Source organism: Rhinolophus sinicus, chromosome 17 (genome assembly GCF_057876585.1).
Source record: "Rhinolophus sinicus isolate RSI-liver-muscle chromosome 17, RSI-T2T, whole genome shotgun sequence".
NCBI lineage: Eukaryota > Metazoa > Chordata > Mammalia > Chiroptera > Rhinolophidae > Rhinolophus > Rhinolophus sinicus.
The window spans coordinates 195,341,525-195,411,329 of NC_142517.1; the positions used below are offsets into that span (position 1 = coordinate 195,341,525).

The 69,805-nt window shown below is 50.0% G+C and overlaps 2 protein-coding genes across 3 annotated transcripts; one reads left to right on the plus strand and one right to left on the minus strand.

Annotated features, from left to right (window-relative positions):
• The first annotated feature begins 2,566 nt into the window (after nucleotides 1–2,566).
• IGFBP2 (insulin like growth factor binding protein 2) lies at nucleotides 2,567–33,168 on the plus strand. 2 transcript variants are annotated; one of them, XM_019727057.3, is made up of 6 exons: nucleotides 2,567–2,698; nucleotides 5,041–5,123; nucleotides 5,534–5,595; nucleotides 29,526–29,755; nucleotides 30,503–30,643; nucleotides 32,634–33,168. In XM_019727057.3, exons 1-6 carry the CDS (start codon nucleotides 2,582–2,584, stop codon nucleotides 32,796–32,798), a joined length of 798 nt encoding a protein of 265 aa, XP_019582616.3. In that variant the 5' UTR covers nucleotides 2,567–2,581; the 3' UTR covers nucleotides 32,799–33,168. The 2 variants fall into 2 exon arrangements, with proteins under 2 accessions (XP_019582616.3, XP_019582617.3); XM_019727058.3 differs by lacking the exons at nucleotides 2,567–2,698; nucleotides 5,041–5,123; nucleotides 5,534–5,595 and adding an exon at nucleotides 8,417–8,905.
• Nucleotides 33,169–39,166: 5,998 nt separating this feature from the next.
• On the minus strand, nucleotides 39,167–61,109 carry IGFBP5 (insulin like growth factor binding protein 5). The gene is made up of 4 exons (XM_019727060.3): nucleotides 60,000–61,109; nucleotides 45,891–46,120; nucleotides 45,123–45,242; nucleotides 39,167–43,884 (listed from the first exon to the last, which is right to left on the minus strand). The coding sequence occupies exons 1-4, from the start codon at nucleotides 60,331–60,333 to the stop codon at nucleotides 43,753–43,755; spliced, it is 816 nt and encodes a 271-aa protein (XP_019582619.1). The 5' UTR covers nucleotides 60,334–61,109; the 3' UTR covers nucleotides 39,167–43,752.
• Between the last annotated feature and the right edge of the window lie 8,696 nt (nucleotides 61,110–69,805).

Here is a 69,805-nt window from a genome sequence, read left to right on the forward strand (position 1 = left end):
TGTCAGGGCCTTGCAAAAGCTGGCTGGGTCCCTTCCTATTCTTTATTTGTTTGTCTTTGCCTGCTTCTCTGTGGCCTCAAAGGGGTGCGGGGGTGGGGGGATGGGGAGATGAGATAATTGTAGAGGCCTGGACAAGTTTGCTCAGACAGTATTGTGTGGCTGAGACCCATTGAGCAAGCGAGAGAAAGAGAGACCCCCTGGGACGAGAGGGGGGAGGGAGGAAAACCAACTACAACAATTCTAAAAGTGAATTAAAAGTTACTAAAAGTAAACGTGAAGACTCAAAACCCAGACGCTGTTAGCCTTGAGAGGGGTGCGAGGTGGCAAGGGTGAGCCGTCTTTCCCCCAGTGAAGGCCAGGGAGTGGGGGCGGCAGGGATTTCCTGGGAGGGGAGGGGTGCCTGCAGACAGATTTGGGATTAAGAAATCCACCGTGTTTCGGGAGCTTCCCCCACCGGTATAAGATGGACGGCTGTTTGCCAGAGCCTGAAAGGTTTATTGAACAATTCCAGATAGAGGATCGCCAAACAGACGTAGTCTTGTTCCTAGAAAGAAAAGCTGCAGCAGGAAGGGGGGGATGGGGGCAGGCCCACCTAATGGAGGCAGCGCCCCACTCACGTTGTCCACAGATGCTGGACCCTGCGTGACACCTCTCCAGGGCCGCCAGTTCTGTCCCGCTCTAATCAGTGGCATCTGCCTGGCTCCCTTGTGCTGTTGCGTGTGCCGCGCTCCTTCCCCATCAAGTCTGGGGAGCACCTGGTCCGGTTCTGTGTCTTGTCCTAGCCGACCAGGAGGCTCTGCTGGGATCTGGCCACATGCCCGATGGAGACCCTCGGATCTGCACTCCTCATGGTGGGGTTCTGGGAGGGAGTGGGGACCGAGAGGGGTGCTGTGGGAACTGGGACACTGGTAAAGAACCTGACATTTGTGGAGCTGGCCTTTCCAACAGGCGTCCTATTGCTCCCTGGAGGCTCAGCACAGGGACCAACACACACTGCTGACCTCGGGCCCCTGCTGGCCTCCATCTGTTCTCATAAGTCGTTACTGGATCCGAGCCAGGCTCCTTGGTTTGACTGTCGTCCTTGGCTGCTTTGGGGCTGTCCTGGCAGAGTTGAGTAGTTGTGACAGAGACCATATGAAGCTTACAACACCTAAAATATTTGTCGTAGGGTCTGATCTAGAGAATTCCAGTGGAGGGGTGTTTTGTTTAACACACCTCCTTGAGATGCCGTGGGTCCCAAGGTTTTGAAGACAGGAAGGATGGCGACAACACCTTGACCTCAACAACCTTTCAATAGGGGAGGAACAAAATGTGCTATGTTTAATGAGTTGCACCTCTACCCAAGGCTTGGAGCTCTGCAGGGGTCTTTGTAAAACTGAGCCTTGGAGGCTGGGAGGAGTGGGTGATGCAGGGGAGGGAACAGCATTGATCCATTTCATTCCTACCAGCCTCGCTGCCCCCTCCCCCCCAGAGCAGCAGTTGCCCATCAGTGAGGAGGGGTGGAGGCTGTGCCCAGTGTCCTTTCTAGAAATGGCCTCCCCCGTATGTCCTGTGCCACTTGCCACTGCCCCATCCCCTTGAAGACGAGCTGGTCTGGTGACAGTTTCACCGGCAGGATACAGGGGAAGCGATGCTGTGGGGCTTCTGGTTGCCAAGAAGCCTTGCAACTTCCACCTGGCCTCCTGGTGGGACACTCACTCTTGGGGTACTCCCTCTCGAAATGCACCACCATGGTCTGAGAAGCCCAGGCCATATGGAGGAGCCATAGGTAGGTGCTACTGTTGACCAGCCAGCTCAGCTGCTGGCCAGTGAGTGGGCAACGCTCTTGGATGTCAAGCTCTGGCACGCTCAGGGGACCCGCGTCCCTCTCTATTATGATGACATGTAAGAGCCCACGTGCAAATGACCCAGCTGAGCCCCGTCCATCCACAGAAGCACGGGACATGATACAGATGGTTGTTTAGGACTGAAGCTTTGGGATGGTTTGTTACCCATTGAGAGGTGACCAGAAGAAAGGCGATGGCAGTGTGGGCTGTGAGGGACACGGGGGACAACTGTGGCCACACACCTGGAAGTTAACAGCAGATCTGGACGAGAGTTCTGCTTTCTTGGCTCCCCTGTGGTAGTGGCAAGGTGAGCGTTCTATACCTGGCTCGATTATATACTAGTGAGTGACTGTGGACAGGTCACTTGACCTTTCTGGCCTCATGTGACACTTAGGAGAATTAAATGAAATAACATGTGGGAAAGTGTTTGCACAGACTTACTGCTCTTAGTTTTGTTCCATTTTCCCTCTTGTTATTTGCCTGCCTCTGGTTATGGCCATCAGGTCAGCTGGACCCCCTGCCACACCAGGGAGAGTTTCTGGGCCCCCATGGCTGGTTCCACGCCTTTTCCAGGCCCCTGAGGGCCGCTGTGCTCTGCTGGCTTCTCCTGTATCTTTCTTCTTACCTTTCAGGGTACTTCCTGGAGGCTCTGTGCACCCAGTTATCCCTTCCTGCCGCACTGCATGCCTGGGAGCCACTCCCACCCCTTCCCACCACGTTTGAGGTCTTCCTCCTGCAAACATGTTCCCAGATTTATGAGAGGAGGGGACGGGCGTAAATGGTGTTTTCCTGACTTCACACTGAGGAACTCAGCCTCAGGCTCGACTTCTGCTTTGTGCCAAAGGACCTGGGCCCCTCCTCATGAGTGCCAGGTAAGACCATCTATTGTAAAGGGGTGCATGGCGGGCAGAGTGCTAAGGACTTCACCTCGATTGTTTCATTTAAGCTTTGCAGCAAAAATAGGTACCATTATTATCATCTCCTTATTACAAATAGGAAACTGAGGCTCAGAAAGGTGAAGTAACTTGCCCCAAAGGACATGGCCAGTGAATGGAGGTGTTGGGCATGAATCCAGACAGCTAGCCGCTGTCAGCCTCCAGTACTCACATGCCTCATTCCGATTCTTTTGTGTCCTTTCCATTTGGTCACTTTAGAGTCATTCAACCAAATTCAGTAACTTCTAGAGGGCAGGGCCATACGAAAGGCTAAGCCAGTGTCTGCCAAGAGGCATTTGGTGAAGATGACTGATCGAGTTGCTGGTCTGACATGTGAGGCTTTTTCAGGAAATCACCACAAAACATGTAGCTCTTAGTTACTTCCCCCAGAGCACAGTTTTTCACCTTTTCCACAGTGATTCTCCTCAGATTTTCATGATGGGGTTTCCAACCAAGGAATTGCATGAGAAAAGCCAGAGGTCCTCACACCTGTGAGGTTTGCTTCAGGATTCACCAAGAAGGAGACGGCAGTGGCCTGGGGCGATCCCAGGGTTATGGGCTAGAGAGTAGGGGACACTTCCTCTGCTCGAGCGACACCGACACTCTTACTCTTTGCTGCTTCTTCCTGAAACATCAACAAAAGTAAAACAAAAACCTCCACAACAAATTGTAGGTGTTTAACCATGATACATGGGCATGACATTATATGACATGATTCCCTTTTAAAATTCCTCCTCTTCTGTCATTAAAAAGGTGCTCACTTCCATGAACCATAAGGGTCCTAAAAAATATAACCACAATAAGATACAACTACATATCCACCAAAGCGGGTATATTGAAAAAGGATGGAAAGTGTGTTGGCAAGGATGGGAAGGAAGTGGAATCCTCTTGGGGGTTCAGAATTAGTTGCCCCAAGATGTGCCTTTGTGGTATATGGATTATTTTGAGTTAAATCTTTGGGCTCAAGAGAAACTTCTGCCACCCCCCCCACCCCCTGCCGTGGCTTAACTACCTAGAAGAATTTAAATTAGGGGCCTTGTCCATAATAAGAGTTATTACCAGAAATAACTTTTTACGAACTATCTATAGGGCAGGGCAAACATCTAATTACTGAACATCTGCTCTTTTTATCATTCTGTGAATTACCTCATTTTAATTATTCAACCAGCTAAAAGGACCAGAGGAGGGAAGGGAGACATTTCCCCCTCCCCTTACACCTCATATATTGTGATAAGAGCATAGATTTATACATTTACTTGGCAAACTTTCTGGCTGTATCTACTAAAGCTGAACACTTAATCTACTCCATGACCTAGAAATTCCAGATCCAGGTATAGACTGAACAGAAACGTGTGCGCATGCTCCACAAACAACTTGTTCTGGGAAGTTCATAGCAGCTGTGTTGTAAGAGTCAAAAACTGGAAACTATCCAAATGTCCATCAACAGGAGAATGGATAGAATCTGGTGACGTCCTACCATGGAACACTACCGAACAGTGAGAAAGAACCAATAACTACATGCAAGAAGAATGTTGAACAAAAGAAGCCAGAGAGAAAAAGACTGCGTATTGTATGTTTTCGTTTATATGAAATGCAAAAACAGGCAAAAAAACGTATCCATGGTAGTAGAAGTCAGAATCATGGTTGCCCATGGAGGAGGCAGGTAATAATTGGAAGTGAAGATAAGGTGGGTTCTGAGCAGTTACTATTCTCTTTCTTCATCTGGGAGCTGGTTACATGGGATGGCCAATTGTGAGCACTTATCACGTTTATGATGTGTACTTTTTTGCATGTGTTACATTTAAATAAGATATTTTTTAAAATATTCCTCTCCTGATGACTTAATGGGGAAAATCTCAGCGTGGGTCAGTCTGGCTTGCCCTCCTACTTCTCTTACACTGGATCATATTTTGTTAACCAGAGAGTGTGCCAGGCGCAGAGGCTTTAGTAAGCAACAGTATCCAGCCCGAATTGAATAACATTGTTTTGTTTCATTGTGTTTATTTTTGTGGTTGCTATCTACATATGACCATCCATACAGGTTTTCCATTTATGGTAGGGATATAAAGTTTCTTTTAAAAATAGCTTTCAGTAAAAAGAAAAAAGAAAGTGAATTGACTTCCCTTAAAAAAAAAGTTATGTAAATAATAGTACAGGTGGTACTTAGTTACAGCAAACTTGGAGAGGGTGGAGTTGGTGAAACACTTTTCAAATAGAAAAACGCAAGGATTAGGGGGAGGGAAGAAAACCAGTTTCAGCCTGTCCCCATCTCTCCACAGGAGTCCTCACTGCCTCACACAGACAGGCTCTCAGGCCTAAGGACATATCCTTTACAGAGGACTCATGAGAAATGTAAAGTAAGGTATGCTCCAGGAACAGTGGGCAAAGCAGGGCAGAGCAGAGAACCTGAGTTCACTCAACAAATATTTATCTAGCCTCTGTGTTCCAGGCACTGTTCTAGGCTCTGGGCCTGCAGTAATGAGTAAAATGGAGCCCCCCACCCTTCTCTAAGCTTCAGCTGATGGAGGGTGTTCTGTGATTGAAGGCTCTGTGGAGTGGGCTCTGAACCTCATGGTGGATAGGAAAGGACATCAAAATATGGGGCTGTTGTTGTTGTTGGTGGTGGTGGTGGTGAGGGGGCAAAATTGACTATTAACCAGGGAACTAGGAGAAAAGAATTGGGGGGTGGTCTTCAGACTCATTAGAAAGACAAACCTCATTGAATATTTTGCATTGGTCAAGTTAGCCTCACGGTTACCTGCTTGTCTCCAGGGTTCTTGGCCAAGAGATTAAGAACTTTAAACAAGGGAAGAAGGAGAATGAATCTCAAAAAGGTGAGTAGCTGGATGAATGAAAAACTGCATCTCCTGTCCTCTCTATACATTCATCACGACCTTTCATCCCCAGCAGCTGGGCATTGCAATGGAGACTGAATAAGGGGCCCTGCTGGGAGTATTTTTAGGGAAAGTGCTTTTCATTCATTCATTCATTCATTCATTCATTCAACACATTTACTGAGTGCCTACCAGGTGCCAGGCACTACGTTTTTGACCCATGCCCTCTCTCATTTGGTAGCTACTAGCCACGTGTGGCCATGGAGAATTTGAATTTTGGCTAGTTCAAATTGAAATGTGCTGTCAGCACAAAATACACATCAGAGCGTGAGGATTTAGTATTAAAAAAAGGAATATTAAATCTCTCAGTAATAATTTTTAATATTTATTGCACATTGAAATGATAATTTGAATACATGGGGTTAAAGTATATGATTAAAATGGGTTCCATCTATTTCTTTTTACTATATTTTAATGTGGCTACTAGAAAACTGAAAATTGCACCCATGGCTTTCTGCGGCTTGCATTGGATTTCCATTGGTCAGTGTCAGAGTGGACGCTGTTGTTTCTCTGAAGGGGCTCAGACTCTAGGGGGTGAGACCAACAGAAACAATGTTACCAGGTCGGCACACCCATGAGGAGTAACCAGCCACCTCCCGGGGCCTGTCCTTTTTGACTGCTGTCAGATCTGCACTAGACACAGTTCCAGTGGTTTCCAGAAGACCAGCTCTACCTGTTTCACTCCTCTGCTCAAATGTGGACGCTGTACTCCCCTGCCTGCCAAATAAAGTCAAACAGCCACACAAGTCAGCTGGATTTCCTGCCAGTGTCTCCGCTCCCCCTGCTCCCCTCTTCCAAGCATTCTGCTGGCCACAGTGGACTTCTTTTCTCCAAGCTCACTTTCCCATCTCCGTGTCCTTGCTTTGCCGGGTCCTGGCGTGGGGTGCCCTTGCTACTCTGACATTTCCCCTGGTAGACTTCTAAGCTTTAGTGTCAAGTCTGATTCACTTGTGAAACTCTCTTCACATCTCCACAAGTATTTCTCCTCCTCAAAGCCTCTGACAACCAGTTGTTTGTTCATCTTACTAAACTCTCCGCCATAATATTGTTAGTTTCCTAAGATCAGGAACTTGCCTTCCTGGGCATCTAGCTCATCGTCAGGGCCAGGCCACTGGGAAAGTTGAATCAAAAGGTAGAAAGAAGTGGAGTGGAGGGAACTCTGGTGGAAGGAAGGGTGGAACGGAGGTACAGTAATGCACAGCTTAACGAGGAGGGTACGTTCAGAGAAATGCATCATTCGGTGATTTCTTCACTGAGGGAACATCATAGAGGGCACTTAACCTATTTCTCCTAGGCTACAAGCCTGTATAGCATGTTACTGTATAAAACAACATGAGATCTAATCAAGCACAAGAGTAAATGATGCATTCAAGTCACTCGGTAAGCATGAGATGGATGAGACTGCTGTCAGCGTAACGCTATATACGGTTTTACGGTATACTCTAAAATAATGATAAGTATAGTAATATGTAAGCCAGTAACATAGTTGTGCATCACCATTATCAAGTGTCATGTACTGTACAGAATTGCACGTACTTTACTGGCATCACACAAACATATGAGTGATGTTTGGGCTATGCTGTTACCATGGCTATGAAGTTACCAGGTGCTAGGAACGTTTCAGCTTTAATTCTTTGGGACCACCTTCATACATGCAGTCCCTAGTTCACAGAGACAGACGTCCTTATGTGCTGCATGCCTGTGTGGAGAAATTACACCTGGGCTGAAGACAGCTTAATGGTCCATCCCTCACCAAAAACAATTCTCTGACGAGGGTCTTTGTTAGGGTCACAACCCAGGGAGATGGGTGATAATAAAGGCAAGTCCAGCCTGGAATGCTGAGGGGTTGGGGACAGCTTGGACAGGACTCAGTAAACCAAACAGAACACTGAAGGGAGGCCATCCTTGTCAGTCTGCGTTATTAGAGAGAGCTATAGATGACCTTACCCCAGGATGTTCTCACATACCTGGAAGGCTGATCTGACCTCTCCGAGCCCCCTGAAGCAGGGTGTTCTGGGATCTCTCCTGCAGCAAATGTCTCCAGATCTATGGGTACCGGGGTCCAGGTCCCTAAGTGATTACTTTTTTGGGGGGACAGGGGAGGCAGAGAAGAAGGGAGCAGTTTCTCGGTGTCCAGAAATCGCATTTCTGGTACTTACATGTCACCACCCGATGCTTGCAGGGTTGGGAAACTGCAATGGTCACTAAGGGAGGCTGTTGGGGCTAGGCTGGTCTAGAGGACGTGAACCACCTCCGGACTCACCGTCCCAGGCAACGCGTGTGTCTCTTTGTGTGAGTGTGTGTGTGTGTGTGTGTGTGGGGGGGGGGGTGAAAACCGAGGATGGTAGGAGTCGGTGGCAGTGAAATCTACCTGAAGGTCAAGAGCATGTCTTTTCTCCGTTGCATTCCCCCAGCAGTTAGTCCAGTGCCGGCCACTTGGGAAGCGCGCAAACTAAGTCCTTGCGAATTGAACCGAAAACGGGAGACAAAAAGCACCCATTCTTCGCTCCCCGCCCGTCCTACTCAAGCCCCCAAGCGATTCTTATTCCTCAGGAGTCAGGGATCCCGGGGTAGAAGGTGTGGACAGACAGAGGCAGGACTGGTAGGGGACCTACAGAGCAAGCGACGAAGTGGGGGTGGGCGAGTGGGCGTGCGCGCACGCACAAGCCGGCGCTCCGGAGTGTCGGGGGAAGGGGGTGGTCTCCAAAAGGGGGAGGGGAGAAGGCAGGGGGCGGGGAGAAGCAGGGCTCTTTAGGACCCGGCTGCGGCAGCAGGGGAGGAGAAAGAAGCCCAGGAGGCGGCTCCCGCGCTCTCAGGGCCGTGCCACCTGCCCGCTCGCTCGCTGCAGTCGCGCTCACCGTCGCCAACATGCTGCCGAGACTGGGCGGCCTCGCGCTGCCGCTGCTCCTGCCGCCGCTGCTGCTGCTGCTGGGCGCGGACGTGCGCGCCGAGGTGCTGTTCCGCTGCCCGCCCTGCACGCCCGAGCGCCTGGCCGCCTGCGGGGCCACGCCAGCCGTGTCCGGGGCGCCCTGCGCCGAGCTGGTCCGCGAGCCGGGCTGCGGCTGCTGCTCTGTGTGCGCCCGGCTGGAGGGCGAGGCGTGCGGCGTCTACACCCCGCGCTGCGCCCAGGGGCTGCGCTGCTACCCCCATCCGGACTCCGAGCTGCCTCTGCAGGCGTTGGTCCTGGGCGCCGGTACTTGCGAGAAGCGCCGGGACGCCGAGTATGGCACCAGCCCCGAGCAGGTTGCAGGTAACGCAGGTTGGGACAACTAGTGGCGACAAACTTGGAGGGTAGCCGGGGGTTGGGCTGGCGGCCCTTGAGCAGGTAGGGAGTGTGCAGCGGGCCCTCAGCACGTTGAAGCGGAGGTAGAGCGGAGTCCCTGGCCGGCTCCCGGCGGACTCCTGCGGACTGTTGGGAGGGGAACCCGAAAGTCAGGCCCCGGGAGGGGACTGGAGTTAGAGCGCGCGGAGGAGCCTGGCTACTAATTTGTGCGGATAAATGGCGAAAAGCACCCCTGTGATCATGGTTTCCCCGGGTGGAACGTACCCTGACTTCTATTTTGGAAGGGGTTGGTCAGGTATGTGGGAGTAGGAACCCATGGGTCCTGGAAAGGTCCTGGTGCAGGACGCTGCCGGGGGGGCTGAGGTGGCCGGTGCGGGTGACACTGAGGACCTCTGGTGAGGGGAGGGGCGCTAGGCGAAGGCAGCGGCGCGTTGAGGAACCCTTCCTGCTACTGGGATTGTACGGTGGGAAGAAAGGACGTGTTGGCACTTGGCAGGGTGGGTTGCTTAGGGAAAATTAAAAACGGACGCTGCTGTTTTACATAGAGACCGAGAAAGCTCTTGCTACTATGTTGGATAGAAAAAATAAAAGAGGGGCATTTGGGAGGCGAGGAAGAGACCCTAGCAGCTGAGTCAGTGTAACTTAAGCCGGGTCGCCGGCTGCAATCTAGAGGCGGGGGCAGCGGTGCTGCTCAGTTTAGTATCTGGGCCCAGGGCGGAAGCTGGAGGATGCCCGGGACGGTCGCAGCCACTCTTACTGAAGCGCGGTGCCCCTTCCCCCGCCCCCATCTTCACTTGATAGAACAGGAACCCTAAGATTCTTTGTAAGGGGCCCTCATCCCCCCAAAAAAAAGTTTTTTGAGGGACACAACTGAACTGTAAGGATCTCACTTTTTTTGTTTGTATGTTTTTAAAATTACAAAAGCCTCCTGCCCCAGTGGTCTGGAGGAAGCTGTAATTATTTTCTTTCCTCTTGGAGACAGTGGTAATATGTGTCCACTGCCTACGCTGTTCAAAACATAAAAAGCAGGCGAGTCTGACCAAATTTCTCAAAGTTGGGGGGAAAAAAGAAAGAGAGAGAAAAGGAAGGAATGAAGGAGGGACCGAGAGAGGAAGGAAGGAAGGAAGGAAGGAAGGAAGGAAGGAAAGTAGGAAAGCAGGAAGGGGAAAGGAAAGAAAAATAAAAGTGAAAACATTCTTGCTTGCTTCTCAGCTTCTGCGGTCGTTGTACAACTTGCCCTCTCCCCCAGGGACTCCCCCACCCCCTTTCCTCGAGCCTACTATTGTTTTTTTCCTGTTCCAGAGAATAGAATGAGGGGTAAGAGTTGAAATCTTTTTCTATTTCTCTGGCACATTTTGACGTTGAGTGCAGAGCAAGTTAGGGCTTCCTCGGAGCAGAACCCCTTGGTCTCTTTCTTCTCCCTCCGCTGGCTTCCCTCCCCAGCCTGTCTCGAAGTTAAGCCATCCCTCCTGCTTCTCGTAGAAAGTAGTAATAAAAGGAAAAGGACTCTGCAAAGGTCCTTTCCCCGCGGGCGCCTGTCCCCCGCGTTCCTACATCCTCACTCCCTCGCGTGCCATGGTCCACTATGGTTTCTGAGCTGAACTCTGACAAACCAAACATCGTCCTCAGCGGGATGAACTTTTCAAAGGCCTCCAAGTTCATGGAGTCATTTGGATTTTGACTTTTAAAAAAGTGCGTGGTACACGTCCTTCCTAAACGTCACTGTTCCTCCCCCCCTCACCCCCCCTTTATACTTCTCACTCTCAACCTGAAAACCAGCTCTCCCGTTTCCCACACCCCAGAAGCAGGTTAGGGTCTTCAACAGAGAACAGATGCAGATTCCTCACTCACTCCTCCCTGGAGCCTGAAGGGGGACGTGTGTGTGTGTGTGTGTGTGTGTGTGTGTGTGTGTGTGTGTGAGCCCGGGGACAATGGGGTGAGTTCATGGGCAGAATGTCACTTTGGATTTTCTGCCTAGTTATTATGGGACTCCTTTCCAGCTCCTTGTTAGCCTGCCTTCTCCTCCCAATGCCCAGACAGATGCCTTCCACATTTTTCTCTTGTGCTCCAGATTGTGAAGAGCGGATCCAGGTGGGGCCTGGGGCTGGAAGCTGGATGTGGAAGCCTCGTGGGCACATTGGAAACAAGTGACCATGAGCAGGGAGCCTGAGGCATGAGTCGGGCTGGGGCGAAGGGGGCATTGTGGGGAGAAGCCTGGGCTTGCAGAAGTGCTGGGAAGAAAGAGGGGCAAGTCTTGAGGCTTCTGTGTAGAAGAGGGTCTTGGGCTGAGGCAGGAAGGGGGGCACTCATACAGAGTGTAGGTTCTGAGGGGGGGGCAGGGACTGAGCATGGTGGGGGGCATGGCCCAGAGGAGACCTTAGCACTGAATGCTGCTGCCTCCTCCTCTCCATCTCCCATCCCTTCTCCTCCCCCCTCGGAAGAGTGAGCCTCCCCCCATCCCAGCCTGCATTCCTCTTTGAGCAGGTTGCTTTTGAGAATTTTAAACATACCCACTCATTTCGAGGCAGCAAACCCCAGCAGTTCCGGCTTTGCTGTTAGCTCTTTTGTCTTTGTTCCCAGGACTCAGGGGCTGTGTCGCTGGCTTCCTGGGGATGGCTGGGATGCAGGGGGTGGGGGTGGGCACTTCAGCCGGGGCTGAGCCTGCATCCCCTGGGGGTGATGGGCTGGGGCTGGATTCAAAGAAATCCTGAAGTCAGATTGGGGGATTGGAGTGGGTGGGTCTGGAAGAAAAATGGGAGTGGGACACTGAGATCTGAAGTCTGGACCTTAACAGTACGTGGCTGTGTTTGGTGGTACAGTGGGCAGAAGTGCATAGAAAAGTTGGGGAAGAGGGTTTGGGCCAGGTTGGGTCCTTTCAGAATTCAGGGCCTCCCTCAGCATCTCCCTGCTTCCTTCCCTACCATGCACAATACCAGGGATTATGCGGAGGGGCCGGAGGGGCCGAGCTGCCCAAGTGGCCGTCTGGCCTGCTGTACATATAAAGGTGCTGTGGAAATATGCAGTCATTCAAAGTCTCAGGGCAGGCAGGCTGACAGACAGACAGACAGACAGACAGACAGACAGACGGGCTGGCCAGCCAGCCGGCTGGCGGGCTGGGGAGGTTTTGCATCTGCAATTGCTCCGGGAGGATAAAGGGGGGCAGAGGCAAGCCCTGATTTACAGTGGTTCAGTGCAGTTTCAAAAAAAGGGGGAGAAAAGCAATGGGACTTCTGGCTCAAAGCACTGCTTTGCATCTTGTCTTGCATAAATTTGCATACTGAGTTCAAAGTCGTAAAATAGACTTGGGAAATGAGTGGGACCCACTGTCACTGATGGCTAACACCACTACCTTCTACCCCCCTCCCCGCTTCTGGACAGAATACGCACAGCTCGCTCTGCTAAGCTGCTCTGCTTGAGTCACCACCATTTGGAAGGAGGAGGTGGGGGAGCTGAGGGCTGCTGCTCCTGGCTGCTCCTGGGGACCACGTGGGGTGTGGCCCTGTGCACTCTGACCTTGGCGGGACAGGTCGTACCCCAGCTAGGCAGGCAGTGGCCTCAGCATGCCATTGTGCTGGAGGGCTGGGATTTGAGGAAGTCCCAGAACTCCAGGGTATTTGCCTGCAGTCTTTCTACCCACCTTCCACCTGTGTCAAGTGTTCACCCAAGACAGTTCCCTTTGTGTGGTGAACAACCCCATCCATTCCTTTGACAAGAAACTTGAGGAAGCTTTGAGAAAAAAGCAAATCCTGTATAACAATGTCAAAAGATCTCCCCAAAACAAAACAAAGGCTAAGGACTGAATTAGAAGAGGTGGTAGAGTCTAGGGGGAAAGAACCCGTCTGTTATGAGGGGCGTATCCACGCAGTGGTTCTTGGTCAAATTGGATTACTGAGTTTCCTGGCTGGCAAAGAGAAGAGGGAGGCTTCTATGGTTCTCACTGTACGTTTACCTTAGCATTGAGCTTTAAAACAAAAATTTCAGGCACATCAATCCTTTGGATTAGGGGCTACATAGAAATTAGTCCTATAAAGACACCTGTGGGTTGCCTGAGCGCAGGAGCATATTTCAGTCATCTGTGGTCAGACATTTAAGGGCTTAATTTGAGAGATTCACTGCTCTCTAGCCCAATTATCAGATCAGCTTCTAGTTGGTTCTCAGATTAGCTGTTCTCTGCCATAGAAAAGGGTACAACTGCTAAGGTTTGATATTCTTGGCTCTAATAAAATGCAGAATCAGAGCTTTTTCCTCAACCTGTGTATGTGTGTATGTGGGGGTTGGGGCAGGGAAGGAGCTAAAAGGCAGGAGGGAGGAGCAGAAGGTCAACAGATTATTCCCACATTTGGTTTTGTTGTTTGTTGGCTCTCTTCACATCCTACAACACTACAAAAAGAAAAAGAAAAGGTTGGTTATTATTGTTTTTAAAGAGATTCCATGTCCAGGGAGTGCATTTAGCTTCAGTCTCTTCTCTGTGTGCCCAGCTGCCCCTTTCCTCCCCTGCTTTCTCCAGCCTGTCTTCTCAATGCCCCTTAGACCCTTCCCATGTCCCTTGCCTCTCCCACTGTGACCTGGTCTTGGACGCGTGACCGGACGCAAAGTTAGGTGGACAGGGCTCGAGAAAATGACATGGAAAATATGTTGCCCCCAGCCTTCCTCAGGGATCCACTTAGAGGGAGACCACATAGGTGATGGGTACTGGCATGTTTGAGTCAAATCTAATCCTTAAATGAGGTGGGGGGTAGGCTGCCAGTGTAGGGGCTGGGCTCTGGGGGTGGGGAAATAGCCATTTTCCCCTAGGAGGGTTCATGCTGCAGTTGCTCCTGCTGAAACCAAGGCACAGCGGAGCGAGGTTATACTTTGAATTCACCAGGGAGACTGGTGGTCTGGTTGGCAGATGTTCTAGGCTCCTCTGCTTTTCCTTGCTATCACTGGCCAGCATTTTGCTGAAGTGGCAGGCAGCCTCCAGGAGCTCGGTCGGCCTCCCATCTGTCCTTATCCTGTTAGGAACCGACTTTGCCTGCTTTACGACAGCCCTGCAAGGGACGTTTTTGCCTCCCTGTTGGGGTGTGGACTCTGGGCTTAGTCAAGGGGAACCTTAGCAGCTAAGTAACAGGATGAGAAAATTACCTGGTGACCTTTCCTCTGGGCAAACAAGGGAGTGGGACTGTTAGCAGAACAAGGCTTTGACCCTGTCAGCCTGGAGCTTTGGTCCTGGACACCTGCCATGTGCAGGTGACGTGTGGGTCGCGGTTCATTACTGCCATGTTCAGTGAATCGCATTACTTCGCCGCCTCCGAGTTGTCTCAGTCTTCGAGCTTGAGGACTTCAGAAATGGAAGTGGCCAGCACGCAGCAGTCAGGAGGGGCAGAAGGGTCCCAGGTGGCCGTCTGGAGAAGAAAACTGGTGGGCATGAAGGAACTGAGAAGAGATGACGGTGAAAGCAGCCTGGCCTTTGCTGTCAACTGACCTGGGTTTCGGTGCACACCTGTCTCTGCGAACCTGAGTGGTGGTGGCGAGGGCCTTCCCCGTGTGTGAAATGGGGATGATTTGAGTGTATGTCTTAAGTGGGGTGCGTGTGAGGGCAACTGTGGTAGTGGAAAGTGTCTAGCACATAGTAGGTTAGTTAGCTGCTTTCGTCTCGTCAAGCGACGTCTCATTTCTGATGCTTAGGTAGCCGGCCTTTAAAATGAGGGCCAAACTGGCTGTGTCAGGCAGGCCGCCCATCTCTAAGGTTTTACCACGGTGTGTGAGGGCCTTATCAGAGATATATTCTCTGTGAGCCTCAGTTCCCTTATCTGTACATCAGGAACTGATCGCACCGGCTCTATGAGGCTGTGCCTGTGTGTGTGTGACGGTAGATAATACAAATATAACCTAAGCACTTGGGTTTTTTTTTTTAATGAGTCATTTGATATTTATCTCTTCACCTACAAAATGGAAATATCCATACCTTGACCTACTTTCACAGACAGTAATGAAGCCCTTTGTAGAAATGGTAGTGAAACTATTTTAAATGCGGCATAAACCCAGTTGACAGTAGACAATGGCCTGAGGTCAACAGGCTTGCACTGTTTACGGATGAGTTAGACCATGCTCTTTGGGGCCCATGTCCTGCTGTCTGGGACCGACCATTCTTGGTATGGGAGCTTCACGCTGTAGTGCACAGATTGGGGGTGGGAAGACTGGGGGGGGACAGAGGTGGCCCCAGAGTTTGGACACTGGGTACTTGTGCTGGCCTTGCTGCTATAAACAGGCTGCACAGGGCTGAGTCCTGCCTCCCCCTGGCCTGCCAACCTACAGGACCCAGCCCTCCAGCTACCTATGCTCAGAGGACTATGAAGGCACCGCTTGGGTGCCACGCTCCCTCCTGTATGGAAGGCCCTGATGGAAGCCTGCAAGCATCAGTGGCTCAAGCACGAGCCAACCTGGTCCGGACACGCTTAGGACATAGGTCATGTGTGAGGGGTGCAGTTGTTGAGTTGTCAGAGCCAGTGAAAACCCCCTGGTGCCCATTTCCTGCTGCAGGAAAATGGGCTTTCAGATCCATCCTATTGGAGGGAGCCAAGGGTGCCAGAAAGTTGAACGTGATCCTGGCAAAGAAACTGGATGTTCCAACCAAAAAAGTGACGTTTCCTTACTACCAGTCTCCAGAGTTTACCTCACACCGAGGGGGGACCAGCATCGCATTTAGCAGGGGGCTGAAGCATCTCACTGGGGGATGCTGGGCGCTGGAGTTCTTCCTAATGTCTGATTCCATCTGTGGTCCCAGAAAGTCCTTGGAATGACAGCCTGTCTGGGAACAATGGTGCCTGTTCTCAGGCACCTGATGGAGGTGAGGTCTCAGGAAACAGAAGATGGCTCAGCATATGCTTGTGGTGAGACCCGACAGTAGGGACAAAGCATAGTGTTTGCCACTGGGAATCTGGGGTGGCCGGTCTCCTTAGTCTCTGGGCCTTCCTGGTGTGTGTGGTGGGGAGGGAAAGCCCACTATACAGGCGGGTAGTTGGTCGAGAGAAGTTTCTTAGCTTTCAGGTCCCAGAGTAACTGCCCCCACCCACCCTCACCTCACCCCTGCAATGAGTAGGGTGTATGCGCTATAGGAGATGCTTTTTCAACTGGGAAATGGACCATCCCCCTATGCCTCTCCCCCTACTTGGCTCCTAACCCTGGACCCGGCCCTCCTCCCCCTCCCCCTCACCACTCCTGAGCCTTAACAAAGCCAGGGAAGATCTGGGCTGGCTCAGCTCCTGGGTGTCAGTCAGGACGCAGAGGGAGACCTTGCTCAGAAAGCGGCTCCCCCGGAAAGAAATACAGAGTGGACTGTAGTCAGGAAATGTTTCCCTTCCCCCTTTTTTTGTAAGGGGGGGGCATTTGGCAGCCCTTGGGGCCCCTTCTGGCCGCCAGCCCCACATCTCTTCCTGGCTGTTGGGAGGCAGAGCAGGAGTGAAGATTGGGGAGAAGGGGGCAGGGGCTGGCAGGCCTCCAGCGGCGGGCCAGGAGAATTGGCCCACAGACCCTGGTTAAGTTGGCCTGAACAGAGCCTGGGGAGGTTTCTAATTAGTGGACGGGTGTAGGTGTGTCAGCCTGTGTTCATTCAAGGAACTGAACTCTGGAAGCCTGGAAGCCAGGAAGCTGAGGAGGGGAGGGCACTGAGCCCAGGGCCTTGGTAAGTTGGAGAGGTGGGGTGGGGGCAAGGCGAGAGGAGTGTGCTCAGCGTGTCCCATCCTCATGGGAGTTGAGGAGACGGGGACCTTTCAGCTGGAGGGATCTGAGTTGGATTGTGGAGGTGCAGTGAGGAAAGGGGCAGCCTCAAATGGTAAATGACAAAATAGTGATAATTGGAAATTGTGTTTTTTCTAGGCAATGTCTACTTCTGCCTATAGATTTTTTTTTTCCATCTCTGTTTTAGCCTCAGGCTTCTCTCCCCTTGACAGATAAAGAAATCAAGGCTGCATTCAGGTTCCAATGCCAAGGCAAGCACAGACCAGAATGGACGGACCAGAGGGGAGTCTGGGTCTCCAGGTTCTCATTCCAGGGCTCTCTTCTGTCAGATGCACACATGCAAAGAAACAGTGAATTATATACTGCTGCTTGGAGAAGCTCATTTTCCCTGGGAGGTAGTAATTAAGGCATAACTTCTCAAAAATGTTCCTTTATGCAACTCCCCAGGAAATTTCTCTTAGGTCTATTGTCTTGACATCTGGATGGAGGTGCCAAATTGCCTCTGGATGGTGAGCTTGCTTTCTAAGTGCCTGAGGCCAAGATAAAATGCAAATGGCAATTCCTCTGTGCCCCGACCCTACCCCTGCCACAGCCTGATAAGGCTGGGTAGTTTCTATAGCAACAGTGGCAGGGGCTGTGTCAGGCAGGGTGGGGGTGGGATGGGGGGGTGGGTTTACTGGGTCATAAAGGCTTTTGAGGTTGGGTGGGGCCAGCTGGCATATGACTGATGGCTTCCTTCCCTGGGAAGATGGGGGTCCTATGGAGATGGGAAGGGGGAGAGATGATGAGGAACAGAAGAAATGAAGCACTGGTGTTAAAAGGTTTGGTTGAGAGTCTTCCCTTAGGTGATGCCAAGTGACCATTCTGGATGGTTAAAGAGCTATGATGTTAAAACAACCTGGGTTGGGTTTTGGCTCTGCCATTGCCTACGTGACTTTGTACAGTTGGCCTCAAACCCTTGGCTTTTTTGTCAAGTGTGAGAGGGGATAAGAAATTATCAACCTCGTGCTTGACGATAAAACGAAGTTATGTACACAAACCACTTAGCACAGAAACTCGGTGTTCGAAACTCAGATAATCAGACGTGGTCATGCAGGTTCTGATCCCCTCCGTCCGTCTCCCTCTGAGCTCTGCACACAGAACAGAAGGAGATGGCAAATGCCTGTTTCTGGATGTTTCCCGATTAGCCAAGTTCATTAAGAAGAGACACTTAAGAATCCTGTTAGGAGATGTGGCTTACCTGGACAGCTGCCCTTTGCTTTGGAAAGTCCAGAGTGGAGTCAGTGGTGGAGGGTGTCTCAGTCACGGCCTTCCATGCATCGTCAGCCATCATGACCACCCATAGCTGATGGCTGAGCGTGGCCCATGTATGCCCCAGAGGTGAGGAGTTTCCACTTGGCTCTGCTGGTTGTCTCTGGTGTGGTTTCCTGCCTCTAAACCAAGAGAGCATGAGCGAGGCAGACAACTGATGTGATGCAATAGTATACCAGACAAAAATGAGTGAACTTTTAGTTAAAGAAAAAGAAAAGCATGGTGACCTATTTAAAGACACTTATTTATATGCAGGACACTTCTTGTGCTGGTTTGAGAGTGTGGCCGGCAATCCTGGACATCTTTGCAGGTTTTCAGTTTCTTTCTGCATCCTCTGGGTTCAATTCCTTGGGCCTGGAGGACCTGGGAACAGTCTTATGAGGATGGAGAAGAAGCGAGTGGAAGGGGGGGAGAGGGGAGCAGAGAGGTGAGTAGGACCCAGTCTGTATCCCTCCATGGGCGCTGGTCGGTGGGGTCACAGCATCCAACATGAGTATAGGGACAGTTGTTTGAATGTGGGAAGTGCCCTTCCTCCCCCATCTCCTGCTTCTGTTTGCTCACTGCCTTTCCGTACTCCTAACCACTCTTGCTGCTATGGGGCCTGGATGGTGAGGGAGAAACCAGAAAAGTGCAAAAAAGAAGTACTATCACGTGATACTCTAGGCCAGAGAGTGAGTGGTGAGATGCTCTTTGGATTGTCAGCTTTTCTAATGTTGAAACCATGATTGAGCACATTGTGTGTGCAAGCTATGAGACTGACTACATAAACATGCGCTTGTCACCTGTAGCACGTACTTTTTGATCCTGGAGAAGAGCAAGAAATGCATTTGAAAAATTAAATATTATCTAAGAAGAAACCAAGTCAGTAGAGATGTATATAATCTCTAAATAAACGGCCTGCTCTTTTAGCCATTTGACCAAGAAGGCTCTTCGGAAGATCTTAATATGAAATAATGAGGGTCCTTTCTGGTGAATAAAGTTACAGAAGCCAGAGAATCAAATTGGACAGGTATCTGTCTGCTTCTTCAGTTTTGGAAGAAGAAAGCACAATCTCTTCCTCAAAAGTAAATTGAGCACACAGAATGTCTCCTTTCCTGTCCTTTCATTATGTCTACTTTTATTGCGGGGGTGGGTGGGGGGAGCTCTCTCTGGAAGCGAAGTCCAAGTTTGTGTCTTTAAGAAGCTTCCATCTTTTGGAGGAGGAAGGAAAAGCAAGGACCCGTGTCTTTTTGCCAATGCGCTCAGGTTAGAGAGCTGTGAAGAAAGGTGAGTCAAATTGCAAGAGTGCTTTGCCCAGGAAGGCCCTTCCTCAACTCAGTCAAATGGGCTTTGGACAGTGGAGTTCCTATTGTCCATCTTCCTTCATCCTCAAAAGAGTCTTCTAACCTACACTGGAGGAAGTTGGTGCAATTTGTCATTTTAGTTCTTTCCCATGAAACTCTTGGGTGGCTTCTAACCTGGGTCTCTCCTGTTTCTGTTGAAGGCCGTTTCCTCTCTGGTCTTCAAGGTGTCAGAACAGATGTCTCCCTTCCGTTGGGCAGGACTGGCTCTTGGGCATCGCCACCTCTGGCACCTGTGGGCGCCTCCAGAGCCCTTGGCGCTGTCCCAGGATGAGCCCGTCTTTCGGTTTTCCATTCTCAGGCCTGAGCGTCTTCCCCCTTTGATCCTGTGACTCTCTTCCACTATCTTCTTTTCTCAGACTCCTTTCCCAGTTCCCTGCCACAGATGCCTGACCAGGAGCCTGTGGTCAGTCTCTGACTGGCGGGGCTGGTGACCCTGGGGACACTGCACTAGCCTCTGAGAGAAGCAGTCAAGTTGGCGGGTCACTGTTGTTTGGTCCTCTTCCAGCCAGTGGGGTTCCAAGGGCACCCCCAGTTTACCAAAACCCCTGCTTGAGAAGAAGGATGAGGAGTGGGTGGAGTGAAAGAGGTGACTGCTTGAAAAGAAAATTTTAAAAAATGCAGGAAAGTACGACTAATGTAATGACACTAGTTTACCACCCAGAACTGGGAGTGGTTGATATTTTGTTGTCATATTTGCTTTAAATCTTTTTTTTTTAAAGCTTCCTCCGATGGCCCTCTCTACCAGCCTCCTGTTCCCCACCCCTCCATCCCAGAGGTAACCGTCAGCGTGCAATACATTATTTAATATTTCTCTTACCTAAAGAGATTTGCTAATGGATGACCGTTATCTAGAATAGTTCTCTGAAAATAAATTGAAAACGTACATAAAAAGTTTTATTTTGCATCTTTTCTCCCCTGTCAATCTTAGGTTTCTGAGATCTACTCATGTTGAGTAGATCACATGAGTGATTAGAGGTCAGAGCTATTCTTTTTAACTGCTGTATGTTATTCCGTTGTATTCTACTGATTTACTTATCCATCCACCTATTGAAAGACTTTTGGGTCTGGTTGCCAACAGTGTTTTACAAGTAGAAATAATGCTGTGATGAATGTTGATGTACATGGGCCCTTGGGTACATGGCTCAGAGAAGTAGAATTGCTGGGTCAGGCACATTCTCCCCGTGCCCATAGCTCCTGGTCCAAGTTCACACCAAACACACTCTCTACTCACTTGGGCCTTCGGCAGATAGGTCACCTTGCCAGATTCTCGGGTGGCTCTAGTTGAACCCCACAGAAGAAACGTTCGGGACCCATGGAAAGGAGTGAAAGCTGATAGCGCTGTTTGCCATCTTGGTATCAGTTTCTCTGGCTCTTCAAGGACAGCCTGGCTCGCAGATTCCCAGGGGACCTTGGCTGAATTTGAGCATGTTTTTGTTTTCTCAAACTGTCTGCCTCTGCCCTGACCCTCCCCAGGTCTTTGCGATTCCAGGAATGACCCTGGTGTTTATAAAGCAGCCCTTCGGAGAGTGCATAGGCAGGGAGGCTCTGTAGAGGCTGTGCTGTTTCTGCTCACTCAGGACATGGCAATGTGAGGGCACACTCTAGAAATCTCCAGGATGCCTGGCCAAGAAGGGCTCCTCCGTGTGCATCCAAGCACACATATGTGTCTGTTTAGGAACCCGTGCATCAATGGGTGGAAACCGCTTATACAACTGTGTCTTTGCAAACTGTCGGTATGAAGCCATATCTCTTGAAAAGAAGAGGCATTTTGTTCTCCCATCACCAGGAAGTTCTTTAGGAAACTGAGGCAGGAGAGAGCATCACGAAGGAATGGGGGGCCCTGGAAATGTCAGAATTTGAAGGGGGTTGTTAAAAATAGAGATCCTTTGACCTCTGTCTAGGCTGCTGTCTTTGAACTTCTGGGGCTGGAGACCGGGACCCTATTTTTAGGTAGCTCTTCAGTTGATTTGCGAGGAACAGCTCTGTTTGGGAGCCATTCACCTCGTCTAACTCCCCGAGTTTACAGGTGAGCACACTGAAGCCTACACATCTTAACCACCCTGCTGGCATTACTCAGAGCCCAGGCATGATGGCAACATCGAGGTCAGAGCCTTGGGCCTCCAGGCGAGCGCTGCTCTTCCTTCCGCACTAGAACCAGTTGGCCGAGGCTTTGAGCCCATCGAGACATCTGAGGAGGTTGCTTGCAGCCGTTTCCTCCTACAAGGAGAATTCAGGGGGAGAACCACCTCCTATTGTTCAAAAACCATGCTGAGGAGCTCCTGGTCTGTTCCCAAGGGACTTCTCCCAGAACATGGTGGCATCTGAGAAATGTGGGGTTTGCTTAGTTGGCTCCCTTGCAGGGAGCCGGGGCTCAGAGTGGGAAAGAATGGGAAAGAAGTTTGGAATGAAGCTGGCTGTCACCAGGGGGTGGGTGGACCGAACAGGAGAACATCATTAACTAAACTGGAATGTGTCCTGGGTGCCAGCCTACACCACAGCAGACCTCTATGCATTCACTATTCATCCACTGCCAGCTGCTGCCTCTGACCTTTGAAAAAAAAAGTAGAGGAATACACAGAAACAATGTCACCCACCCAGGGAGACTAGGACCTCAGGTGAAACTTTAGCTGAAAACTAACAAAGAGGCCCCCCGTTTCTACTCCATTTTTAACTTTTGCTTCCTTCTCCACCTCCCAGCATGGCCTGAATTACCCACCCAACTTCTTGGTGAGCTGTGTTAATGAGCATAGTGGCCACGTGCTAGAGGGAGTTAGGTGACCACAGTCAGCCATCCAATGGGACTAGCTTCAAATGCTTTCCAACGAAAGCTGTTTCCCCTGTGTGTTGGTGGTTTACCTATGAGCCCTGCCTCACCTGTGCATGCGTGGCAGTTTGACAGTTTGAGCCACTCACTACCTGTCCCCTTCCTTCCTTCTTTCCTTCCTCCCTTCCTTCCCTTCCTTCCTTCCTTCCCTCCCTCCCCCTTCCTTCCTTCCTTCCTTCCTTCCTTCCTTCCTTCCTTCCTTCCTTCCTCCCTCCCTCCCTCCCTCCCTCCCTCCCTCCCTCCCTCCCTCCCTCCCTTCCTTCCCCTATATTCAATGAGCAAAGTTAAAGTAATTTAAGGAAATTCATACTGACACAAGGACTTTCATCAAATGGCAGAGAGCTTTGATGTGCTGCAACATACAGAACTTATATAACCAACAAGGTCAAGTTTTCGAAGAAATAGGTGAGTAGTATTCCAGAACTCTCTTATAACTCATCCCCCACCCCCTATGCATTTGGCCATTCTACAGATGAGCTGTTATCCATCCACCGTTCCCCTCTCCCTAGCAAATATACCTTTCATTTACTCATTCGAAAAATACATCACCTCTCTGCACATTTCTTCTAAAGCTTGATTCTGCCCACATTGGGAGTTTGAGTAATAATAACACTGTATCCTATTTAAGTAGCAGCCTTCACTTTAGTAGGAGTATCATTCCCATTTTTCAGAGTTGAAAAATTAGAGCTCAGAGAAGTTAAAGCGTTTGGCCAAAATCATGGGTGTATCATAAGTGGCAAAGCCAGGATTAGAATCCAGGGCTCTTGACTCCCAGAGTTCTTTGCCCACTCGGTGTCTTAATGAATTGTCCACTTCCATGGGTGTTAATGGAGAAGTTGTCTGGGAGGGAGGAGGGAGGTGGTAGTTAGTATTTATTCTTTTGCCCAATACATGTCAAGGTGAAGTGCGTTTTGGGAGCAATCAACCAAGAACGAGCCACGTGAGTTCTATGTCCAACTAGGGTGGAACCAGGAAGGCAGCCAGCACCCCCTGGCCTGTTACTCGAAATCCATTCTTGAAGGGCCTGCAGTGCTATTACTTGTTGAAAGGTGAATCCGCTGGGGGGAATGACGGAATCGTGGTTGGATTAGGTCATCTATGTGGTGCTCCAGTGCTTAGATTTCCAAATAATCATGAGATAGACTAAGGAGAAGGTTGGAAAATGACTAGGGTTTCTCCAGAAGCAAGAAAGGACCTATTACCCTGCTACGAAGATGTGTGGTGGTTCTGGAAAAAGGTTTCCTTTTCTTAGTAGGCCTGAATAAGGACAGATGCCTCATCCTTGAAGCAGGAAGGAACAAGAGGTTGCTTTTAGATCCTCTGGGTGTATTTCCCTAAGAGTGCTTTAAGGTCTCCCATAGATCAGGAATCACCCACTGTCCATTGGAGCATTGAGGCCAGATTGTCGCCCTAGGAGAAAATGAGGTTTCATGAGTGCAAGGATATGCTAGACACAAGGGTTTTCATTCACTGAGTAAGGTCGTCACACCAAATGAAATGACATCGCGGGAAAAGGGCTTGCCGAAATGGAGGTTCTAAAACCAGGGTATGACTGCATAGGAGACAAACACAAAGCTCTTTCTCCTGGAGTGTCAGCTTCCAGCTGACCTGCTCCACCAGATTAGAGGCTGCGTCAGAGGTCAATGTGGACCCCATGCCAATTGGGAAGCGCCTCTGATGATGGCAGAGAAGTTGTTGCTCCTGTAGATCCAGATGGTATCCTTCCGGGCCGTGGGTTTGCCGTGTGTAAAATGGGACACTTCATCCATTTCTTCTCATGCCACTGCCTTTCTCATCTCCAGCTCTTCTCCAGGTGTGTACGGTGGAAAGGTGTGGGGATACACCGGAAGTAGGATGGGACTTCTCCCTGCTCTTCCAGCCCTCCCCCAAAGAGATGGGGACTCGCCACGCTCCCTCGATTGTCTCCCTCACTTCCCTTTGGAAAAGCTTTACCTTCTGTAGGTAGTTGGGAAATTCCCTACTTCAGTCTTGACCCATGTCCTGGGTCTCTGTAGAGAAGAATGGCGAATGCTCACTGATCTTCAGGGGGAGAGCTCTTCACGGGCCTGGCGAGTCCCTATCCATCATCTCCAAGCCTGAAGCCTTTTCCAGCTCTGCTTTCTGTGTTGCTAAGAACTGTTTCTTAGAGTGACCTTTGCACTGCAGCCCACGGAGCTGCATACATAAGTGGTTGCTTAATAAATATTATTCTGAACCTAACTCTCTTAGGCAGAAAAAAAAAATGCAACTTGGTATTTTTGTTCTGAGGGCAAATTCCATCTCTAGCTGGAGTTCTGCATCTGGAATGTTTTCCCGCAGACTGTTCCTGTCACCTATAAGAGAATGTATGGGAAGAACTTGGTAATGTGTGGCAATGGCCTTGCTGCCTGAGTGTGGGAAGTGTGTGGGTACTTTTCTCCCTCCGCGGATGGGGTGGGGGTGGGAGAGAGGTGAAAGCAGCTAAAAGCCGCGAGTGCCCAGCACTGTAAATGCAGCACCTCTTGCAATCCTCCTGCTGCCATTGGAGGTGGTTGCTGTTTGTCTGAGTTTTACAGATGTGCAGTGGAGGCACAGAGAGCTGAAGAAACTTATCTAGGGCTGCAGAGTTCCGTGGTAAAGCTGGGACTCGGGCAATTGGATCCGGGAGCCAGAGTTCTTGAACCTCTTTGTCTGGGAATGATAGCAGTCAAGGAATCAAGGCTTTGCCCAGCCTCCAAGCCTTTCTGATCTCCACCCAGTCAACGATTTCATTTCCTTTCCTGGAGCTTCTACTTCAAGATATGGAGGGTCAGCATATGTGGCAGCAAACCAGGCCTGGGGATTTCCTCATCTAATTGGCATGTTTGTTGGCAGTGATGCGATCAATAAAGGCCTGGAACAAAGCATCCCCTTGAATCCAGGAGGCCTTTGTGAGGGCGAACAAACTTGACTTTCACCTCAGAGGGGTCGGGGCCATCTCAGGACAGGAAGCCAACTCTGTCTTCCTGGGAGAAGCCCGCCCAGGTGACCCTCATGTTCTGGGACCTGGAGCGGAGCTTCATCAATGACTTGGGTGGATTTTAGACATTGTCCTAGTGGGCCCCTTCCTCCATCATATTTTATCAAACTGCAAATACAGCAGTATTGTATAGTGAGACGTTTTCCTTGCCCTAAAAGCTGCTTTTCTTTTCTGATACTCAAAGAAATGGAAACATTTTCTAGGCCCCTATACACTGTGCCTGCTATGTCCAGTGAATGAGCCCTGCAAGCCTGGACACACACTCATCTGTGTGTCCCCCTCTGTCATCAAACATGTTCCCAGAGCTCGCGGAGAGTGTTTTTTTCTGAGTGCTGACCTTTAGGACTCGGCCAAGAGATGCATCTGTGGCTCCGTCATAGGTACGAGTGTCCAGGAGAGCTCAGAGGAGAGGAAGCAGCAGGCTGAGCCCGTCAGGATGCCCAGAGAAGACCCCCCCTCCCTCCACTCCAAGAAGCTGGACTAGGAGGCCGGAAGCGTGGCTGGGGATGGAACGGTGGCGTCTTAGCATAGGGTGGGGAATAGTAGTAGAGCTCAGACCGGCTTTATGTGCAGCCGGGGTTCTTCCTCACTGGGCTGGGGAATTTTCCGTCCTCTGGATAAAGCCCAACTCCTGAACAGTGATTTTCAAGTGGGGCAGTTTTACCTCCCAGGGACCATTTGGTAATGCACGAAGACAGTTTGGATTGTCACAACTTGGGGAGGGTGATACTGGCATCTGGTGGGTAGAGGCCCAGGGTGCTGCCCAGCATCCTACAGTGTATAGGACGGCCACTCTGAAGAGCCCTCTGGTCCCCGTGTCAGTAGTGCTGAGGTTGAGAGAACCTGCTCCAGAGGCCGTTCCAGGCATTGGGTTCAGGTGAGTGGGCATTCCCTGCGCCAACCAGAGAACGTGTAATTGTAGCCACAGTGGAGACTGGCTGTCTTAACCGCGCCTAGGGGCGGGCAGGTGATGCTCCTCCCAAAATAGAGGAGCCAGTTGAGCTTCTGAGAGTCACAGGCTTCTGACAGCAGAGTGGATGGTTCCAGAAGTGGTGTCAGTGTGCTGCCCCAGCCCTTGTCTTGTTTAATTCCCATGTGAGTAGAACACAGGGTCTTGAGTGCTGGCAATCACCAGAAATTTATTTCTCCCTGGCCCTGTCGGCAGGAAGCCAGCAGCTGGGCAGGGTGATCTCAGGTACAAGGGTTTGGGCAAAGGCAACTGGGGGCTTCCCAGTGCAGCAGGGGACCAAGCGCTTTTCTAGGCACCTTGCTGTCCTCTTCCTGTGACCCGTGGGCCAGTGCCTGCAGGGGTGGGGACAGGGAGTGAGCCTGAGACTGTCCCACCAGGGCTAGTTAGAGGATCCTGTAGAGATGGAAATGGCAGGAGAACTGAGGTGGTGAGAATGGACGCCCCCACCCCCGCCACACACACACACTTGTGCCATCTGCCTTATGCGTCAAAGGTTATTGTAAAGGAGATGGAGAGGTACTGAATCAGACCATCCTACTAGGTTTTTCTCACTCTCCCAAGCTTCTCCCCTCCAGCCTCCTGCCCTCTACCTCTGTTATCTGAAGAGGGAAAGGGGTTGGTCTTCTTCACGGTTGGTCCCACCTGCCTGCCCAGTCCCAGAGGGCAGCCCTGTGCAGACCTGGTGGGACAGAGACAATCTGTGTAGCTAGGCAGGGCTACTTGGTGTCTCCATGCTGGGGAATCTGGTGGGCAGCTGAACTGAAGTCCCACTGGGGAAGTGGGACTACTTCTCCTGGAGCCTCTGGGTGTCTGCTGTTTGAGCCTCAAAGAGGCAGGGTGGGAGAGGAAAGTTGGGACCAACTGATGGGCCTGGTCGAACAGGATGGAACAGGACTCCCACCCAGCTTGGTGGCAGTTGCTTCAAATCAGCCTTTCCCTGTGGGTGGTGTAGGGGCTTCTGAAACAGGACTTAATCTGCGCTTGGTTTATTTATGATAAAACCCAGGCTACTCAGAGCCCGAGGGACACTAGCCTTTCGAGAGAGAAGAATTTTCCAGGTTTCGGAGGGCTTATTACTCATTTAAATATTTCAATTTTTAATTTTCTAAACAAGTTTAACAATTTTCAATAGAAATCTTATTTTTTTTAATGTTGAATACTTGACATGTTAACCCCCTCCTTATCGACACAGCTCTTGTTTTGGGGTACACAATGAGGAAGTGCTCAGGGTCACTGATGGGTGTAGAGTTGTTTGCCATGACTAAATGTCCCCAGAGCTCTTACTTATTTTTAAAATTTTTAGTGTCCTCTTTCCTCCTGGCCATTTGATACTTCTTGCCTCTGTCCACGTGCCTTCCTTTTTTCCCTTTTAGTTTTGTTGATTTTATTCTGCCGTGGCCTTGGAAACCAGACACCCAGAAATCAGGCTTACAGGCTTCCTGGAGCAGTAATGCCACTGTGAACTGTCAGGGTTCCCCACATGCTGGCTCTCCCCGCATCTTGTGAGGAAGGCACCCAAACTTGACAGTGCACGGACGTGCTGACAGCTCTTCTGATGCTCAGAGGCTTGTCTTCCTCTGCTTCCTGGTTCTTGGGTGGGTTCCACGTTGCCGAGGTAGCAGGTAATTGAGGCATTCGTCGTCCGCCACCATCATCATCAAAGTAATCACTACCACCACCATGACATAGAGTGTCTGTGTTACAGGCGGTAACACACGCTCAACAGTTCTGTGAAGGAGGAACTATGATTATCTTATCCATTGACAGTTAAGGAAATGGAGGCACAGAGACGTTATATGTGCAGGAGACAGGCAGTTGATATAAAAAGCGGTCGAGCCTTAACCGAGTACGCCCTCTTACCCAGTGCTCGCCAGTCTGGGGAGAATGTACCAGGTTCTAAAAGGGATCCTGCTGTAGCTGGTGAGAACTGACTAGGCGTCAGGCCCCGTGGGAAGGGAAGGGAAAGAAGGGAAGGGATGGGAGCAAACCTCTGTGGAACACTTCTGTTTGCTGGGATCGTGCTGGTGCCTTGTCACCTGGAATCTGCTGGAGCACACTCCATGAAAGTAGGTGCCAGCTCCCCCCCCCACCGCCCCATGGCACGGAGGAGTGCCCCATGGCTTAGGTGGCGTGTGTGTGAATGCCCCAGCTCACGACAACCCAGAGCGGGGCCCCCTTTCACAGATAAGGGCCAGCTCTTTGCACCACACAACACAGCCCAGGACAGCAACCATCTGAGCCCACCATGCCATGCCTAAATTCTGAAGGGACTGCCAACTAGTAGTCACTTAGCCTGAGACGTGTGTGTAGAAATATTTTTAAGAGCCCTTCAGTTGCGTTTGGGGCTGTACATTTCTGAAGGCGCATTAAAAGAGAAGAGAAAACGTGCAAGATTCCTTTAGAAACTCTCCCTCCACGCCCCCAGGTCTTGTTGGGACCTGCAGGGGAGCCACTCGGGCCAGCGTCAGCTGAGGCCCTGTTTGCTCTGTTGTGTTGACAAGGGGCTGCTCGCGTTCCAGCCCAGGAGCCACGTCTCCCTCGTTCCCACTCTTCCATACCATTCTGTTCCCCTGGCTGGACATGCCTAAGCCAGCGTGAGACCATGGTAGTTGGTGACTGCTCTCAAGGCCCCCTCCACCTGAGCTGTGCACACAGCAGGAGTCGTTCCCTGTTGTTGACTAACTAGAGGTTTAAGAAAGCCGAAAGACACTTAACAGATGTTCCTTGGACAAACATCTGGATGCGATAAGATGAAACGTCAAAGTTGAGGAGGTCATTGTTCCTGTTCTCGGGGCTCTTGTACTGCGGGACAGCAGTGGCATGCATAGATGGACGTGGGAACAAAGCAGGGCCACCGGGGCACTGCTGCAGCAGCCTTTGGAGCAAGGCACTATGGGAAGGAGAGGAGGGGCAGCCGGGCAGACGAAGAGGCACAGCAGGGGGTGTTGGAAACTGGGTTCTGGGGGTGATGTGGCTGCACCTTCTCACTCTCTCGCCAGATGTGGCGTGGCTGTGTTTTAAAAACTCCCCCGATCCGTGCCCTTTCAGACTATGAATGATGAATCCCTTAAATTGGGGGGTTAATGGCAGGTAATTCAGGGAGGTCTTTCCTAGGGAAGAAGGACGGACTCCAGAAGGGACTTAATCCCATCCCATGGTGAGGGCCCTGAAGCCACGTTCATCCTTCTTTGTTCTGCCCGCCTCCTAGGACGAAGGCAGAACAACAGGCATCCCAGGCATTTAAGGGAGGGTGCTAATATGAAGAGTTGCTGTGAAACCGAAACCGATAACCACGTACATTGCTCAGTGCACTTGCTAAGATGTTAGTTGTCTCCATCCTCGTCATTATCAGGGGTCCCGACAGACAATGGAGGGCCCAAGTCTGGAAACTGGACCTGGAGCTTTTCTTCTCCTTCCTGCAGACAGTGGCGATGACCACTCCGAGGGAGGCCTGGCTGAGAACCACGTGGTCGGGACTACGAACCTGTTGGGAGGTGGAGGCAGCGCTGGCCGGAAGCCGCTCACATCAGGCATGAAGGAGCTGGCGGTGTTACGGGAGAAGGTCACTGAGCAGCACCGCCAACTGGGCAAAGGTGGCAAGCATCACCTCGGCCTGGAGGAGCCCAAGAAGCTTCGCCCGCCACCTGCCAGGGTTAGAAGGGGTTGGGCTGGGTCTGGTTAGGGGGGCGGGAGGATATGCAGGAGTCTCACAGTGGGGGGGGCACCCCAATAAGATCCACGTCCTGTGTTGCCTGCACGTAAAGTCCTTTCCGGTACTGCCCCTAATATTCAGGGGCCTCCAGATGATCAGCCAATCAGTGTCTTTGGGAGCCTCAGTGTCTTTGGCTGTGAAATGGACTGGGCATGTGGTTTCTTGAAGTCCCGTCTAAAACTTCCACATTTTTGCTTGGCTTTGGGACACAGGCGAAGAAAATGGATGTTAGAGATGAAGATGGTTCCACCTGAACTGGCTCACTCTTGTTATGATATCTTCCCCTCACTCAGCTTGCCCCCTTCCTCTTTCCAGCCCAGCTCTGCTGTCTTCGGTCTTGGTTGGGTTTATGGAAAATAGTGGAGCTTGGGCCAGTGGGTTCGGTAGAGATATCTAGAGACAACCACTTGAATTCAGTATTTGCAAGTAGATCCCATCTTGACCTCTGAAAGCCATTGACACAGAACGAGGGGAGGAGTGAAAACTCACAGCCATGCAACTTTCTTGAGGGGTGTGTCAGGCGCAGTGATACGGTAGTGAGCTCAGAGCTGGGGTCACAGATCCCTGTTCCTCCAACACTACCTGTGTGGCCTTGGGGAAGCCCCTTCCCGTGCACGAGCTTTCTGAGCTTGCTCCCAGGGCCAGTGTTTTGTGGACTCATTCTCTAAGAATCCTCTGTGCCCACAGACCCCCTGCCAGCAGGAATTGGACCAGGTCCTGGAGCGAATCTCCACCATGCGCCTTCCAGATGAGCGGGGCCCTCTGGAGCACCTCTATTCCTTGCACATCCCCAACTGTGACAAGCATGGCCTGTACAACCTCAAACAGGTGAGAGAAGATCTCCTCAGCCCTGGGCCCCTGGTGTGCCTTATTTCTGCCCCACCTACCTGTCATCCTCTGAGGTCTGAGAGCCAAGCCCAGGAGAACTAGACTTCTGTAAGGTGATGGGGATGTCACCTGCCAGAGTGAGGGGGGGGGCTTCCCTCCCTGGTCTCAGGCCTGGCGGAGGCTGACTCCACTTACCCAGCTACCCAACGGCAGAGCTTGGTGTCCAGGTTGGGAGTGAGTCTCTTGGAGAAGAGATGTGTGTGGGCTTACACTAATGCATCTCAACCTTTATTATTAGTCACCTGGTGGTCATGCCCAGGCCTGAGTCCCGGAGACTGCCTGCCATTCAGAAGGTTGTGTGTGGACCAAGAGTTTGCATTTCTAACAAGCTCCCAGTGCATGCTGATGGTCCGTGGACCACACTTCCAGAGTCACTGATTTAAAACCATTGACCAAGTAGCCTCTGGTTTTCAAGGATCTCAGGGAATGGAGAATCAGGGATGGAGAAACGTCACTTAAAGTATTTCTAAAAATGGTAGTAGAACAACATTTTAGTGCATTAGAGAAAATTAGGAAAGTGAGTAAACCACCTGGAGCCCTCTCCTCCCGCCCCTTCTATTGTCTGTTCTTCTAATAATCTGCCATCTAATCATCAATGAGCACACACAGTATTTCTCCGTAACATTATCAGTATTTTTCACAGTCGCATAGAGTTTGTAGTGTTGATTGTTAGTTGGCTGTTCAATATTGATCGGTTATCCTTTCACCCGGCCGATCTCTCACCTGCTCCAACTCATCGCCTCTATCGGGAGAACAAGCATGTGTGCCTTCCACTTAAGGTGGAGAGAAGGAATGGGTGGGAGAAAGGAGTGTGGCTCCACCAGCCATCCCATTTCCTGTTTTCAAGTAGCGGTTCTGAGCCCTGGCTGCACACGGGGACCTGCCAGGCAGCTTCAGAAAAGTACAGATGACAGGACTGCATCTCCACAGTGTCAGATTTTGTGAGTCTGGAGTGCTTGCTGGATAATGGAGTTTTCAAAACTCCCCTGGTGATCCTGGCGGGAGTTCAGAGTGACGTGAAGGGTTGATGTGTGGAGCCAGGAGATGGGATGTGGGGCTCTGCTGATCCCTGAGTGGGGGTGTCTCACTTCCCCACTCCTTCACAGTGCAGGCAGCTTGCCTCTCCAAATGTCAGTCTAGTGTTAAAAGCTATTTGTGCACGTGCCCTCTGAATGTAAGCCAGCTACCTCATTTGGAGCTCAAAAGAACTAGCGATCTCTTCTAATAAAAAACAGGCTGTGTGCAGTACCTTACGGGTAACTAAAGGGATTTGCAAGAACCATGCATTTGTGGGTAAAGCAGAGACCCTGGGACAATGCCTACATTTGCATGGCAGCTATGGCTCTTACTAGCTGTGTGACGTCGGGCAAGTTTCCTGACCCACCTGTGCTGCTGTATCATCCTCTGTAAAGTGGTGAAATAACGGTACCTAATTTACAAGGTGGTTGTGAGGATTAAATGAATATCTATGTTAGATGCAAATTGTACACGAGCAGCGCAGATTGCTTACATGGAGTCTGGCACAGAGCAGGACCTGTGCCAGCCTTCACTTTTACCATTATGTGCATTTTTCACCTCACACTATGACTAAACTCCAGTATACCAGGTCCCCCACTGGATGGGACCTCCCTGCAGCTGAGGGGGGAGTCTTTTCATCTTTGGGTGCCCCCCACAGCCTTGCTAATCAGAGTGTGGTCCCAGGGCCCGAAGTACCAATGTCACGGGGGAGCTTGTTAGCCATGCCAACCCCAGACTCACTGAACGGGAACCTGCATTTTAGCAAGATTCCCCAGCACACATTCAAGGTTGAGAAGTCATAGCCTGCACAGCTGGCTCGGTGCCACTGTAGCTGGCACCTCGGGTTGAGTGACCAGAAGAAAGCTGGTGGCTGCAGGGACATGTTCTCCACTGCCTCCTCTTCTCTCCTCAGTGCAAGATGTCTCTGAACGGGCAGCGTGGGGAGTGCTGGTGTGTGAATCCCAACACCGGGAAGCTGATCCAGGGAGCCCCCACCATCCGGGGGGACCCCGAGTGTCATCGCTTCTACAATGAGCAGCAGGAGGCTCGCGGGGTGCACACCCAGCGGATGCAGTAGACCACAGCCAGCCCCACAGCCGCCGGTGCCTGGCACCCCTGCCCCACCCCCTCTCCCAACACCTGCAGAGAGGAGAGTGCTTGGGTGGTGGGTGGGGGAGGATTTCCCAGGAGTTGACACATGTATTTATATTTGGAAAGAGACCGGGCACCGAGCTAGGCACCCCCCCTCCCCCGCCCCTTTCACCCCCCACACACCTTGCCCCTCCCAGCGGGAGAGGCCTGCACCTTCCCTTCTCCAGTCCCTGCTGAGGAGGAAGGGGAGGTTGCAGAGGCAGAGCTGGGGTAAAGGTTTGGGAGGGGGGAAAAGGAATTTTTATTTTTGAATCCCTGTGTCTCTTTTGCTTAAGATTAAATGATGGAAAAATAAAGTGTGTATCTGTCTTTTGCTTTGAGTCTTTACCCCTCCTATCCTCAAGAAGTTCCAAGGCTTGATGACCTCCTTCCACCCCAACTCCAGGGGAAGTGGGAAAAGCACATCTTGGGTTTCCCCATTCATAAGAAGGAGGATGGGGCAAGAAGAAGGGGGTCTCTGAGTGGCCTTGGCCTGTGAAAACTTGAAGTTCTGAATCCATGTGGGACCCTCCTGTGCAGCCTGTCTGGACACCCAACTGAGGCCCCCTGGGCCCCATCCCACCCTTGGGTGAGGAGAGGTGGAGCCCGTGTCTGCCTTCCTCTCACCTACATTCAGATGACACCACAAAGGGAGAGAGGGCACATGGAAACATTGGGATTGGGGGCATCTGGCCCCTGAAATGAGAGCTCCCTTCTGCATGGAATGCGGGCAGGGAGGGGAGATGGCAAATTCAGCCCCCGAGGCAAGCAAGGGAGTGGAGCTGCTGTGGCCCAGCGTGTTCACAAAGGTGCTGCCTCCCAACTCGGGCCCTGCTCTGAGGGCTCAAGTCACTGGCTCCACGACAGCAAATGTTAACAAAAGGACTAGGGAAACAGGCACAGATGTGGACCTTATTTCTGAAGCTCCTCAACCCCTGGTGAGTTCCAGGGGACCCCCCACTTTGCAATGGGAAGGCGTGCTCAGTGTTTTGAGGCCCACTGTACACCCCTCTTCCCTTTCCCAGTGCATGGCACAAAGCCCTACCTTTCTCGTTACCCTGTCTTCTGTGTTGAGGAGGGGACGGGAAGCTCAGGAGAAGCAGAACACCTGGGCCCTTACCCGGGTAAGATGAGCTTGTCTTCTGGGAGAAGAAAACCAGGTCCCCCAAAGCAGAGATCCCCGGCCAGAGTGCACCAGGCCAAAGCCGGCAGGACGTTTGTTTGGTCCCTTATCTAGTGGCTGGCCGTCCCGGAAGTACATTAATAAAGTGAATCCTCATAAATCCACAAATGAAGCACTATTTATTAGCTCCACTTTACAGATGCGGAAAGGGTCCCAGAAGTGCCCAACCTCCACTTCCTGGGGCCCCCTAACTCCACAGGACGTGGATGCTGCTCAACCTTGAGTTATACCGCCCCCTTGTGGGTGGAAGCAAGGCGGGCTGCTTGGAGAGAGCCGGCAGAGCTTTTGCACGGGTAGGATCTGCGCCCTTGAAGTCAGCAGCCCCTACTTGAAGGTCTCATTTTCTTTCCTCCACTGATGGGCGCTCCGCCACCCCTCTCCCGTCCCCTCAGCTGCAGTCAGCAGCTGGTTGCTGTCCCAGGGCAGCCCCTGCTTGCTCTCCTGGGAAGTGCAGTGCTTCTTAACTTTTGGCTAACATTTGAATTGATTGTAGCACTTAAAAAAAACCCCAAACCAAAAAGCTCACGCCAATGCCTCACGATCAACGATTCTGATCTGCTTGATCTGGAATGGAGCCCCAGCAGGAATTTTTAAAAAGGTTTTCCAGGTGATTTTAATGCAAAGCCAGGGAAGAGGCAAGAAGAATGCTGGAGTCGGAACACCTGGGTTTGAATCCAGTCCATTATTCCCCTGCCCTGGAGCTATGCCACTCACTTTCTCCAAGCCTCAGTTTTCCTCATCTGTCTAATGGGGATGATTTCAGCCTCAAATAATGGTAATATTAATAATGTGAGATGGTGGATGTGAATGTGCTTTGAAAATTAGGCATATAAAATAGGGATGTGGGGACAGAGCCAGGAGAGCAGTTTCCAGGCTCTCGCCCTCACATGGAAAAGTGCTGGCTTGGTTATTAGATGGCCATCAGCTGTAATCAGATGGCCATCTGCTGTGGCTGGATGGCCATCAGCTGTAACCAGTGAGCCATTGGCCACTAATATAACTGCCGTGGCTACGCTAGGGGGTCGGTTGGTTGGCAGAGAAGTGGCTGGCTGGTGGATTGCGCATCGTGTGGCTCCTGTTTCCTGTGTCTCCAACCCAGCCGCCAGCGGGAAGATAGTGGTATGACTATATTCCCCTATCTATGGCTCAGTTGGTATTCCTTTTTGGCCTCACCATATCCTGCATTCTTAACGGGGAGTGGGAGTAGAGACCCCTCATGACAAGGGGTTATCATGGGGCCATTGCTGGGGTCAGCCCTCATGTCAGCCCGCATGCCCCAAGGTTGCCAACTTGCTTGGGTCCTTTCTGTAACATTTTTGTTGCGTGCTCCTGAGGGTGCCACGATCTGCCTGAGCAATTCCATGTCACTTGCCGGTAGCCTCTTTGTATGTATTCTAAACCCTCTGAAGAGGTGGGTTTTATGGGTGTGTGAGCAGGGAACTTGAAGATGTCAACCCAGTTGCTCACCCTCTGCCAGTTGGCAGACACTGAGGTTATACTGCCACTGTGTGGCAGCATAGGGGGACTGCAGCTGATCTTACCCTAGGCCAGGGAGTCTATTTTGCTTAAGAGGTGGATGGGTGGTGTCAGGAGTCCAGAATGAGTCAGCTTGGGCCGCTTGTTAAACTTGCGGAATAATGAGACCTACCCCTGAGCTAGAACCTTAGGAAGGGACCTGGCAATCTGCATTAAAACATGCCTTCTGAGTGATTCTCATTTGTAGAATCACCTAATTTCTAGGTAACTTAATTCGTAGGACGCAGGGCAAAATGAAATGACAGAACCCCTTGCTCAGAAAATATTAGGAATTTCAGGACAACAACAGCAGAGCATTAAATCAAGTGCGGGGCCCTGTGTAACCGCACAGATTGCATGCCCATGACGCTTGTCCGGTTGGTCCTTGTGCCCTCTGAATTTGGAGAATCAGTGCTGCAGTGACCGCATCTCTCGGGGTGTCTTGAACACTAGCTACCATGTTTCCCCGAAAATAAGACCTAGCCAGACAATCAGCTCTAATGCATCTTTTGGAGCAAAAATTAATATAAGACTCAGTCTTATTTTACTATAAGACCCGGTATAATATAATATAATATAATTATGATATAATATAAAATATAATATAATTATAATATAATTATAATTATGATATAGACTGGGTCTTATATTAATTTTTGCTCCAAAAGACGCATTAGAGCTGATTGTCCCGCTAGTTCTTATTTTCGGGGAAACACAGTACGTATGTTGTGGTGGTTGAAAGCATGGGCTTGGAGGTGAGGCAGCCTTTGAACAGAATTTGGACCCTACTAACTATGGCTTATGTGGCTTTGGACACATTTCTAACTTCTGAACTTCATTTATTTCATCTTTAAATACTGAGATAATTTCTCCCAAAGAATTGCTTTGCGTATATAAAATAATTTCTGTCATATACGAAATGCTGCGTAAATATACTTAGTATTGTATTCTAGGCTCAGTGTTCGGGTTTTAGGATATGATGCTGAAAAAGATTATGGTCCCTCTCCTGAAGGGCTGACATTCTAGAGGAGGGAAAAAGCCACATAACTCCGTGATGACCAGGGATGTGACAGAGTTATACGCAGGTGCAATTAAGAGGAATAGATATGTCTCAGAAGGGGTGCAAAAAACAGAATTGTAAGGAAGAAGTAGAAATTCAGGGAAAAGGAAGGCTGTGTGTGTGTGTGTGTGTGTGTGTGTGTGGCGGGGTTCAGACAGAGGGAACAGCATGAGCTACACGATGATAGTGGAGACCTACCTGTGGTAAAGGGAGGGTGCAGGTAGATTGGTGCTGGAGAGGAGGCCAGAGGGAAGCTTGTCGGGTAGGACGCTGGGTGTCTTGCTGAGGGATTTCATCTTTGGACTGAAGCTCCCAAGAGCCAAGGGAGGAATTTAATCAGAGGATGGGCATGACTGGATGTATGTTGTAGAAAGTGAACTCCAAATGATATGTCTAGCATGGAGGACAAGACACGGAATGGAAGTGGGTAGAAAGGCCCAGCAGGATCCAGGTGAGAAGTGAGTGTGGTCTGAACTAGGCAGGGGAGGTGGAGAGAAGGGTCAGATGTAAGCGTTGTCAGCGAGGTAGTTTATTCCTGGGGCTTACTGGATGTGGGGGGTAAATGGAGTCAAGACTGATAAATGCCCAGGCTGGGGCAACTGGGTAGAGAGTGGTGCCTTTGTCGGAGATACCAAACAGAGGAGGAAGGGGAGGAGGTGAAGGGAGATGAAGAAGAGATAATTTAGGGGGAAAGACGATGAGTTCAAATTTTGTTCTTACTGTTGAACTTGTACTTGTAAGGTATAAGATGCAAGATAAGATAGGCAAGGTACCTGAGCTTGCAGGATGCCTTCAATTGGGCATGTTGAATTTGAGTTACCTGGGGGGCACTGGGAGCATCAATGGATCGAAAACTAGAACGGGGGAGACCAGAGACTCTCATTCACCACTAAGTAAAACGCTACGTTGCTGCCCCCTCTCCCCATTTCTCTCAATGTCATCGTAGACTAGGACTGGGATGGAAGAGCGGGCTTTTCACGTTTCCCGAGTGGAACCCTTTAGGTACCAAGGCTGGGAGTGCGGCTTCATGGATGGAGGAGACCCTGTACTGTTGAGGGTTGTAACAGAGCAGTGTTTCTAAAAGTGTGGCCTCGGACGGGACGCGCCACACACCGCTGGGGGTGAGGGTGGCAGACACGCAGGCCCCCGTCCAGTCGTACTGGATCACAAGGACCGCAGGTGAATGTGTGATCACTAAGGTGCTGTGATGACCACTGAACTGTGTGGTGGGGGTGGGGCAAGGGTTGGAGCAGGTGGGAGCCAGAATCCTAGAAGTTCCTAGATGAGGGTTGTCAGGGGAGGGAGGAGCTTAGGGGTGGGGCAGGGGCGAGATGAGCCCCAAAGGGGCAGGAGCAAGTGAAGAACAGTCCTGCTCACACCCGCTCCAGGCGGAACGTGGGCCATGGCAGGGTGAGCAGCTTTCAGTGGAGAGACCAGGAGCCAGTCCCAGGGCAGGTGGTGCCACGTGGGGTGACCCAGGCCAGCTCAGCCGGCCTGCACGTTATTCTTCCTGACCCCGCCCCCATGCGTCAGCACCTCAGCAAAAGAAAGTCGGGAAGACGCCCAGCTCCTCTCTGCGCCTCCTAGCGCAGCTTTCACACCCTCCGCCTTTGCCTTCACTGGACCTTGGCTGAATGACCACACATCCGGAAAGCTGTGCACGGATGGAGGTCTCAGGGAAGAGAGTTTTAGCCACCCAGCGACCTTTCAGGAGTATGCCCAGTGACCAGCTAATCCCCTTGCCAGGCAGGGATGTTCCCAATTACTCCCTCTGGCACGTGACCCACACGGGGCAGGGCACAGTGCCATGCCACCAACTCCATCTCCCTACTGGGCCCATGGACTGGGAGGTCGTTGTAGGGTGTGGTCAGGCGGACCCCTGAGGGCGGTACGCTGCTGTGGGCTCCACAAATGCAGAGGGGACATGGCGGTTGGGAGATGAGGCCGAGAGGACGGGTCTAGGAAGAAGGAACGCCAACCTAGTGACTGAGGCAGAAAGTTGGACAATGTAGCAACTATGCTCCTTAAGCCCCGGAAAGGTTGAAATCAGTCACTAGCCATTTCATAGCTTTCCTCTTCACTGGGCAGAAACAGCCGTGGGGCTGAGTAGGAGAGGGAGGTAGGATTCCCCTTGGCCAGAGGTTCCCAGGAGTTAAGAGCTTACAAGGCACTAGAATAAGTGACTGAGGAACATTCTAGAAAGGCCTTCGTTAAAATCTTCTCCAAGGAGAAGAGACCCATCATTTGCTTAAGGGTAGATGAAGGCCGCTTTACTTAAGAGGAGGAGCTGAGATTAAATGATAGTAATAATTAATAATAATAATAACAGTAGCTGAACACGTATTGACTACTTGCTGTTCTAAGTGCGTTGTGTATGTTAACTCAGCTTTGAAGGGACAGAGAGGGGGCACCCAAGTTCTGGATGGCAGGGTGGGTGTGCGGGGTCCCCTCTGGCCTGCCTTTACCTGGTCCTTTCTCTTTCCCTCTGGAGTGTGGCTGAAGGAATGTCCTCACCCTTTACCTACCTTCCCTGGGACCGGAGGAAGCTGACGCAGGCTAACTGAATGCATAACTTTATTAAATAAATGCTTTGTCATGACAAACGACAAAGATCAAGGAGTAACATAAATTATAAGTTGAATAAATAGTATACAGCAATCTTCACTTTTTTAATAAAACGTGAGATCCTCTGTTTTTTCCTTTTTTATTTCCTTAGGTACAAAATGCTAAACAGGAGGCGAGTTCTTCCGCATTCAGGTGATTTTTTTTCCCCCGCTTTTTTTTTTTGTCACCACAAACTGGTTTTGTTTGTTGGTTTGTTTTCCCATCGTTTTCACCAGTAAAGATTATGAGCATTTACTTAAAAAAAAAAAAGTTGAAAACGAAAAAGAGGAGAAAATAGAGCTATGGTATGTATGTATGTAAAACTATCAAGAACTACAGTAATATGTGCTGTGGTTATTGCTGTCTTAAAAAAAAAAAAAAAAACCAAAAACACAAACCGGCAGGCAACTCGGAATCTGAAGGATCTTGTCTGACAACTGTCTATCCGTGTGGGCTACTGTGTGACAGTGGTGGTGGCAGGTGGGACTCAGGCTGGTGTCTGGGGACCAGAGAAGTGGGGGGAGTGGGCGCAGGGCGGCTGGCCCTCCCACCTTCCCTTTCCCCATCCAAAAGGAGTTTAAAGAGAGGAGGCCAGAGTCTGTGGAGATGGCTAAACTATATACTCCATTAGAAAACCAAGAAAGCATGTTTAAAAAAAGACACAAAACCTAAGAGAAAAAAAAAAAAGTGAAGAAAAGTGCAAAATACATCTTGCACTTTAGTGGTTTTAAAAATAAAGACAGTACAACGCCCAGGTTGCTGGCTGGTAAAAGCCCATTCCCTTGCCCCACCACTTCTCAAAACGTGGCTTCCTTTCTCTTGGAAGCCACAGACATCCTTGGTGAGACCAGAGGGCAACTTCTCCTTGGCCCACTCCTCCGAAGTTCCCATTCTGAGCTAGGGGCTGAGCCGATGGAGAGGGGAAACACTGTCCCCTGTAGAGGGGGCTTGGTGGTTGCCATGGCAGCCGGTGGCTGCTAAAGAGCTAGGAGGCAGAAGGGTGGTTGTGGCCCATCTCCCTCAGAGGAGGTTGACCCTGCAGGTTACAGTGGAGACCACCAAGTTGGTGATGGGACAATGGGCAAGAGGAGAGGAGAGGAGGTGGGACCACACAGGGCCTCTTGGGCCATCCCTTCTTGGGCCACCCCGTGTGGGGGTTGAATGTCTCCAGGCCTGCCTGTCCAGGCCTGGCTGTCGGAGACACTTACGCATCTCTTCTTTCCTAGACACCTTGCTTTGCCGGGTGAGTAGGGTGGCTGTGGGGGGAGGAGGCTCAGTCCTGGCTGGGCCTCCATCAATCGCCTGGCAGCAGTGGGGTATGGTTTGCACTGCTGGAATGAGGCATGAGTCAAAAGGGGATGGAAGAGAGGTCCTACTGGGGTGGCAACATTTAGACTAGAGGCCATAGAAAGCCTGGAGCCGAAGGGCTCTAGGTGAGCAATCAGTGACCGGCAGGGAGCCTGGAGCCAAGGAGATGCCTGCTCAGGACTTTCAGGCTGGCAGCTCCACACCTGCCTTCCCTCACATCCTGCCCAGGGGACGGGCTCCGTCGTCCTCAGTGGCTCCCTCCCCATGCGCTCCCCACTCTGGGCTCAGGCCAGACCTCCCCTTTGAGAGGTTTAGTTCCATCCGTCATGAAGGTCCCGTGTCCTCTAGGGATTGGCCAGCTGACCAGAATCACCCCCTGCAAGCACTGGGGACTCACAGGTTGGGGTTAGTCGTCATGAACTTTGGAACCCTGAAGAGACTGGTGGAGTTAAACCAGGCCATAATCCCCACCTTATGGCTGAGAGCAAGGAGCCCATGGAAAGGGCAGAGGCCCATTCAAAGTCCAGTAAACAGTGGGGGAAAGAGAGAGCCCTCTCAGGAGCCAGGTCCAGGCCTGGGGAGGGATTGGGCTGGGGTATACAGTCCCTGGCTCAGTCTTTTCTTAGGGGTAATGGCACCCCAGTATCCACTTGGCAGATCCCAGTTAGATGACTGCTCAAGATTCAAAGGAGGAATTGGGCAGAAGGAAGAGGGAAGTGGGAAAGATTCATGATACTGGCCTAAGACATAGAAATGTGAGTTGGGGGTTTGGGGACAGTTGCACAGAGAGATGGGGGTGCACTGACACAGCAGGTCCAGTAAGTCCTTGTGGCTGCCATTCCTGTCAGGCCCTTTGTCCCGTGAAGACGGACCACCTCTCCCATCCCCAGCCAACGGTCCTGTTCGGGGGGAAGAGGAGACATCCCCCCAGTTCCACAGCTGCACATTTTCCACTAGCGGGAATACATTTGCTTCTTTGCTGTCCCTCTTCGTTGCCCCAAGTTCAGTGTTGGGGTGGTCTCCACGGTGCCAAAGCATCAGAAAAAGAGTGGCGAGAGCTGCGCTCACAGCGATAAAGGGTCTCCTTGCCAGTGTGCAAGCCCCCTTTCCTGGCAGGCTGTCTCCAGCCTCAGAGGACAGCCTCAAGGTCACCCATTTGTTGAGGAAGTCAGTGGAGAATGGGATTTTTCTTGGTTCCGAATGTGGCTGTCACATGACAGCACCTCCCAGGCGTCCATTCCCTGGTTGTCCTGGGCCTTTCTTCCATCCTCCACCCAGGAGGGAGCCTGAACTGACCAGAGTGGATGAAGAGCTTAAAAGACTCCCTGGCCTCAGTCCCTCATGGTAGGGTGAAGGTGGGCATGTGAGCACTTCGTCTCGTGCCTTCAAAAGCCAGTCTCTCCTGACCCTTGCTCGCGTCCAGTTACTAAGTCTAGAACCCACCTAAAGTTTCCCACCTTCCGTGTCTCTAAGGCCTGGACTGAGCTCATTTCTTGCTTACACCCTGTCCCCCTATTTTCCTCTCTCCTTCCTCTTGAATCCCAGAGAGCTTCTAGGGTGGGGAGCCAGGAAGTTTCTCTTGGCTTTGTCCCCCTTTCTGCTGCTTTGCTTCAAAGCTAGAATGGGGCTGTCAGCCCCCTGTTCCTCCAGCCCCCAGTCCCTTCACTCCATCTGCTCTGGCCTGGACAATCACTTTTACTGTTTCCCTGTGTTTACACCCTTTTCATCTCCTTCTCCCTCTTTGCCATCTCTCATTTCAGTCTCTCTCCTGTTCTGCCAGCATGAAGTGAGAGAGGCTTTCAAAATGCAGGCTCTGCCCAGATGAAATGGGAAGGTTGGCCAGGACCAGTAGGTCAAACTTGGACCTGTTGGGCTCGTTCGGGATGGGGTCCAGAGACGGTTACTTCTGGAAGGTCTGAAGGCTAAATTGGGATGTACTGGGCAGCGTGGTGGGTGCACACCGAGTGCCTCCTCCACCTGGCTGGGTGGTGTGTATGAACACATGTGCACGTGGGAAATCACGAAAAAACTCCAGCACTGTGTCCCACAAAGGGTTGCGTTTGCTGCTCATGAGAGGCAGGCAAAACTGGTGTTATGGATCATGTTAGAAGAACATGGGTTTTCTTGGTTTTCCAAGAATGGGGAAGCTCCTCAATGCCCCCATAGAAACTACTTCGAAGAGTTAATGCAAACCTTTGAAAGGAAGGAAGAAAAAAAGAAAGAAAAGAGATTTATATGCCTATATATGACTATATGGAGCCTTGTAGATAAATACAAGCCCACGTTTTTATTTTTATTTTTTTCAGCCTATCCTCCCCCACAGAGGCTGTGCTAGTTGAGAACTGAATGCATTGAGGGGCTGAAACCACATGCTTCAGCTGGCAGTTTTAGTCACCCGGGGAAGAACAAGTCCTTCCACTATTGGGGTGTGTATGGATTTCTAAAAGTCTGCATGGGGAGTGAAATATGCACACATATTAATACTTATGTATCTGCATAGGGAAACCTATCTATCTAATATCACTTGATTATTCATTTTGTTTTGAGAGGAATGGAATGCATTTTAGTTTTTGTAAATTTGGGGGGAGAGAACACTCTATTGGGGTGAGAGGAGAGGAAGGAGGGTTCGAGCCGCCCAAATTGCTGGCTGGAGGAGGAGACAGATCCAGGAGAGTCACTGACACCTTCTGTCTTTTCCTTTCTCCTCCTGTGACCAATCCAAACTGGGAAAACTCCAAGTGTGTCATTGAATGCCACATCTTGGCTATACCTTCTAGCGCCCAAATGTCTCCCCAACTTGGGCCAGGGCTGCACATGAAAGATGGATCCAGCCACGGTCCCCAAGATCTTTCCTTCCCGCCCACGTTCTTCTTTTCCTTCTTGCAACTCTGTTCATCTTTCCCTCTCTTCTACACATATGCTTTCTTCCCTTCTCTTTCTCTTGTTCGTCCTCTCTTCCCTTCCCTGTTCATTCAACTTGCCTCAAAAAAGAAAACCATTGTAAAGAGGGGAGGGGTCTCCTTAGCTTTTTGCATCTCCGTTGTTGCCATTTTCAAAGTTGAGACCTTGCTAGAGATTCCGAGGTCCTCAGTTTCCTCAAATAGATAGATATATGTATTTTTTTTCCCTTAAATGAGATGAAATGAGTGGCATCCTGGGGTGAAGGGAGGCGCTGGCTGGAGTCAGGGCTGGGGGTGGGGTGGGGTGAGGGAAGAATGGGGAGGGGACACATCACTCAACGTTGCTGCTGTCGAAGGTGTGGCACTGAAAGTCCCCGTCGACATACTCCATGCCTGGCAGCTTCATCCCATACTTGTCCACGCACCAGCAGATGCCACGTTTGCGGCCACGGGAAGGCTTGCACTGGGGGTGGGGAGAGTGACAGGCAGTGAGGATGGCTGGGCCCCCAGGCTCTGCTCCTGACTGTCCCTTCGTCTTCCTACCCCAAGACAGACTTGCCTCCCCAGAGAGTTGAGGTGGCTGTACCCAACCCTTGAGGTTCTGGTGTCCCCACTGCATGCTGAGGGCCTGGGGAAAATGCTAATTTAGGGTCGTCTGCCCTTGGCTACCTCCTACAACCTCTTTTTTATGTCACCCATTCAGGGTCCTCCAGCTTGGTATTCTCCAGAGAGCTATGGTCTAATGATATGATGATGAAGATGGTGGTGATGATAACACTAACAACAATAATGATAAATAATAAGGCATCACTTGTGTAGCTTTACCATATGCAAGCACTACTACTTAATACCTACTATGCAGTAGGTACTGCTCTAAGTGCTTTACAGCGATTAATCCATTACTCTTTATAATCATATGAGAATAATAGGTACAACTATTCTCCATTTTACAAGGGAAACTCAAAGCAGAGACATGAAATAACCGGGTCCAGAGGACACCGCTCCTAAGTGGGAGAGTCAAGAATTGACCCAAGGCTGTCTGGCTCTTCACCCCTAACTTAGATGAAGGGTACCTTGATGGAGTACCAGGGACATGTGTGAGGGAGCCTGTTAAAAAAGCAAAATTCTCAGAGTCCACCCCAAACCTACTGATCAGACACTGGGGAGGCCTGTGTGTGTGTGTGTGTGCGTGTGCAGCAATTAGTGTTTTAACAAGCCTGAAAGGTGATTCTGGTACCCTAGGATGCCCGAGAACCGTTGACCTAATGTATGTCAGACCCGATTTAACAGGCTTAGTACTACTGGTTAACCAACAGTGGAGTTGCCCAAAGGGTGGCCTGGCTGTGAATGGGACATGAAATGATTTCACGTGGTACATGGTGAAAATATGTCTTAAAGTCATATGTGTGTATGCGTGTGTGTAACAGAAAAATAACACATACAACATGTGATGTGACACAGTGACATAAAGTTTCCTTTTCAGATGAATTCATGTAAATAAGGTGAATCATTAAAACTTCAGTAGATTATAGTGTAGGAGAGACTGGGGACAATCACAAATGTGGTTTGTGCACGGGTATTGGAGGTTCAGGAAACACTACTGTTAACGACAGAAATTGTACGCATTTAGAAGTAGAGGCTTCCTGGCAATCGCCCTCTCAGGAGCCCATGGAACCTGGGGGTGTGGGGTTGGGGGCGTACCTGCTTTCTTTTGTAGAATCCTTTGCGGTCGCAGTTGGGCAGGTACACGGCCCGGGGCACCATGCGTGGGCTAGCTTTGAGCTCCTGCAGGGAAGCCTCCATGTGTCTGCGGCAGGGGCCCTGTGTGCAGATGGGAGGAATGAGAGGTGTAGCACGACACAGACAGAAACCACCTAGGTGTGCAGGACGCGTGGCCCAGGGTGTGGGGACTAAAAGGTCTGTGGGGAAAGTCACCACGTGTTGTTCCAATTAGTTGCTACCAAAGATCTTTCCTCCTTCTCACCTGTCATGCACCATAGGTGTGTGAAGTGTGCAAATCCTGCATTTTGACCAGGTACAGAGGCACAATGTCCCATCTGTCTTCCACACCACCCACCCTCAGCTTTTGCATGCTGCTGAGAAGTCGGGAGACGGTGGTGTGCGCATGCGCTAGGAGAGTGGTCAGCGCCCGCCTGGGTGAGGATAGAGCCAGGTCGTTGGTTCACACACCTGGTGTGTGGTCGTGTGCTTGCTCTGGCTGGCTGGCATTTCCCTTGAGGGAGCACTGCCTCTACTCCTGCTCACTTAGACAAGCCCTGGGTCCTGATAAATGTAAGCACTAAAAAATTCTCCATGGGAAGTGGTAGGTCCTTTGCTAAGACTAGCCTAAGCACCTCTTGCTGCCACAAACATGCATTTAGTTGCAGGGAAAGGTCAAAAGTTGGGATGATGGCAGAGGCTGCGGGGTGCGGAAGCAGAGGGAGATGGGGGAGAATCCTTGAGACTCACCTGCTCAGATTCCTGTCTCATCTCAGGTGCAGAGATGACCCGGGGGTGGGCAGTGTTCTCAGCTCCCCCGACAAACTTGGACTGGGTCAGCTTCTTTCTGCGGTCCTTCTTCACGGCCTCAGCCTTCAGCTCGGAGATGCGGGTGTGCTTGGGCCGGAAGATCTTGGGGGAGTAGGTCTCCTCCGCCATCTCGGAGGTGGTCGGGTCCTCATGCTCTTGAGAGTCTCTCTCTACAAGGAGAAGGAGGCAGAGGGTGAGACTCTGCAGCTGAGACACAGCAGTGCAGGGCCCAGGGTCCGGAGGTTGGGGTGAGGAGACCGGGTCTCTGCCTTCCCAGAGCTTAAGTAAGAATCAACACTCATGTAAGTGGTGGGAAATTGCTGGCATGATTGGAGGCTAGTCAAGCGAGTCTAGGAAGACGTCATGGAGTGGGAGAGTGTTAGAAAAGTCAAGCTGATAAAAGAGGGGCAGTTTGACAGGAGGGAGAAGAATTCTGGGAGTGGTGGTGGTGGTGGGGGAAGTGGGAAGAAGCAGGGAAGTGGCCTATGGGAGGACTCCAGCCATTGTAAGGGGCTTGCCTGCTGGCGGGCTGCCTATAGAAGGAGCCACGGCTGGAGGTGGGGCTGTGATGTAAGAACACAACCCGGAGGTCTTGGCTGTGGGAGGAAAATAGGGGAGAGCAAGGGCCTGGACAAGAATGACCAAGTCTCCCCTCTTGTGAGGTCTTTGTGCTTTCAGAACTGCTGGAGTTGAGATATTAATATCCTTGGGCTAGGGGAACGGAAGCAGGAGGGTCCTGGGCATCTGGACTAGCGGTGGGAGGTGGGGGTGGGGGGAGAGGGAGGAGCCATCATGAACCACAGGAGGAGGGGACCTGGAAAGCCAGAAATGTGGGGCCTGGAGGGGTGAAGTGCTGGCTGATGCGGGGACATGGAACCCCAAGGCCTCACTCCCGGCTCCCACTCCGAGCTAGCTCTGCGCTCTGGGCCCTGGATAGGCTGGAACATAGCTTCAGGCCAAGACAGGCTGACAACTGGCTGGGACGGGTGCAGTTATATATAGGAGTGACTTGGTGACAGTCTATACTTAGCTGACTTATGACCTTTACAGAACTAGGACTTTGTTCATTTATTTGTTGATCTGTTAATTTCACCCGCCTAACATCATCTCAGCCCACATATTTCCGTGAAATTCTTATGTCACAGGCACCCTCCTCTGAGTCCCTGTTTCTCCTCTCAGCTCCTTGACCCCACCAGCCCAGGCAGATTGGGGTGGGGAGGTCTGCATTGCTCTTCCCAGGGGGATAGGATGCCATGGCAGGGCATGCAGGGGCAGGGTGGCCTGCCTTCATTGTCCTCTTTTCTTTTCAAATTCTAGAAAGAGAAAATAAGGCTTTGAGGTGACCCCAAATAACTAAAATGAGGTGCAGGAAAATCCTATTCTCTACCCACATTGCTATCACCAGGGTACCCAGGAGCTGGGTGGCAAGGCATTGGGGTGGGAAACAGGAGAGGAGTTAGAAGAGGTGGGGATGAGGGGAGGTGCAGGGAGAGAGAGGCTGGTTTTGTGTCCCTGGGGCAGGAGCTCTCAGCCCAGGAGAAGTTCCAGGTGTGTGTTAAGGGAGGTATTTGGAGACCTGGCCAAACCTAGTCAGGATGGCAGGTGGCAGGAAGCTCCCGAGCACCTGTTTGTCTCTTGGCTCAGGATTTGTCACGTTTAATTGAACAGGTATCCGGTCTTTAAGGCCCTAGCAGGGAAGTTCCCCGCCCTAAAGAAGCTTCCACAGGTTTGCAGTGTTCAGGGTGGTTAGCTGATTTGGGTATTTATTCACTGGAGAGGAAGATGACAGGGAGAAAGCAAATAGCAAAGCAGTGGGCAGGCTCTCCCTGAACCAAATGCAACACTAGGATCCCTGTCCCCCCACTTTTGGCCTTTCACTCCCTCTTCCCACCATGTCTCGACTCAGTGCTCCATCTCCACTGTATAAAAAGCTGCTGTGATGATTCACGGACATGGTGATGTGCCTGGTTCGTGAAATGTAGCCTTCTAGGAATTAGCTAAAAGAGTGATGCTTTGGGGTTAAACCAACTTTTCTTGGTTGTGGGACAAGCTAGAATGGGGGGTGGAATGTAGGGAGGAGCATGGCTGGTTTTGGGGGGACTCTGTACCAATTGAAAGGCTAGGGCTCTGTTACCTAAAACTCAAGCTCAAACCTGTGGCTCAGGACTTGGGGAGAGGGTTTGAGGAGAGGCAAAGCTAACCACGGCATAGGTGTTGCTGAGCCCATCTTACTGGTGACCTGAGTCTCTTCACTCAACCTCTCTGGGCATCACCAAGCATTCTAATCCTCAAAAAGCAGTTGACCACTGGGGAAGGGGAGAGGGCAAGAGACGGTTGCCATTGAAAGGCTGGGAGCATACTGGGGGTGCATGGCCATACCCCTTCCCTAATCAAGACTATATGTAACCAGATGAAATGAGGGGAGGAGGGCGAGAGGGCTGGGTGTGGACCAGTGCATGGAAGAAGGATGAGTGTCTCCTTAGAGGCTGCTCCAGGAATCGCCAGCAAAGTGTCCTCAGGGGCACTTGTGAAGCTGGGCTCCAGGAATCACCTCTCCAATGGGAGAGAACCCAGGAAGCTGTTCACCCCCAGTGGCTGGCTGTACCAGCTCCTGGACTCTTTCCAATAGACCATCTAGTTCCTCCCTCTGCGCCCAAGCAGAAACAAGTTCTTGCACCTACCCCAGGGACACTCTTCCTAGTTCTTAAAGACATCTGGGATGCTACCTATCCTCCTCTGGCCACCTGTTTTAGGGGGACCCCTTTGTCCTTTTAGTCCGAGGGTGTCATCTGCCAGATGTCATTTCCCCTTCTCTCATAGGGCATGTCTCTCTCTGGCCTTGGTGGATGTGTTAGTGTGTTGGCTCACAGCCCTACATGTATCAACAGCTCTTCCCAAGACTCCTGACTTTAGAACTTCTAAGAAGTGCTGTGGGTTGCCCTTAACCTTGAGTCCCCCTTCCTGGGAGGAGGCTGTTAATGGTTCAATAAACTTTGGGGCAAATTTACTTTGACCTTTTTAAATCTTTTCTCTGAAAGTGTTCAAGCATGGCCTTGGGGCTAAGCAATGATGATACCAGAAAACCAAATGTAGAACTCAAAACACTTTTGCAAACCGTGTGTCCCTCTCTGGGCCTCATCAGGGTGGAGCTCCTGAGGGCATACTCTCCCCATTGCAGGCTCTTTGGCTGCTTCTGAAGGGCAGGCTTAGAGTTTTGATGTGCCTCCTGGTTTTTGGTTGCTGCTTAACCCCATGGGACCTATAACTTAGGCAGGAGAGTCGAGTATCAAAGATACTAATCAGGGTCTCGTGGTCACCTGTAGGCTCCAGAGAGACAGCGGAAACTTGGAGCGGAGCCAGGTCAGAGCCACGAAGATTAAAGGGCTGGAACGTAGGCCCGGAGCTGGAATGCCAGTGCCTGCTTAGCCCTACTCAGCTGCTCTGTGGCAGAGTCATAAATAGGCTTTCAATGTGGGAAGCGTTTAAGTTTTAGATAAAACAAGAAGACTGGCAGCTCCTGAGCTATGTCATCAAGAGAACACAGGCAGAGGTGGCAGAAGGGATTGAGGTGGGATATAAGGGAGGACTTTCTGGTGAATTGCCCTGCACGTGAACAGCAACGGAAGGAACAGAACAGTGCAGTGGGTTCTAGAACCTGTTCGACAAACAGGTTAATACCTCCACATGGCCAGTAGATGGCGGAAGAGACTGATGGCCATACAACAGGTTCCCTGTGCTTATTGCTGCTAGAGACTGGAAATAATTTTAAAATCTGGAATTCGTGTGCCTCTCTCTCCTGTTTCTCTGGCAACCACCCAAATCCTCTCCTTCTCTCTGTGTGTCTGCATTACGTTTTTAAAGAGTCAGGGAGATGGACAAGCGAAGCCTGGAAATGACCTGTGTGAAGGGAGGGTGGAGAAGGCAGGTGTGGGAACTGGAGGGGAGGGGAGGGGGGCAAGGATTTATCTGTGCGTAACCCCCTGCTGTTTCTTTAATCTGCAATTGAAAAGTGAGCAGGGAAAGAAGTGAAACATATCTGACCTCCTTTCCCATCTGTAGATGTCATTTTGAAAGGATTCTGCAGATGGGAACCATGGAATGCTCATTATTGTTCCCTCGTCCTTTAATTCCACGATCTTATCTGGTGACTGAAGAAGCGAGGGCTATCATATGGTCCTGATATTTACCTGTGGGATGGGTTCGTTCTGATTCTGCTCTGACTTCTGATCCTGCCAACCAGCTCTCTGATGGCCCCAGCACCTGCCATGTTAGGGTGGCCAACTCATTCCTGCTTCATTCATAAGGCACTGCCCGTCTACACTGGTGCAGTAACATCCAGAGGCACAGACGGACGGGTACATGGGCCCTCCCTGTGGCAACATGAACACCTGCTTGAGGACTACCCCATTCTCGGGTCCCAGCAAACACAGAGGGTGTCTGGGTGCAGGGCCAGCCACCATGGACCAGAGGCATCCCAGGGTGGGCAGGTCTACACACAGCACAAGTGCACAATGCATGCTCCCTACCCTGGCTCCAACACACCCTTTTGCTGTGGCTGTTTTCTTTCAGGAGCGGGATGCTTTAGCAGCAGAACCAGGCATATGCTCTGCGGAAGCGTTCTGATCCCATCTTGCTCCCAGGTCACAGCGATGGATGGGTCTAGTTGGGGACCTGCTGCTCCCTGCAGTCTGACCTCCCCCCTCAGGGCTCTCAGTCACACCATTAACAGCCTGCTCCGCTCCTGGGCTGGTGGTAGTTTCCCACTCTTTTGACCTCGCAACCAAACTTCAGAGAAAACTGGGTGGCCCAGATCTTGCGACTTTGCTTACGGAAACAGAAGAAACTGAGGCGTACTTGGAATTCACAGCTCAGGAGGAATGTAGGGCTTTGCCAGGCCACCTGGACTTGGGGAGAGGAAAGTCTTTTTTTCTAGCCAGCAGGCAAGATGGGTTCACCCAGAATCTCTCTACAAGGAACGAAGAGGGGAGCTGGGTTTCTACTGGCTGTCATTCTAGCTCCCTCTGTGGAATTTAAACATAAACTTTTTAAGGGCAGAGGCTTGTCATTTATCTTCGTCTCTCTGGCGTATGGTAGCCAATAAATAATCTTTAAATGGAGATGCATGGATTTCTGCAAGAGACAAAGAGAAGTGGGTCTAGAGGCTTTTCTGTACATAAGCTGGGGTTCGCATTAGAGCTCAGTGGATGCCCTGAGAAGTCATTTCATTGGTGCCCCTGTCCCTCAGCATAATAATTACCACAGAGGGAGCTAGGAAGCAGAGGAATGAGCCTCACAGGAGAGACAGAAGTAGGGTTCTCCTGGATTTGCTGGGCTTCTCTTTGGTCTGAGGCTGCACTGTCGGATACAATAGCCACTAGCCACATGTGGGTATTTAAGTGGATAAATATTAAATCAAATTACAAATTCAAGCGCTTAGTTGCTCTAGCCACATTTCAAGTGCTCAGTAGCCGCATCTGTCATTGCAGAAAATGCTACTGGACAGCTGGTCGGAGGGCACTGACCCATTCTGGGTATGGCTGGACACTCTGTACCCCGTCCCCACCTTGCCCTGTTTCCTAGCCGACCTGCAGCCTCCTGTTCTTTGCTACAACACGAGGCTTATAGGGGAATGACGGATGGGCTGCTTACTGTTTAAAAAAATGTAAGGCATGTCTCAGTCTTCTGTAGTCTGACAGTTTCCCAGCTGCGGATGCCAAATGACTCAATTACACTGTGGGTGCATGCCTTTGCATTGAGAGAAAGGGGACAGGGGAGGTAGGAGGGGCTGTGGAGCCTTCCAGGGGAGCTGCAATGTCCCTCCTCCTGCCAGGTCCACCCCTGGCCAGTGTCTGCTTTGCTCCAGTCTCTCTTGCAAGACACTGTTTTCTTTTCCTCTGTGGTCAGTCGCAGATGGGCATGTTCTGGGCTCTTTTTAACCCGAAGTACGGGCTGAGAAGGAAAGAAACACTGACTTTCCAAGAGGAAAACAAACCCAAACAACCATCATCCTCAAAACAGTTACAGGAAGGGAGGAGGTGCAAGAAGACGCTGGAGGGGAGTCCTACTGACTTGGGGTGAGTGGCAGAGGTGGGAGCAGATTCAGTTAGTGACTGGACCATGTGGACAGCAGGCTTACTTCGCCGGGTTCCTTTCCTGTCCCCACCCCATTTCAGGCCTGAACTAACGTGGTTAATTGCTCTAAACCAACAACAAAGTTGGCCAGTGTGGTGTATTACTTCTGTATCTTGAGCAGAGACATAGACATCATATAACAAAGTGTATAAACATTCAGAATCAGAAGCCAGACTACTAGCCCTCAATCTTCAGTCACTCTTGGGAGGAAGAAGGGGCTGGTGACAATCATTCAATAAACCTTGGTGCAGATTTACTTTGACCTCCCTTAGTCTTTTCCTCCCCTCTCTTTGCCTCTGTTTTCTCATCTGAATTATGGGAAGGAGGGCAGTAACCCCTTCTCCAGAGGGCTGTTATGAGGATCAGATGAGTTGATGGATGCTAATTACCTCTCAGCATAGGTCTCTGTTGCCTCTCACTTCCTTAGTTTCAATGATCAACTAAAAATTTGGTTGCTTGGCACCTGGTTGACAGGTGTTTACTTGTAGATCACAAGATCTAAGGCTCCCTGGACTACAGAAAGGTCTGCCAGAAAGTGATGGCTCCGTCCTGTCTCCAGGGAGTCTGCTTGCCAATCCCAGGTAACAGGGACTTTGCACAAGTGCTTCTGGGAAGCAGTCCCCACTTAGAGAACTCACCCGGGACGGTCTGTCTCTCTCTGTAATCCCATTCCTTTATGCTGCTTTAAGGCACTGTCTCCTTCCCTAAAGTTGGAAAGAGTAAAGGTGACCCGCCTCCCTCCACAGTGTAGATGTGGCAGGTGTCAAGTTGGTGACACTCCCCCAGAATGAAAGGCTGGGTCCCACTCACACATCATGTACTCTCTCTAGGGACCAGAGGTAAAGAAAGGATCCTCCTCATCCCCCCCCCCCCTCCGGGGCCAAACCAGTATTCAGGGCTGTGACTCTGGTAAACATTTCTTGATCCCTGGGAGACAGTTGGTGATAAATTGACACATAAGAAATACACACTTACAACTCCTAAGATGAGTGTCTCCCGCCACGTTTCTCTAGAGGTGGAAAAGATGGAGCATGCTCAGTAGAAAGGTCTATATCTGTTCCCCTACTCGCCCCAAACCAGAAGGCAATGGAGGGGCTAGGTGGAGAGCAGCCTCTGCATGGAAGAAGGGGAGATGAGGAAGGGGAGGAAGCTCGGGTCCATTTCTCTGACCTGGCAACACTCCCACTCATAACTCTTCATGGCCCATTCAGAACATTACAATTAGGCAGCCACATTCCTCCAATCGTCCCGCATGACCAGAAGGGGGCGCAGCGAGCAGCTGGTTTGAACTCGATCTGGTCCTCTTAAGAAGACAGGCTCTGGTAAGGGTCAAACAAGGGAGTTGTCTCTTGTCTGGCAATCAAAGCTCAGACTCATTTCCTTTTTGTCTTTGGGGGCAGGAGGAGAGAGTGGAAACAGCAGTCCCCTTCTCAGGTGCGGGCGGGGCTTGCTGGTGGCTACTATCCATATGTGGCTCTTGACATTTCAACTGTGGCTAGTGGGCCTGGATTTTAAAATTTATTTGATTTACTTTACATTTAAAAACCAATAATTCGATTTGGTTATTGGGCCATTTTTGAGTATGTTTGTAACAACTTGGGCATATCTACTTTTCAACTGTAAATTTTACAAAATCTGAAAATACAGATCAAATATGTCCAAGAAAAATTTAGTGTCTGAAGCGTGATATTTTGTAAATGCAAACTACAACTCAGATTTAAAAGACTTAATATGAAAAAAAAAAGTAAAATATCTCATTATAATTATTTATTTGGGGTATATGTTGAAAAGGGTAGTATTTTGGATATATTGAATTAAAATAGATGATTAGAATTAGTTTCATTTGTGTCTTTTTACCTTTATAAAAAAATGTGGCTACTAGAAAATGTCAAGTGACATACGTGGCTTGTATTATATTTCAATAGAATAGTGCTGTATAAAGGGTCTGTAATGAGAGTCATCTTCACAGGGGTGACAGAGAGATATTACAGCTGTGATGACACAATCTGCACGGTTCAGGAAGGCTGAAGCCCACATAAAAACATCTCTGCAAACCAGCAGAGGCCATATGAGATTGGGTTCTGAGTGCAAATTCAGTCGGGCCCTTGCTTCAGGGTTTGGCAAGGGAAAGGCTGAGAGATAAAAAATGAGGTAACCTATTTATTTTAAAACTCCTGTGGGGCTCACCTGGCAGTCTAACGTAGTGGAAAGAGAGGCTGCCATTATCTGCTTCCTTCTTGACAATCGGGGCGGGGGGAGAAGCTGCTACAGCCACCAGTATGTATCAGGATGGCTCTCAGCAATTCCTCAGATCAACTGTAATCTGGAGGCTGATTCCTTCTTTCCTTCTGAAAGATCTCCTACAGGTCTGCATGTTCAAAAATGCAGTGACCCTCTTGCTCGCTTCCTTATCAAGTTTGTGGCATGTGGTTTTCTCTCTTTTCTTCTGATGTAGAAATTCCCCAATTACTCCCTCATCCAAACCTACCCCCCCACACCCCCTCAGATCTCTCATCATCCTGCTTGCTCAGCTCCATGAAAAGCCTGTGCTGGTGGAGGCTGGTGGCCACGAGAAGCACGCCACTCTGTGCCATGTTCTCCTTAAAGACTACAGGCTGCTGCACAGCCAAGGGACAGGAGGGCTGCCTGCCTTTCCACGTAAGGAGAGCTCCCTCTAGTTCAGAAAATGAGGTTTGGCACATGGACCACCCCCAATCCCTCACCAAACCACGGGCCTAAGCCAGCCTCAGCCAGCCTCGTTTGCAAGACTGTGTAGAAAAAGGGATGGGACAGAGTGATTGAAAATAAAAGAGGTGTATTCTCCACTTTGGGGCCGCTTCACTTCTTCCCCTAAAATAGAGCACCGCCAAGTTCGGAGCTCTTACTTCATCTTCACAACCCCCACTATGGGATGATAGCATCAGGTGTTCCCCTGTTTTCCCGAAAATAAGACCTAGCCGGACAATCAGCTCTAATGCATCTTTTGGAGCAAAAATTAATATAAGACCCGGTCTTATATTATATTAATTATATTATATTATATTATATTATATTATACCTGGTCTTATATTATAGTAAAATATACTGAGCTGATTGTCCGGCTAGGTCTTATTTTTAGGGAAACATGGTATGTGCCAAAGGCCTCATTGCAGGTTAGGCCAGGCCCAGGCAAGAGCCCTGATGACTAGTGAAAAAAGCCAGGAACAGCAGAATGGAACGCCCAAATCAATAGGGAAGAGCTGAGTTCTAGTCCTGATTCTGCCACTAACCCTACGTCTAACTTGGGGGCAAGTAACTCCACCCATTGGGCCTCACCATCCCCATCTGTGAAATGCGGGCCTTGACTGCAAGGACCTGTGGGTTCCTTCCAGCGTTAGCATTCTTTGGCCAATACCCAGACCATTCCTGGAGAGATGTTAGGACCACGTCAAGCCAAGTGGCCAGGCAGGAAAGGCCACTTTGCCTCTCAGAAAGATTTCCAGTCAATCGTTTGGATTTATATATATATATATATATATATATTTTAAAAAGACATCATAACAAAAATCATAGAAAGAAATGGAACTGGAAACAAAAGTGGGGGATGCTCTGGATATAGGGGAAAAGGGGAGTAGAAGCTTAGAACTAGTTTTGTTGTTTATTTGCTTATTTATTTGTGCAAGTATGACATAAACCTTATTGTTTTGGAAAAGATAGGCAGATAGCAATTTAAGCATGGTCTCTGGGGAACTGCGACTTTTGGATCCACTGTAGTAAAGATTCAAAACAAAAAGTCAAACAACACCCCTCCAAAATGTCTCCTTGCCTCTCACCACAACCATTTTCCTTCTGGTTGGTTCCTCCTTGGTACCTGGTCCCTTTATGGTGTTCTTCCAGTTTCTGGATGTGGGCCTGGAGTATGGTGATCCCTTCTCCAAAGTTTTATTTTCCACTCATTAAATAACTCAAAGTTTCAAAGGCATTGCTCAGGTTCAAAGTAAAATCTTCAGTTAAAAATCACCTTTCTTCCCACTAGCTCCCCCCTCCCCTATTAAGGGGACCAGGGCTTGTGCTGGGATTCCTGCTCCCATGACCGTTGCTGTAACCCTCACAGTGACCTCTGGCTCCTGGGGTCAGCCCAATCCTCTCTCTGCAGCTGCAAGCCCACCTGCCCAATCAAAGCCAGCCCAAGCGCCTGGACTAAATCACAGCTGCTCAGACTTAAAACTCAAGCCCTCAGGGGATGCCTTGACCGTTGGGGGACAGAGAAAGGGAGGGGGGAGTAGGAGGGAGGGATAAAGAAGGAGAAAAGAAAAATGAAAAAAAAAAATGTGGCCAACTGTGCTAGCTCTTCCAGACTTAGCTGACACAGCAGAAAGGGGCGGGAGGTGGGGGGCAAGAAAAGTCAAGTTAAAAGCAGCATCTCTTGTCTTCCCAACTCCGTTTTGGTTGGCACAGGGCACAGCCAGCCTTTCAAAGACTTGTTTCAAAGGGAGGGGGTGCGGGTGGGAATGGAATCTGCCTCTTTCAGTTTTCCATGATCTTGTTCAACCCAGACACAAATTTGGCCAATAAATCTAACTCTGGAACTTGACTTCAGCATGGCATTTGGACCAGGTTTGTAGTGGAAGCCAGGGCGATGGAGGCCAAACCCCTCAAAGAAGCAAAGGCTGAATTCATTTTATTGAGGTAAACGAGTATTTTTTGTTTTCTTTCCCAGAAGCATATTTAGTCTTTCTTTCTCTCTTATTTCTCAATGACGATACTGAAACCCAGAATCCTTTTCTCCCTGTATCCCAAATTTGATGTTTCCCAGGCACAGGAGAGATCTTCCAGACCCGGTCAAGGATGCGCGCCGCCCTCCCGCCCACAAAGCCACAGGCTCCTTCCGTCAAACAATGCCCAGAGCAAGGCCGGGTCTTTCCTTGACTTGACTCAACTCACCGATATTTATTGAGGTTGGCGCAATAAATAACTCCAGTCTCCCGCCTCCCTTCAATCTCACACACACTGCCCTCTGTTTCTGTATCTATCTTTGCCCCTGAACTGGCGAAAATAAAATGCAGGGCCCGGCGCGATCCCAGCCAGAGGTTCTCCTGCGGGCTCCCTCTCCCGTTGCTCAGCAACCAGCCCAGCAAAACACCAGTCTCCGCCCGCCCGCCCTCCGCCCTTCCTCCCAGAAGCTTTGGCTGCCTGCCACCTCGTTCTCCTCCGTTCCCCATTACTGATTCTAGAAATGCACTTTTTTTAGGATTGAAAAAAGATCTATCTATCTATCTATCTATCCATTCATCCATCTATCTCTTTCTATATATGCATTGTTTTGGTGTGTACGTGTGTGCGTGCGTGTGTGTGCGTGTGTAATCTATACCTGTATCTATATCTCTATGGAAACCACGGCACGGAGGGGCAAACCCAAGTGCACACTGCTGGTTTTGGTAGGGGGGAGTGGTGGTTAGATGTTGGGGAGAAGAATTTTGGCCAAAGAAGCGGACATTCTCCTCCATCTCTGTTCGTTTTCCTCTTAAGAACTGCCTCTGTGCCATCTCCACCTTTTGGGGGACCTACCCAACGGTTTTCGAGCTGAAAAGCTATAGCCAGGAGCGCCCACTCCCATCCCATCTGTCCCAGAGGAGGGCGTCAGCCTCTGGCACCAGTTGAGCACAGCCATATAGTAACTGAAGTCAATCAGGTACCTGCCTAAGGTGGGGCGGAGTCCCTGAGAAGGGCTGGGGCGGGGCGGCTGCTCTGTGTGTGATAGAGGTACCTTGAAGGTGGGGGTTGGGGAAGGGGCTGTAGAGAAACCTAAAGGGCATCTTGCTTGAGACAAAAGCCGGTGTGTGTGTGTGTGTGTGTGTGTGTATTCGGTTGAACTGGAAAGTTGGATGCGCCTATTTGCTCTCCAGCTACTGCGTGTGCGCTTGCGCCCTGCGCGCACACCCTGTGTATTAACCACATTACACCAACCACATCGTTGGGCAAATAAAAGTGGGGCCAGAATGCGGGTGATACCTTGCATACTTTTGATGAGACTGGATTGTTACCCAGAGCGCTCGCTTCCAAACCAGGAAATCGATTCATGCCTCTTCCCCGCCTTCCCCCATCCCCCCGCCCCGTGCTAAGCTTTTCCAAATCCACGTCCCCCAAGATGAAGGCAGGCGGGACCGCCTTTGAAAAGTGGCTCTTAATAAAAATAACTCCACAAACCGGCCTCTGGGGCCTCCCGGCCTGCACGTTGCCCTCTGTCCTTTTATTGCACGCAGCAATCCCGAGACAGATAGGCTATCTCTTGCAAAGCTATAGGGGCGGCCTCCTGCAACAGGGGAAAACCTGCAGAGTTTTCGGGGATCAAGATTGAACCCAGGAAATTTCTCTTGCCTCTTCTCAAGTGCCTATGCAGTCTTTCCCACATGATAGTGTCTGTAGATTGCAGTTGAAGAAAACTCATGTTGGGTACTTGTAATGGAAGGTGGTAGGAGAGGAAAAGGGCATTGTCCCAGGAAGAAACTACATAGAATAAACATTATATTTAGCCAAGTCTTAACCCCTTTTGGGGAGAACAACCATTCTGACGTCTCAGAACGCAGACTTTTGTGTATAGTTCATGAAACTGTTTTTTTTTTAAATTTAAGATCAGGTAACCCTTTCCAAAAAACAAAACAAAATAACAAAAAACAGACACAAAAAACAACCCAGTCTAGGGGCAGAGCTGTTCTTGTTAAACTAGTAGCTCTGTCAGCATTTTAAATCCTAGACTCCTGGCGCGGAGAATTTATGGGCAATGCAACTCGGGGGCGGGGTTACTTGGAGGCGGAGGGGGAGGTACGGGGGCGTGGTCTTTCCCCTCTCCGCCCCGTTTATTTTGCATTCTGCATTTCCAGGGCCCCTCTTACACTTACACCACACCCACTGTGATCAGGTTTGAGAGATGGGGGCGGCGGGAGCGGTTAGTACTGACGGGGAAGTTGTGATGTCTGAATTTCACTACCCCTCTTGCCTCCCGATCCTATATCCACTTTCCTTCCTAAGTAAAAGCTTAATTGGGGAGGGGAAAAAGCAATTCGATTCAGGGACGAACATTCAGCACAGGAACACCAAATGCTTCCCACTCCTTCCCCCCCCTCCCGCGCCCCCCTCCTCCACTACCCTACTGACCTCCCCACCGCCGCCGTGCGTACCTTAAGTAATCTTTCCCTTCTTGGACGGGAAAACGGTATTTTGCATTTTAATCTGCTTTACCATGTATCACAATCAATCATAGCAAGTCAAAAGTAATGGTGTGCACGTGGGAGGGGCATCAAAGCCCCTACCGGAAAGGCATTAGTTACCAAGGGTGCGTGTGTGTGTGTGTTCGCGCGCGCGTGCGCGCGCGCTCGCTTGTGTGTCGGGGTAGATAGAAACGTCAGAAGGGACTGGTAGGGGGGAAGGGGACTGGGAGGGACAAAGGTGGAATGCGCACAGAAGACCGGTAACGTGCTCTCTCCAGGTCCCCAGTTAAATCAATATTTTAACAAAGATTTTTTTTTTTCAAATTCAGAAAACAAAAACGTGTTGGGTGGGTAGGAGGTAGTGGAGGAGAGAGCTGATAATAAACATGCACCCTTTGAAACTGGAGATTGAGTACCTGGGGATTGGGACCTGGAGACCAAATTGGAGCTCAGAGTCAGTATTCAGACGAGGGGGGAGGGGTGGAGTGGAGTAGGGTAGGGGGCAGGGACGAGGAGAAGGAGCGAAAAACGTGAGAGGCTTGGCTAGACAGCAGCCCTGGGAAGCTGGATCAGCCAGGGCTCCAATTTCGAGGTGCAAAGACCCTTCCCGCCCTCCTCCAGGCTGCACCCCGGCTCTAAGCCACTTTTTGGGCAAAGCGCGCGGGGCCAGCCTGTCCCCTGTCCCCTGCCCGTGCGCCGGGTAACTGAATGGCACACTGAGCGCGCTCACCGATCTTGACTTGCTCGCGGTAGCTCTTTTCGTTGAGGCAAACCCCGCGGCCGTGCAGCAGCGCGTGCAGCGGCTTCTCCTCGTCCTGCCGGGGGAGGCAGCGCAGCCCCTGGGCGCAGCGCTCAGTGTAGACGCCGCACGACTGCCCCTCCGCCAGGGCGCAAGTCATGCAGCAGCCGCAGCCCGGCTCCTTGACCAGCTCGCAGCCCAAGGGGCTGGGGGGGCACATGGACAGGGCTTTCTCGTCGCAGGGCTCGCAGTGCACGAAGGAACCAAGGCCCTGGGCCGGTCCCGCACAGGCGGCCAGGAGCAGGAGGACCGCGGTGAGCACCATCTTCTCCGAATCTCTCCCTTTACCTTGGGGCGGGGCAGAAGAGCGAGAGTGCAGGGAGAAAGGGGCCAGGAGGGCGCCCGGAGAATTTTTTTTTTTAAATTTCTGGCAGGTAGAGCAGGTCACCTCCCCCAGACAATTGCAAAATGTGGGGAGAGATGGAGGGCTGCAGAGGCAAGTCCTAGTTGCAAGGATTAAAGACTTGCAACAGGTTGGGGGGAAAAGAGCAGCGCCAGGTGCATGCGCAGGGAGTGGGGTCGAAGAAACAACCCTTCCAAGCCCGACCTGGTCAGAACTGCAGGGGGAAAAGCCCCAAATTGTTCACCCCAAAGCAACCACCGAAATAATGAGCTCGGAGGCTGTGGAGAAGACGGGGTGAGGGCAGAAAAATGGATTTACCTTAAAAAATTTTGTTTAAAATTTAAAGTACACCCTCCTCCTTTCTAACCCTCAGCTGCTAGCTGCGCGTATCTGCCGCGGAACAGGTAGGAGCCGGCGGCTGCAGCCGCGAAGGTGGGGGAAAATGTTGAAATCAAGAAAACAAAAAAACAAAAAAAAACCCAAAACAACAACAAACCTAAAATCCCAAGCCCTAACACCTTTTTTTCTCCCCCTCTGCCACCACCTCTTCGAAATTCGCAGGTTCTGCGTGAAGCCCGGAGAAGGGTGCAAACGGAGGAGGGAGTAACTAGAAGGAGCAAAAAAGAGGAAAAACCCCACACCGCTTTGCAGCTCTTCCTAGCTCTTTTAGCCCCGCAGAAGTTTCCAAAGAGACTACCGGCTCCGGTCGAGCAGGCGCTTTTAAATAGACGGCCCCTGGCTGCCAGCCAGTTTGTAGCTGCAATTTGAGCTCCCCAACACCCAACCCAGGCAAGGATGCCAAGGAGCTTTGCAGTACGAACTCACACGGGGTGGGGGTGGGGAGAGGCCTTCGAGACACGGGGGCTCCCCTTCGCTCCCTGAACAGCGCCCTCCTCCCCGCGGAATGTAAGAAAGGGGCATGGGGGACAGGGTTGGGGCTGCACGAGGGCGGAGGAGCTGGGCAAGTTCTTCAGAGCATGGTGGACACAAGAGGAGTAACTCGGTCTCCCCCTCCCTCTCACCCCTCAACTAGCCCAGGCCCAGGCTGGAGGGAGAAGCATTTTCTTATTAGCCAACTGGATACATACAGTGCCCACGAAATTCTTCCCAAGCTTTGGGAAATGGCTGTCTGCTGGTGTCTAAGTACCACGTAGGGTGTGTTTGTGTGTGTGTGTGTGTGTGTGTTTATGTGTTGTGTACTTGCAGGAGGAACATTAGGCTCAGTGAGTTTCAGAGACTGGCCCTTGGAGGAAACGCTCCGTCTGAAAATTTTGCCTGGTGACCCTAAGATGTCCCGGGGTGGGATTTTTAGATGGAAGGAAGGCAGATTGGAGCAATACTTTCCCTCCACATCCTTTTAAAGCGGCATTTCTGTTGGGCAGGGCCACATCTTTGGAGGGAATGAATGGGTGACAGTCCAGAAAGACACCCTGTTATAAGGTTAGTTGGCACACAGGCACATCCCAAGCCTATGAGGTGACAGGGCCACAGGACTTGCTCTGAAGAGATTCTGACCAGAACCTTATGATCCCATTTGAAATCTCAGATAATCTCTTCAGACACTATGGACCCCTTCTTTCCTTAGTGAAATGAAAGAAAGCTAGTCTTAAAAGAAGGAATGTGGCGATTTTAGTTTCTCTGGAAATTGACCTGGACAGGTTGGGACCTCACAGCCAGGCCCAAGAGATGCTGCTGGGGAGAAGCAGGGGTGGGAGGGTTACATTTCCCTTCATCCCTTTAGAAGCGCTCTAACTTTCCTTGGGAGAAGGGGCTGCATTTCATGAAGTTTGCCACTAGACTGCACCCTTATCTATGATAAGAATTCTTTCTGCAAGGACTGTTTTAAGAGAATATTTCTCTTGCTGGTTTGGTTCAGGAGCAATTCTCTCTATGCTGTTAACACCCCTAGGTCCTGATCTCTTTTCTCACTTATCAATTTGCCGAAAGGCACATCTTTAAAAACAACAAAAACAAACAAACACACAAAAAAAACGAGGCTAAAAGTTTAAAGTTATTTTCTCTCCTCCGTATTGCCAGAGGGGTTTTAGATGTTGGCTGGGCAAAGGAGGAGGCACCGTGTGTAATGATTAAAAAAAAAAAACCACAACAAAAAAAGCAGTGAGGCTCCTTGTCATTTCTTCTCGCCTCTCATGAGGCTTGGTAAAGTAGGGGGAAAATTAATATTTAAAAATTTGGTTGAAATAGTTGAGGAGTGACGGCGGTCATGTGTTATTTCCCCTTTTGTGTCAAGTCCAAACTAGCAGAGTGGCCGGCCGAACAGTGTTCAGGATGGATTCTGGCCCCTGCTCTTACTTTTGCACCAACTCAGCAAAGCAGACCCCAGGCACGCTGGTAGCATTTCGGATGGTGGGGAAATTGTGGTGCTCCTTCCAGAGAAACATGAGTTGCCTCGTTCCAGCCACCCTCTATTCTGAGAAGGGCGGCCTCCGGTGACGCGTCTTTTTGTCTAGCCGACTTCCAGTGGCTAGAAAATAAAATGTGTGAGGACAGGTAAAAGGAAGAAGGGGTGATTCATAGAGAAGACAAAAAGGGTAGTGAGAAGAAAGGAGGAGACTGTGGCAGGAGCCGGTCCTTGGGGTAGGGCAGCAGAGGGGGGCCATGGAGAGAGGGTACTCTGCAGTTCCGTAAGTGTTGAGTGACCGTTCTGCCTCTCCACTTAGAACTGAGCTTATGTCATGAGGGATTGCAAGCTGACGGGTCATCAGGTCGGCTCCCTGGGAGGGCACAAGAAAGAATTCTCAGTAGCCTGGCGTTGTCTTAGTAATTTTGTCCAAAGATGGGATACTGGCTGGATGGGTTTGGTAGTAAGAGACATTATGTATGAGAGTGGAGTGGGAAGATCTGTAATGGGAAGTTGGGTAGGGGGATGCCCAGGAGCCTTTCCTGATTCCATTGCCCCCTCCTCCATTTTGAAGGCCTAGATCTGTTCACAATCACCTTCAGAAGATTGCTTTTGGAAAAAATAGTTTGCATCAATGCGTTTAATTGGGAGGGGCTCATTTATTCCTGCCAGATGCACAAGTCAGAGGCCAGGTTCCCTTTCCTCCTTCACTGCCACGAGCTTCCCGGCTCTGGCATATTTGAGTTTTGATGACTTACAACCACATCTTTCTTGGAGAAGTAAGAAGTTAAATATCATCTGCTTTGTCCCGTTGCCCAGAGATCACCCCTCCTCATTCCTTGAAAAGATTAACTGGATATCAAAACCAAAATTTAAGATACACAACCGAGTAAAAGATGTGTGCTTTTATACGCACAACTTTCCAAAGGGTGTAAACATTTTTGTTTTATAAAGCTTGAGTCCTTTCCTCTGATTATTTTCAAGGCAAGCTTGATGCCTGATAAAATGGATTGGGAATGCTAGCCTTTTAATAGGACATAAAATATCATGGATTCCTCTGGTTGGAAAGGAAAAGTGTCAGCTAAGAGTCTTCATTCACTCCTAGGCACTGCTCTCACGACTCTCAGACAGACTTACCTCCCTTTCCCCACAGTGAATAATTATGCTCTTTTACAGACCGTATGAGATTGACACCAGTCCCTTTCCCAGAGGCCAGCACACATCAGGCATACTTTTGCTGCCACCTCGTCCTGGTCCAAAATAAGGTACGGTGACCTTCAAGAAATAAAGTACCCAATTGCTCAGGTCCCTCCCTAGACAAGGGAAATTCAGCAACTTTGAGAGAAGAGCAGCTTAAGGCAGCTTTGTTGTAGTGACGTGACTGAAGGCTAGGTGGCAGAATAGATACATCATTTAAAACACACCTCCTTTCCAGAAGGGTGAGGAGCAGACACTGGTGGAAGTCTTTCACAATGCGGGTGGGGGTAGGGGAAGCAAACGCAGGGAGAGAGGGTCACATCCACAGCCTGTGAGTCCACTGTGTGCTGCACCCCTTGGCACTGCCCTTTGCCATGACAGCACCACTCCAGCTGGAGGTTGGGAAGGCCTCCCAGGCTCACCAGCGGCAATATTCATGGTCACCTTATCTTGGAAACGAGGTCCAGCCCAGAACTTGATTACTTTGGGTTCATCAAAGAATATCCTAAAGCTTCTCTGATGAATAGTTAGGATATGGTCTTTAGCCGAAGTGCATAAAAAATATCCTTTTTACATTTTAAAATGTTAATTATGGAATATTTCAAACATTCAAAGAGCAGAAGATAATATAACCGATCTCCTCTACTCACCACACACAGTTAACACATGTTAACATTTTGCCATTCTTGTTTGAAATTTTGTTCAAAAGAAATGCAGTGGTACAGAGACTCGCTCCCTTCCTGCTCTTAGCCCATGCTGGGCTTCCCTCCACAGAGGTAGCCATCCTCCAGAAGCAGCTTTGTATACTTTCTACACCATGTTTTTCTAGGTTTTACCATGAAGTTTCTCATAGAACAGAGTGATTTTTGAAGGTGGAGCCGTGTGCTACTTTAGAGTTAATTTTGTAGTGGTGCTTGCTATATGGTGGCAATTTAATGAGAGTCTAAATGGACCCTCCGGCTGACTTTAGAAGGAGCTGGAGCCAACTATGACTCAGAGTGATTTATGTTGCGATGTGAGCAATATATAAGTTAATAGTTTTAAGAGGTGATGTTTAGGAGGCTCCTGGAGCCATTCCAGAGAGAGATGGCAGAAGAAGGAAGGCTCCAGAAATACAGCTTCTGGTTGGAGGCCTCCTATCTTCTTGGATCCTGGGATTGTGGTGTGTTTCTACAATGGACAACCCCAGAGCTGTGTCTGAATTTTGGAAAGATGAGGTTAGCCAAGAAAAATTATGTGTTGTGAGTTAGAAGACAGTGCTGGTGGACCCAGATCTAGGAGGAGAGGGATGGGCAAAGTAGGGAAGACGGAGTTACATGGGACAGGAGGAAAGGGGAAGAGTGCTAACTGCTTGAAGCAGTTTAAGATCACATATTTGAGCTGTGAAAACGCCAAACAAAATCACACTGGAATCTGGGTTTCATTAAAGTTCAAGACGGAGAAGCGATAAGAGCTAGTTTAACACCACTAGCCCAAAGGGCAAATTTGTGTGAATTAGGAAACAGGGTCCTACCTCAAGACGCTTTACTTCTATTTTTCAGAAAGTTGTTATAAAACACAGATTTTGTTAGAACAAGAAATGTTACTACCCCTTGCAGGAAACTGTCACAATGAATGTACATATCTATAATGTCTACTGTGTGACAAAACTACTTAGGTGAGGCTCTTATTGTGCAGTGTACAGCCTGCACAGCTGTATGTGCTGGCTGGCCATGGTTGAAAGAGTTGAGCCTGTGGAAAGGATTGGTCCAGCAACATGGTCTGATCCATTACCAGGAAGCAGCTGACTCTCGCCATGTTCTTAGCTGGGCCAATCTACACTTTTGTGTCATTCTTTAGAGAAACTATGGTTTTCCATGCCCCCTGCCTTTGCACAAATTGTTCATTCTGATAGGAATGCTTTTCCCCTTTGTGCTGACTAGTGGACACTTAGTCATCGTTAAAGACCCAGATGAAATCACACCCACTTTGGAGGGTTTTCTTAACTATCATGTGCAATTCCCTAAGGGCACCTGGCTGGGTAGCAGCATTTATCCCATGTGATCTTCTGTGTCCTCATCAGTAAAATGGGGAGGGGGGATGATATTGCCTACCCCATAGGGTTGTTGTGAGCCTTGAATGAGGCAGTCTGTGTGAACCCCATTAGTGCTTAATCAATATTATCCACTGTAGCCCTATCTTCTCATTAGACTGAATGTTTTGAAGCACCCCAAGTTTTACTCATCTTAGTATCTTATTTCCACTTTTCTTTCTTTCCCGACTACTTGGCCATGAGCCCCTAGTACAGTTCCTAGCACGGAAGGCATTTAATAAATTATTTTTGAATTGGAAACATTTACCATCCCTTAATCATTCCAACATCTTCCTAAACACCTACTTATATTTCTGCATCCTTCTGACTGCTGGTAACGTCCATGTGGATGTGCTTCTGTTTTGTCCCTTTATACACGAGTCTGGCCAACCTTGACGTCTCGAATGTGAGTAATTCATGGACTCTTTTAAAATAACAATAAATTCCAATATACTCCTATTGTTGGACTAAAAATATATTAATTGTAGTGTAACCTAAATATGTACAAACATTAAGGTATACATTTCATAAGCTTATCTCAGTGTAAAAGCCAGCACATATATAAATAAACTCAATCAAAACTATAAACTCACAAAATACAAAATGACAATATTAATTTAATGTGTTTGTTGATGTTTCGTTGATGTTTTGCTGAAAAGAAATTACTACTCACATTGTGATTATGGTTTAACTGTTACGGTGCAAGTTTTTTGAGCTGGTAAGCACATGTTTGATGTCCTGTTTGATGATTTAATTCTCCCACTATTTTTTTTTTTTTCAACTACAGTGGAGTCGTGGTTTATACAGTGGTTAAATTCAGCTTGGAATACAAAAATTGAGTATAATCAAAAGTGCCCATGAAAACCCCTTAAATCACTTGCAAAATAAAACAGTACTGTGAAACCTTCACTTTCATAACATGGCATCATATCACCCAGGCTTCACTCAGCTCCTACACGTTGTGTCTCGGGATCAAGTCCACGTCTGCTCTTTAGCCCATTAGCAAATGACAATGAGAGTGGTGTGACTTGGCTTCTATGCCTTTGGAAATGGAGACTGTCCTCTAGAGCTGGATAGAAGGCTGAGATAAGGAAGCTACAGACAGCTGCGTGATAAGCCTTGGACAAAAAACACAAACAAACAAATAACAAGAATAAACAAACAAATAAAAACACAACACAAAGAACTATTATGGGTGTGTGTGTGTGTGTGGGGGGGGGGTTAGACTGGAGGTTGCACACAGAGATGGCACGAAAGTTGGCCTCCAATCTGTTGCTAAATGAGGAGGTAGGAGTTAGATACTACACTTGTCCTGCCGCTTGTGTAGACTTAACAAGAAAAGGCACCAATTTGACCACCAAGCGGAGAATGGAAGCATTTTAACCAAAGAGACAACTTGTTCAGGGCAAGGATGGAAAGGCTGAGTGAAGAGAGACATGGGATGTACCCAATTAGGGTGACTGGGTGTGGAGGGCAGGTGTCCCTGAGCCCCAGGCTTGACTACCAGTGTCCTTTTTCATGAAAGCACCTCCCCTTTGAGGAAGTTACTTAACCTTCCTTGGGTTCAATTTATTCTTCTGTAAAATGGGCTATGGTATCTCTCAAGGGGCTGTTGTGAGAGTTCAATGAGATCATTTATGTAAATAACTTAGCACAGCACCTAGTACATAGCGTGTTACTTTGCTAGGGCTGCCATAACAAAGGACCACAAACTGAGAGGCTTCAACGACAGAAATTTACTGTCTCACAGTTCAGGAAGCCAGAAGACCAAGATAAAGGTGTTGGCAGGCTCTAGGGAAGGATGTGTTCCAGGCTTCTCCTAACTGCTGGTAGTTCCTCGGTTTGTGGCAGAATAACTCCAGTCTTCACATAATGTTCTCCCTGAGTGTATGTCCGTCTCCAAAGTTTCCCTTTTTATAAGGATGCCAGTCATACTGGATCCTGGGTATACTCTACTCCTCCGCTTCACTCATTACATCTCCAGCAACGCTATTTCCAAATAAGGGCACATTCTGGGGGTTAGGACCTCAACAAATGAATTGGGGGGGGGGCACAATTCTACCTATGAGCATTCAAGTGGGAGTTATTATTGTTTACGAAAACTTCTTCAATCCCCCCTTCCCCGGGGTGTTTTTATCATGATTTTCAGCTCTCTGTTCTCATTGCCTTTCCAGGCCTATTTATGTCTAGACGCCATGGAAACAGGCGATTTCACGCTGTGTTTACCAGTCATTGTCATGCCCAGTACCTAGAGCAGCAATGGGCACATAGCAGACCCTCAGTGAATATGGATAAATGAACCAAGTCTGTTGCTTTCTTCCTTTCTCCTTTCCACTTTTTCTTTTTGATTTCTCGGTAGCCAGCGTGTCTCCCTATCTCTCCTAGATTGCCAAAGTGTTAAAGGCAAATGAAATGAAATCAAACACATTTTAATTTCCTTTGTTGATAATTATTAAATCCTCCTGAATCACTTGCCCGCTGCAGCCAGTTAGAAACCCAACCAGATGGCAAAGGGCAGTGGGGGTGCTGCTTGGGGTGGGGGTGCAGGGGCCTGTGTTCCAGACAGCTAGCGCCCACTCTGGGCATTTCCTGGGGCTTGACATTGGCCAGGGCTAGGACTTCAGAGTGCATGGGACCCAATTCTACTCTGAGAGTCTGGGAAGAAACCAGTGAGGTCAGCATTGCTTTAGAGAGCACAGAGGAGGAGCCACAGGCCTGGAAAGGCACAGGGGCATTATCCGGTCCTCAGAAAGGTGTGGGGCAAGTCTCCTTCATGTGGTACGACTATTCCCTGGTCCACAAGCCACCAGCCACGAGGTGTGCCTACCTGTGTCACGTAGCTCCTGGTATGACACCGTACCAGAAGCTGTACAGGCAGATCTTGGATGTGGGCAGGAACTGGAGGGTCAAATGTAGGGGAGACAATGCTTTGTGTTCTAGGGACCCAGAGATGAATTGTCATTAGCTAAAAAGAAATGACTGAAAACAGAAAACACACTCATAATTTGCTAATTGGCTGGCATCAGCTACGTACATATGTATGTATCTATCTACTTAGCTGTTTTTTCTCACAGCTGGAGAGCAGATGTCACACATGCACACAGCCCCTGGCAAGGCACAGGGAGGATGCAGGCTGGGTGGGGACCGGGTTCAGGAGGGGAAGTAACAATTCACTTTCAGCTTATTGTTACCATGTAGGACTGTGAAAATAGCATTGGCTCAACGTCTGACCTCTCTTTCTTTTTTAAGATTTCATTGGATATTTAATTTTATTAAAAAACCTTTTTTATTTTTAGTGTGGAGAATAATCTCAAACATACACACCAGTAGGCAGAGTAGTATAATAACCTCCCCTAAGCCCATCCTTCAGCCTAAACAACCATTACTCCACGGTCATCCTGCTGCATATACACAGATCTGTCCGCTTCCTCTAGTTCCACTAACTGAATTTTAAAATATAATGAAACTATAACTCTTCAGCCTCAGGTACACACTATTATGTTCATGGATCTTCTTTCTTCTCACACCCTGACAATTCACACAAACATTCCCAAATAATAAGTAGGGAGGTCGATGATTTTCTTTCATATTATGGAGGAAGAATCTGGTGACCAATAAAAGAGTATTTGAGGAAAGTGGAGGAAAAAGGATTTTGAGTTTCCAGAGTCTGGACATCTGAGAGGATGGGGTGGGAGGTACACGATCCGGGCAGAGGAAGCACTGAAAAACGTTGGGGAGAAGGAGGTGGACATCCGGCAACGCGA

What these genes read in the sequence shown, in the direction of transcription:
- IGFBP2 (XM_019727058.3), top strand. Translation starts at nt 8,524, where the DNA reads ATGCTGCCGAGACTGGGCGGCCTCGCGCTGCCGCTGCTCCTGCCGCCG. An exon ending in CAGCCCCGAGCAGGTTGCAG is followed by an intron (nt 8,906 to 29,525) that starts GTAACGCAGGTT and finishes TCCTTCCTGCAG; the next exon opens with ACAGTGGCGATGACCACTCC. An exon ending in TTCGCCCGCCACCTGCCAGG is followed by an intron (nt 29,756 to 30,502) that starts GTTAGAAGGGGT and finishes CTGTGCCCACAG; the next exon opens with ACCCCCTGCCAGCAGGAATT.
- IGFBP5 (XM_019727060.3), bottom strand. Translation starts at nt 60,333, where the DNA reads ATGGTGCTCACCGCGGTCCTCCTGCTCCTGGCCGCCTGTGCGGGACCG. An exon ending in CCGCGAGCAAGTCAAGATCG is followed by an intron (nt 46,121 to 59,999) that starts GTGAGCGCGCTC and finishes TTCTCCTTGTAG; the next exon opens with AGAGAGACTCTCAAGAGCAT. An exon ending in GATTCTACAAAAGAAAGCAG is followed by an intron (nt 43,885 to 45,122) that starts GTACGCCCCCAA and finishes CCCCACCCCCAG; the next exon opens with TGCAAGCCTTCCCGTGGCCG.